Below are 72,089 nucleotides of genomic sequence, written 5' to 3'. Positions count from 1 at the left end.
AGTACTTTTAAATGAGCTACATTTTTACTCTTACTTGAGCAACTTTTAATCTACTGAGACTTTTTTGAGAAGTATCAGTACTTCTACTTGAGTATGATTTTTCAATAGCCTACCATTACATTACGCATGTTGTATTATGAGTGTTATGAGGTTGTCATTTTTCTGTGGCTTTAGACCACGGCTGCGCCTGGTCTTGTTGCTAGTAAGAAGCTAGTATTGCTGTGTTCGTGAGATGATGCAACCAATTTGAGTCACTCTCTAATGTAATCATTTAAATCAAAATATTTAACAATTATATTACATTTATATGTTTTTTTTTTTTTTTTTGGAGGAGGTTGTTTCTTGTGGTGGCTGCATAGAACACTGCAGCCATCTACTGGTTATTATTGTCACAACATTATCTTCAAGTCTTGCTGTTTATATTTTGTTAACCAGATGGCAGCAATCTGCCTCCAATATATGTCACATTCTCATATTGTCTACATGTTTCAACTTATAGAAGTATAGGTTTTTACTGTACTTTTCATAAATGTTAATATTTTCATATGCAAATGAATGGTAAAATTGAGAAATGTATGAGATTTAAAAAAAAGCAGGCAATCTCTAAAGAAGTGCCTAATTTTATTGTTTATTGAAATGGTATTATTGTCATCATCATCCCAAAAAAAAGTTACACCTTTTTACACCCCATTTTCTGGGCAAAAATGACCAGGAGTTCCAAAGGTAGGGCCCATTTTTGAAGACCATGGGAGGGTTAATTTTAAATCAGTCTCCTCTATCCTTGATAACAGAAAATGTAAATAAAAACTGACTATTTTTACCCCTTTTTCCCTTTTCAGGGATCACAGTGAAATGCAAAATACCTGAAAATGTCATAACGGATCAGCCCACACGACTGGCGTGTAAACATAATATACATGTTCCAATCAGAAATGACAGTACAGTTGATGTGCGCTCTGTGAGTTATAAAACCTTTAATGTGAGGGCGTATTGCTTCACCACAGAGATAACTGCTCACATTGACCTGTATTGCTTAAAGTAGGCTATCGGCACCGCTAGGGAACCTGGATAACGATCTCCAGACTGCGTCAGAGAGGCTTTCACTGCCACCCCATCCCATCATCTGCCATAAAGACAGGGCAGGGCTGAGGGAGAAAACCAGGAGAGCTCATGCTTCACATTGAGCTTCCGAGTTGTGTAAGATTTTTCCCCATCTCAGACAATTAATTGCAACCATGGAAACCACAATGAAGCAGAGGAAAAAAACTATTTTTTTTTAAGTTGCCATTTTTGGAGTGACTGGAGGTATCCAAATATCTTAAGAAATATGATGATTGAGAATATGGTATTGGGATGCAAGTTTGCCAGCTTAAACCAGCCTAAATTGTTAAACTGGATTTTCAGCCAGGCAAATGTGGTAAGACTGGTCTGGTTTGCTGGTTAAGGAGTATTTTTGGCAAGTTGCCAACTCACAGAGGTTATTTAATGGCCGATACGATATCTAGACAGAATTGTGGCTGATATAGTGTTTAAATGTAGATATAAAAATAATACATTTTAATGATAGACAATAACATGAGGGCTTACACAATACACACAAACGCATAATTCTCAGCCGATGCAATAATCTCTAAATGGCCAAATATAGACCTATATATATATATATATATCATTTTAATTGTTTGTTTGTTTGTTGTTTTTGCACTTATCAGCTGGTTAGGTACAAAAATGGCCAATTTCCTACTACATGGCAATATCTGAATAATTGCATCAATATATAAGAAGCAAGACACTGTATTGAAGTAAACATGACAATTAACTCCCACCATATACAAGCTGTTTTAAGAGTCATGTTAGGGGTTGAAGAGCACCTTGAAGGGATGGAGATTCCCCACAAATATTAGTTCCCATGATAAATGGCCTATATACTCCAGAAAATGGTGTCTATCTCAAATGTCTCTTAGTGGCTCAGCTTACGTGCAGAGCTAAAATTTAACTTCACTGCACCAGGGGGCCTTTCATATCTTTACATAGACGCAAGGCAGTAAAATTAAACTGAGCAATTTAGGTTGCCACCAGAAAATCCTCAAGCAGTGCAGGTCGAAATATTACACCACAGGAAAGCTCATTTCACTGTTATTGAACTATGATGGATGTGTGTCATTTTAACACAGATACAGATTCAGTTCACACTGATCAGAAGATGCTGTTAATGGAGTATGTTAAAAACGTTGTAAAAGTGTTGTTTATCACACTAGAATTGAAAGATAATTTGACATCAGAGTGAATCTCGGAAACATGCTCAGGTCAATGCAAAATCAAAATCTATTCTCAATGCTGTAGCCTGCTATATACAGATGTTTTACTTTGAGAATAATGTGAATTACAAAAAAACACTCAATGGTGAATTCTCATTCTAATCTCATTACTGTATCTAATACAGTATCCGAACTGTATAACTGTAAAAAATACTGTAATACAATGTTTTGTTGTTGTTGTTGTTTTTAAACTAAATCAATTGGGTTACCAGGATGGGTGGGCATTTTGTGGTTCAAAAATCACTTAACCAAATAATCTGCATCAAACAATACTTTTTAATTTCTTTTCAATGCTATAAACTTTAGAAGCTTTGACAAATCTAATTAAAAAGTGTTAGGCTAGTTCTTCCTTAGAGGTGCTCATTGAAGCAATTCGGTAACTTCTAAAACTTGAAGGGCACATACTTCTGGTTCATTGTCACAATCTGCACTTTTTATAAATAATACACAGACAATTTTTATTACACTAATATGTAGACAAGATTCAGCCATCCATTGTTAAACATGAGCCCTATCAGTCAATGTGTCAACAGACAGTGTTGCTGATGATAATTCCTGTTTAGCTTGTTGCTTATATATTTGTAATTTTGTTTGCATCATCTGCATACATTTGACAAATAACAAGGATTGAAATCTCATTATTACTATTATATTTATATGAAGATAAATTATAGCAATTTCTAAACCACAACACATAGCCTTAATTTCTTATTTTCTGCTTCGTAATTAAAAAACACCTATTCTTAAAGTTTTTATGAATGTTTTATTAACATATTAACTGTAATGGTTTAGACCAACAGAAATCAATTATATTTTGATCACTATTATTAATAGTCTATCGCGGGAACGTTGTAGAGTGGAGGAGGGCTGGGCCAGGCTGGAACAATGTACCCCCAGTCCCCAATCAGCGCGAGGGATAAAGGCAGCCGGCAACGACGGTTCGAGAGAGAGAGAGAAATACAGGCAGCTGCTCTGTGTGTTTATGCTTGTGTGTTTTCATTCAGTTTATTATTCAAACTATTTGTTAGTAAAATACGATTTGTTTCCTTTTTCTGCCTTCCTCGCAGTCACTCATCGGTCAGGAGATGAATTCACTGGTGGGAAGAAATACATGGACACAGAATGTCACAAGCAGTTCTTAAATATATTAAAAGCAAGCAAGGGGTTTATATGGTTCTTGTCACACAAGGCTGGTTACAACCCCCACCTCAAACTTTCTCAATCCTCCATATATGGGGTTGTTTCCTCTCGCTTACAGAAGTGCATTCTTATCAAGTGCATTTTTTGCTCAAGACAGTAAAAAGAAAACATAAAAAGCAGATAAGCAAGCATCAAGGTCACATTGTTCCATCTGAGGCCTATTTATCACACTATTATTTATATTGTCAAGCCGGTTCTTGCCTCTTCCTTTCCCTTAGCCCGCTTTACATTGTGCCGAAACCCAGGAAGGAGGAGGGATGCCCGTCACAGAGTCTTCAACACTGCTGTCCACACAGGGGAGCGCCTCTGCCATCCGCCGGGGGACGGAGTAGCCCGACTGCCAGGACATGGGGAACGGCCACCATCCACAAGGCGAGTGGGGGCTGGACTCTCCGACCGCCTGGAGTGGTGGAGCCGCTGCCAGGGGAGGAGGAGTGCTCTGCCGTCCCCCAGAAACGTGGAGGGGTCGCAAGAAGACCGCTGTCCACGAGGGGAGGAGGGAAGCAACTCCCTGACCGCTTGGAGCGGTAGGGCTGCTGCCAGGGGCGGAGGAGTGTCCCCACGAGTAACTGGGAAGACAGAGGGGCGTTCTGTCTGCTGGGGGTTGTAGGTCTGACTCCGGTCCGTATCAGTATCATGTCCGATACCACGTTCATGAACTGTTACTCGTAAAAATTCTCTGATACCAAAAATGCGAATGTCATTACGTAAACATTCAGCCCACAAATTAAAATCATGTTATGTCCTAATGAGATTATTTAACTGCAAAAGCTGTGATTTAATTAGATATTGTTTGCATGTAATTCAAATGTGAGCGCTTGTGAATGTGTGGAGACTGTGTTGTGCCAAAGCCGGTTCAAGGTTCCACATATCAAGCAGGTGCAAACCCTGGAGATTCATGTCCTCCTCTGAGAAGCTGGATTTGGACCAATACACTCTGATGGACCCCATAGTAGCTATGGTACTTCCAGATAAATAAATGATTGGAAAGGTCCCTTGTTGTCCCCCTGGCTCTCACTATGTGGAAGATGATCGACTGAAAGATACTTTTCTTACATTGGATATGTTGGCTCGATTGCTGAATGCAGCCACACTTCTTCAGTCATATCAGTTTGCTGTGATGGCCCATGCCATTGGCAGGGCCTTGGCCATGGTCATCTTTCCCAGTCAAAAGTGCCAGCTACCCTCCAGAAGCCTTTCATGGAGCTGCCTAGAACCGCTGGTCAGGCATTTGGCCTGACCAGGGGTTCTCTAAACTTTCTTTAAGACATCCCATCTTGGGGTGTTCTCTAAACTTTCTTAAGACATCTCATCTTGCATTATCAGAAAATACCTCAGACCTGCTAGAACATACTTTGGTCCATTGACTGAGTATACCTGGATAAATCCCATGGTAGGCACCATCAAATGCTTCTCCCACAAACAAAGATCAGAGTGGGAGTGGCTAGTGAAGTCTCCATGTGTTTTAAAAACAATACTGCAAGGATACAGACTCCACCTGTCTTCAGGGGCATCCTTATGATCACTGTGACCCACGCAGAAAAACATCAAGCCCTTCTTATGGGGACAATAATTAAATTTGACCACTCGGGTAAGAAGAACAAATGTGTGGATTTTATTTCATGTATTTTCTGATTCCCAAGAAGGACGACGGGTTCTGCCCCATTCTAGACATGAGCCCCCTAAATTGCAGCAGATGACACAATGGACAGGCAACAATGGACACAGCAGAGGTCATCCAGCACATATCATAACTAGGCCTGACTCATAATTGTCGCAAAAGCTGCCTTGTCCCAGCCCAGTCAATGAAGTTCCTGGTTAAGCAAATAGATAATACAGATGAAGGCATAACTTAGCCAGGAGCATGTTTCGAACATCATGACATACCTTCATCTTTTTTAGAAGGTCAGTAGGTAACTTTGCTACAGTGCCAGAGACTAATAGGGTAATTATTCCATCTATAACCACTAGGCCTATAAAATGTACGGCTACTGCAGTGATGGCTGAATGCTCAGTTGCGTCACCCTCTTCATCACAGATACTACCAACTGACAGTCACCAGAGAATGCATGCACGTTCTTGCAAAATTGCACTCTCCATGTTATCTGTTAGATGCCTCGCAGATAGGCTAGGGAGCCGTCTGGAGGGGAGAGCAGCAAGCAGATGCTGGAAAACCCATATGGACCAGACAACATATCAATGCATTGAAAGGGCAGTCCAGTTAGCCCTGTGCCACTTTCTTCCATGGTTGAAAGGTAAACATGTTCTAGTCTATTCAGACAACACAACAGTGGTAGCCTACAAAAACTATCAGGGATGTCTAGGTTCCCTTTGTCTCCACTCTATGACTCGGGCTCTGCTTCTGTAGGCACAGCAAAATATGGCCTCACTGTGAGAAGCACATATTCCAGGACCACAGTGGCCGATCTTCTGTCCAGTAGGTTGTCTCCCACAGGGAGAGTGGAGATTACATCCAAGTAATACAAGAGTGGTGAGTCTCCTGTGGGAGAAGTTCGGCCGAGCACAGGTAGACCTTTTTACCACCACAGAGAACACTCAGTGTCAGCTGTGTTTCTCAATGACCACTCCCCCTGGGCCACTTGGGCTGGACGCCTTCATCCACGAGTGGCCAAGGGTAAAACTTTATGTCTTCCCTCATATCCGAGACACAAGAGTTATTTTTGTCAAATAAAGTGCTGCATAACAGAGCATCACAGATATATATTGCTTATATAATACAATTATAACTGATTTATTATTATTATTATATTATTATTATTATCATAGTGAATAATACATAGCTATTCAGTAGTGATATATTTCTGCCATATTTTCCCTTTTTAAATTAAGCTTTTATTTTGGCCAAAAACCAAGTGAAGTCCTTTCAGTATGAATATTATTGACAATAGCTTCACACCTCCAGAAATGCAGGTCCCCACATGACCCAGTGTTTATATTAAACCTCAAAAGGCTGTGATTTAATCAAATAAATATTTAGTCTGTAGAGTGCTATAGAGTGAATGCTCTGTTATAATTCTCAGGATGATGGATTTTCAGTTTATGAGCATCCGGCTTCACACATTCACTGTGAAGCATGCTACACCACACTTTGTGGTTTAATACTAGGACATATACATTTTTTATTTGTGCACTGAATGTTTACGCAATGACATTCGTATGTCAGATGGCATCGGTTTTTGGTATTACAGCATTTTACAAGTATGCGTACGATTACTGTACTCATTAATACAAGTCTAAATGAGATCTAAAATGTTTTGTGATCGGATCACAAAAACCACATAAGAATGTGGTCAAAAACACATGTAAATGCATCACATTTGAGGGGTAAATGCTATTCCTTCCTGTATGCATACCGGCAGCAGTGAAGCGATAACCCTCGCCTCTCAATCAACCACTGCACTAAAACGAGAATTTAAACTTTGCCGGTTACGATCTGCTTTATAAGGAAATAACAGTCAATTCCAAAAAATTTTAAAAGCGTATATATATATACAAGCTTATTTATGAGAAGCACATTATGGACATCTGAAGCTCAGGTTAGTGCAGGTAATCGTAATCCACTAAAATAATGGACAATTCTGATCAAAATCTTGCGTTTGGGCTTAGATTACATTTCAAGGTGTATTTGGGAGAAATATCAAGCCGTTTTTGCGCACTTTCTTTGTATATGTATATGTAGGATATTAAAATGAATAAATGTATGTTTTTCCAGCCTGTTGTATTAGTATTTATTTATCACCCCTTAATTATTTTAGGTGCAGTTCCTATATATATTGTTATTTACATATGGCAAATATGCTAATTATCAAATCTTCTTTTATTATGTTTCATACTTTAATGCGGATATAATTTATTACAGCTGACAGTTACATGAACAAACAAGGTTTGAACTATAACAAGATCAAATTGAAATTCACAGCTTTTTAACACTTCTATGTATAAATATGAAGGCTGCTTCTTGGCTATTGGGTAAACGTCATAATATGCGACTACGCATCACATTATGGAGAGCTTACAACCTACAAGTTAAGTCTTGCCTTAAGAACAGATGGTGCAACCAAATTAAGCACTGACTTGGTTACAAACTAACTAGAAGTTACTAAGCCCTTTATGTGAACTTTACATCCTAACTTACGTGAGAAAAGCTGGTGCAACCCTACCCACCTGACCACATGTGATTGGATCGCCTAAATCACATTTTAATACCAGGAGTAAATGGGGCAGCTAGATGAATGATTTGGAGCATCTGAGGTCATTGAGAGCTCACTACTCTCAAGACTTGAAAGGTTCCCAAAGATTTCAAATAAATTGCAAAATTGAAAGGAGAGCTCTCAGGTATTGCTTGTTTGGACACTGCTTAGGGCATAGTCAGTTATGCTACATTGCCTTTCAATTTTCAAGAAAATGGATGACACTGGGTTATACATTCAAAAAACAGTATAGGGTTTCCTTTCCTCCATTTTTGGAATTTGTCACAGAATGGGAAAAATGTGCAATGACCCTAGTTTCCTTCTTTCTCTAGGAAGTCAGACATGAAAGGTCACTTCTTTGAGTACATTGAGAAAATAGAGGAAAAATCATGCAGAAGTAGCACCACCACTCAAAAGCCAAGAAGAATTCTGGTACCTGCCTGGTAACACTGGCAGCGTTGGCGAGACTCATCATGAGCTTCAACTCATCAGTATCTCCAGGCCCTCCACTAAATCTTCTCCATCAGAATCTTTAAGCAAAGAGCTCTGCATATTCTCAAATGCTTCTGTTTAGCCATAGCTGCAGTGGCTTATCTGAGGATTTTAAACACAGTCAAAAACTACAAGATAGGATTCATCTTTGGGAAAGCCAAACTTTTCCACATATTGAGCTCTGTGCAGTAGTGCTGGTTGTGGATATGTCTAACCTGATGATGTCAGAGTTGGACATTACATTCGATAAGACAGACAGCAAGGTAGTCCTCGGCTACATCCATAATGAGAGGCATAGATTCTATGTGTTCATGAATAATATAATTCAGCGAACAAGAAGTACTGACACTCATCAACGGTGTTATGTACCATGTGATCAGAATCCATCTGACTATGCAACAAGATCCGCTCCTGCAGCTCGTCATAGAGACATAATTTGGCTTATAGGTCCAGCATTCCTGTCTCAGCCTGACTCAACATGCCTTGGTGCAGACAAATATGACCTTGTCGATCCCACAGAAGATGTTAATGTCCGCACAGTGGTAATGACACTTGCCACCTCTACCTCTCCACCTTGGTTTAGCATGCTTTGAACTTTTTTCATGATTTCTCATAAACACACACATGACGGACATGTCCATAAACGATCTCTCTCTGCCGCACGATCCTCTGCAGTCGACCTTTATCCCTCACGGAGGCTTAATTAGCCTAATATGGGACTGGGTGTGTAGGATCACGACCCGGCCCCGCCCTCCGCCCTGCCACACTCGCACTTTTACAAAGGTTTGAAAAGGCTGGCATTGTTGTCAAGCATCATACAAAGTAGATGTCTTAACACAAGCCAAGAATGTCATAATTCGAGCCATGCAAGAAGATGCTTTCACCACTGAATTTCAGAGCATTGGAGGCAGTAAATGTCTCTCAAAAATAGTCTTCTATATACACTAAATCCCTTTATAGATGAGGATGGCCTCATGAGGATTGGAGGATGTATCTTTCAGGCAAACATTGGACAGGACGAAAATAATCCCATCGTCATCCTAAAACAACATCATGTTGCTGTTTTGATAGCAAGACACCATCATAAGCAATCACAGCATCAAGGAAGACACATTACCGAAGGCACCGTCCATATGGCTGGCTTTTGGATTGTGGGAGCCAAGAGATGCATATCTTCCCTTATCTTCAAATGTGTTTTGTCGCAGGATGGAATGTGTGAAGTTCAAAAGATGGCTAACTTGCCTGTGGACAAAGTCAGCTCTGAACCTCCATTTACTTATCTGGGGGTTGATGTATTTGGTCCCTGGAGCATCTCTACATGCCACATAAGAGGAGGTCATGTCAATGATAAGACATGGTCAGTGTTGTTCACCTGCTTAAGCATCAGGGCAGTCCATATTGAAGAGTCGGTCTATGGAAACATCTTGCTTCATTGCTATTTGTGGTCCAGTAAAGCAGATGTGCTTCAATCGATGAACACATTTTGTAGGAGCATGTCGGGAATTTAACATTCCTTCCAACTTGGATGAGAACAGAGTGACAAAGTTTCTTGCAGAGCAAGGGTGTTCTTGGATCTTTATCCCACCCCATGTTTCACACATAGGTGGTTCTTGGGAGTGGATGATCGGCTTGACTCGAAAGATTTTGGATACAATGTTGTTTGAACCTACCAGAATCACATGAGGTTCTCACAACATTTATGGCTGAAGCGACTGCAATAATAAATTCTAGACCAAATATCTTCTTCAGCGTGGTGATTTGTGGAGGAGTAATTTTTCTGTCAGCTTGTGCAGGGAGCATAGGGATGGCAGGACAGTTAGCATTACTGCTATGAATTAAAAATGCAAACATTGCAAATTACACATAATCTATTGCTTATATATATTAATTAAATCATCACTGAATGGTTAAAGCAGTTTCTTTTACAGATGTCATGTAGAGTCTTCTTACAGAATGAGGCATGTAGTAATTTGTTATACATTTTAATGTCATAACGGTTCATGTTTTACATATAGCCTGTTGACACGACAGCGTGCATCTCATATTGAAATACTCCTCTAAACACTGGCACCAGCTTCTTGAGCGGTGTATGAATGTTCGTAAACAGTATACCATTGCTGTCATCAAACTTCTTTCTATCTCTAATCAAAGAACGAAGAAGAACTTCACTGGGAGTGTATTGGAGCTTTAATAGATAGAGACAGTTCAACTTGCACAAATGGATTTTCACTAACGACCATATATAGCCTCACTTTTTCTCAACCTTGTTATTCAATGTGAGGTCAGTAACAGCACAGTATTTATCCTGCTTCATAAAGACCCAAACACTTTTATCCCACAGCTACCTTTGAACTGAGGGTTTTGTTGCCATGGAAATAGTGAAATGATCTTCTATTACATATATAAGTACTGTTCAGAAGCAGAGTTTTCCTCAGAGCATGGATAAAGACAAAAGAATGTGACAAAACAATGTTTTCAAAAAGATAATGAAACCATCATCAAATCATCAAATGTGAGGCAAAGCATGAGCCACTGCTAAAAGGGCTAACTAGCTGCAGGCACAGTGGACGCAATCATCCTCCAAATAATTGTCTAAAGTTTTTCTGTAATCATCAGCTATCTGCAGCAGCCTCCCTCTGACAGACTCGTCCACGGGTAAAGATTACAGCAAGTTCTCAGCGAGACGTTTTAAGGGTCACAAGATCTAACTTGCTTGTGTGGATATTTTTCCATGATGCAAGCTGGCACTGTGTGTTTTTGAGACCAGGGGAGGTGGATCAGTGCTCAAAGAAGCACAGGATGAGGAGATAAACCCAGATCTGGAGGACAGTAATGCTAAAAAGCTGTGATAAAAAATTATCATAGGAGGAATTTTGAAATATATCACATCTGCCCGTCGGTCCCTTTGGCATAAACTGAACCGTGATTGAGTGCAAGGACACTTTAAACATATGTGTGTCACAGAGTTTCTATTTACACATCCACATCATAGAATGTTACATCACCAGCATCCTGGGAATGACATCAAAAATGGATGTCAGTTGTGATTCTGTTTGATCTTATTTGCATGTCCAGAATGGACTGTTGAAAAGGTACATATTTAAGTTGTCTTCAGGCAGGACAATTCCTCTCTAATCATCTGTGCTCCAGTTGACTGTCATCCCCAGTAGACAATTATGATGCCAGCATTACTGATTACATCAAGATCTAGAGTGTTTGAGGAAAGATCTAAGTAACTATGGCAACAGATTACAGAGGTTTACAAGCTAACTTTAAATTCACATCCCTCTGTTCTCTAAGGGAGTTGATAGATTTGATATAATTGGCCAATGCTCACAAAATCGTGTTCAGGTCACTTTTCACCCCAAATTCAAAAGTATTAAATTAGAAATTATATAATTATATTTAAAGCGATAGTTCACCCAAAACTTAAATTCTCTTAATTTACTCACCCTCATGCCATCCCAGATGTGTATGACTTCCTTTCTTCTGCAGAACATAAATGAAGATTTTTAGAAGAATATTTCAGCTCTGTAGGTCCAAGTGAATGGTGAACAAACTTGAAGATTATGTACTTTGGAGCACATAAAGGGTGCATAAAAGTAGTCCATAAGACTACAGTGGTTAAATCTATGTCTTCAGAAGTGAGAAACAGATCCATATTGAAGTCAGTCTTTTACTATAAATCTCTTTAACTTTCACATTCTTCTTTTGTTTTTGATGCTTCACAATCTTTGTGCATATCACCACATACTGGGAATGATTATTTATATTAAAAAATGACTTGTTCTCTGTTGCAAAATGATATGCTTCTCACCCACACCTAACATAGCACTTCAGAAGACATGGATTTAACCACTAGAGTCTTATGGATTACTTTAAAGCTGCCTTTATGTCCTTTTTGGAGCTAAAGGTTCAGGCAATTATTCACTTGCATTGTATGGACCTAAAGAGCTGAAATATTCTTCCACAAATCTTTGTTATTGTTCTGCTGAAGAAAGAAAGACTGGTGCTGGCCAATCACCAGCAAGCCACTGCGTTCAGACCCTCTCTGTTAGACATCAGTTGGGCTGTAGATCTCAGCAGGGTAAACAAGATGTTCACATGACTGCATAGCCACTTCTGACTACATTCTCCATCTGTCATCTCTTTCAGAACACCAAAATCACCCTGCCCAGCACCCAGGGTTTTATTAATAACACTTTTATAAACATTGTTGTTTGCTAAGACAAGCATCACTATTACTACTGATCACGCTTCAGGTTAGTGATGAACAAACCCCTAACCACTAGGTACTGAATTTTGGTGAATAAAACATCACATTGTGTGGCTTGTTGAGGAGAGGAGTCCTATTGCTTTTCTAAGTGATCAGGCTTACAATTTCCATCTGGTAGTCAATAAAACATATTGATAAAACATAAACCATGGGCACATAAGAACCAGAATCTCTTTTCACAAGGGTTAGTAAGCAACCCCTTAGCAACTCCATTGCACTCTCCTACCATTATGGCAGATAGTTTTGCAAGGGTAAACACCAATAACATTTTCTTCAGTAAATGTAAAAATCTAGTTTAATGTTGAAGATTAAAATACATGGTTTAAAAAAAAAAATTGCCAATCAACTCACTGAAAAAAAAATACAAACTCCTTTTACCACTTAAGAATTTATTTTATCATGTCAAAATCAGGTCAGGTCATTCTGAAAGGGTTTAATTAGCGATAATTAAATGTGAGGGGAAAAAAGAGTCTCCAGAAACAGCTGAATTCCAGCTACAGTTTGGTCGGACTACTTACTGCTCATGTTTATATTGTGAAAATGACCATCTAACTGCTAATTATACCACTTATAACAAGACTTCTTGCTTAATAAATAAATAAATAGGCATGAAATATTGATGTTGAAATTTGTTATCCCCCTTAATGATCACACAATGATAGAAGTAGGATAGATGACTCGCAATACCTGGATAACCAGTGAAGTATCAATTTATGTAATTTCTTTATATGTTTAAATATATTTAAACATTTAAAGGAATATTCCAGATTCAATAAAAGTTAAGCTCAATCAACTGCATTTAATAATATTAATTAATATTGATTACCACCTTTGTAATGCGGTCCAAGTGAAGGAGTTCAAGTACCTCGGGGTCTTGTTCACGAGTGAGGGGACAATGGAGCGGGAGGTTAGCTGGAGAATCGGGGCAGCGGGGGCGGTATTGCACTCGCTCTATCGCACCGTTGTCACAAAAAGAGAGCTGAGCCGAAAGGCAAAGCTCTCGATCTACCGGTCAATTTTTGTTCCTACCCTCACCTATGGTCATGAAGGCTGGGTCATGACTGAAAGAACTAGGTCGCGAGTACAAGCGGCTGAAATGGGCTTCCTCAGAAGGGTGGCGGGCTTCTCCCTTAGAGATAGGGTGAGGAGCTCAGTCATCTGTGAGGAGCTCGGAGTAGAACCGCTGCTCCTTTGCGTTGAAAGGAGTCAGTTGAGGTGGTTTGGGCATCTGGTAAGGATGCCCCCTGGCCGCCTCCCTAGGGAGGTGTTTCAGGCACGTCCAGCTGGGAGGAGGCCTCGGGGAAGACCCAGGATTAGGTGGAGAGATTACATCTCCACACTGGCCTGGGAACGCCTCGGGGTCCCCCAGTCAGAGCTGGTTAATGTGGCTCGGGATAGGGAAGTTTGGGGCCCCCTGCTGGAGCAGCTGCCCCCGTGACCCGACTTCGGATAAGCGGTTGAAGATGGATGGATGGATGGATGGATGATTACCACAAACATTCATTTCGACTCGTTCTTTTCTCCTTTTCTTTAAAAAAAGCAAAAATCTGGGTTACAGTGAGACACTTACAATAGAAGTGAATGGGGGCCAATTTGTAAACATTAAAATACTACATTTTTAGACAAACAATGTGCATGTAAACATGATTTCAGAATGATAAAATCACTCACTAACCTTTTCTGTGTAAAGTTGTAGCCAATTATACAACTTCGTTGCCATGACGATGTAATGTCAACAAACCCTAAAACATCTGAATGATGATTTAAACAACTTTAAAGCTCAAATAATAACAAGAAGTTTTAACAGAAAAATTAAAGATTCTGATTCTGATAATCAAAATTATAAACTTCACATTTCTGCCTTTTAAACTCTCCAAATATTGGCCCCATTCACTTCCATTGTAAGTGCCTCACTGTAACCTCCATTCTTTGCTTTTTCTTTTGAAGAAAAGGAAGGATGAGTCAAAATGTATTTTTGTGGTAATCAACATAATGCCAGAAATGCTGTCAATTGAGCTTAACTTCCATTGAACCCGGAATATTCCTTTAAATATTCAAATTCAAGCTGGTTTGTGTGGTTTACTACTCTCAGTACAGAAGGCATCTGATGTATCTCATCCACTGGTGTAATTTGTGTGTCTTTTAAGTGGATCAGACCACAGCATCTATGTCTAAACCCAAGTGCAACCATCAGTGACACAAATGACTGCATGCTAACATTGGAAATAGTTTAACATTATCCAAATATGGAGCGACTTGTGCAGCGAATACCAAGAGAAGTGTGTGTGTGTGTGTGTGTGTGTGTGTGTGTGTGTGTGTGTGTGTGTGTGTGTATTTATCACTTTGTGGGGACCAAATGTCCCCATAAGGATAGTAAAACCCGAAATTTTTGACCTTGTGGGGACATTTTGTCGGTCCCCATGAGGAAAACAGCTTATAAATCATACTAAATTATGTTTTTGAAAATGTAAAAATGCAGAATGTTTTCTGTGAGGGTTAGGTTTAGGGGTAGGGTTAGGTTTAGGGGATAGAATATAAAGTTTGTACAGTATAAAAACCATTATGTCTATGGAAAGTCCCCATAAAACATGGAAACACAACATGTGTGTGTGTGTGTGTGTGTGTGTGTGTGTGTGTGTGTGTGTGTGTGTGTGTGTGTGTGTGTGTGTGTGTGTGATAAAATTTAGTGGTATAAAACATGATTCGATGTCAACATGGAATGACATTGAATGACATCTTGGTGGGCAACCATCACCAGGAATGCCAACTGTATGCCTACCAGTGACCAAACAGGACAGTGTCTGGCAGTGTGAATGGGCTTAAGACCAAACCACAGCAGGGGTCAGAGGGAATCAGAGGACACATGCCAGTTTGCCCTTCCACCCACAGTATGAAATACCTAATCTTACCTGATTCTCTCATCATTTACTCACTCTCATGCCATCTCAGATGTGTATGACTTTCTTTCTTCTGCAGAATGCAAATGAAGATTTTTAGAATAATATCTCAGCTCTGTTAGTCCTTACAATGCAAGTGAATGTTGACCAGAACTTTGAATGTCCAAATATCACATAAAGGCTGCATAAAGGTAATCCTTATGACTCCTGTGGTTAATCAATGTTCTGAAATGATCCAATCGCTTTGGTTGAGAACAGACCAAAATTGGCGATCAAGATTTCAAGCTTGATTACACTTCCTATAACACCATCTGGTCACTGTGCATGCATCAAGCACTAGGAAGTATAATAGCGCTTGAAATCATCATCAGACCTAGAGACTGCGATGGCAAGATGTTCAGTGAAAAAGCACTTTCATTTTGGTCTGTTCTCACCATTAAACCACTGGAGATTTAGGAGTTCTTTTTATGATGTTATGTGATATGTGGGCCTGTTGTGAGGTAAGTGAGGACCCAAAAGCGATATAGCAGAAAGCAGTCTTTAATGAAGTTCAAAATAGATCACTACAAAACACAAAGTCTTCTCCTTGAGAGGCGAAAAGGTTAACATAAACAATCCATAAACAATCCTGCTCAGGGAGTAGGTGGTGGGCTGGAGAGAGAAGACAACATCGCATTGGGTTAGAAAAGCGCGGCACTCCGTGGGCTCACCAGCGTAGCAGGGCGGGTTGTTGATCCTGGGCTCAGGGGGTCCGGAAGACTTGGAAGCGGCCGAAGAGTCGAGGCGAAGAGTCTGGAGTTGACCGGTGAGGTCAGCGACCTGAGCAGCCAGGGCCTCAATAGCATGTCGGGCAGCAGATAACTCCCCCTCGTGTCTGCCTAACATCGCCCCTTGGAGCTCGACAGCCGGCAGAAGAGGATTCGGGATCGCTGGGTCCATTTCTGGTCTGAGTCTTCTGTTGTGAGGTAAGTGAGGACCCAAAAGTGATATAGCAGAAAGCAGTCTTTAATGAAGTTCAAAATAGATCACTACAAAACACAAAGTCTTCTCCTTGAGAGGCGAAAAGGTTAACATAAACAATCCGCAGGCGGATCGAAGAATGAAGGGAGCAGTCCTCAGCGCTCCTTAGCGGGCTTCCCTAGGCGGCTGCCGGAGTTTGCAGTGTGACGCCGACAGGCTGTGGATTCCCCTGGGGTTGGCAGGGATAGAGGGAGAGCGTAGGCACCAGACCTCTAGCAGCGAGGGCGAACTGAATAGAACACAAATCCAGGTGGTTAACGGAGAGAGGGGTGCAGAGGAGCGGGAACAAATACAGGACAGGACTGGACAGCGACAATTCTGACGGTAGACAGAAACAGCGTGTAGCGTTCTCTAGTGAGACTCAGACAATGAAGGCAGAGAAATCAGGGAAAGAATTAGAGCGCTAATCAGCGGGGAAAACGGAATCAGGTGGGGAAGAATTAGACGAAGAATTAGGGGGAGACGAGAGACAGCTGGGGAGCGAGGGAAAAGGAGAGAAGTAACAAAAGAGGGCCAATAGATGGCATGAGAGTAGAAGGAAAGAACAAGAGAAAAACATACGATATGACAGGACAAGACATGACAGTACCCCCCCCTCAGCGAGCGTCTCCTGGCACTCTCGAGGAGGAAACCTGGCGGTTCTGGAGGAAATCATCAATCAGCGAATGGTCCAGAACGTCCCGAGAAGGAACCCAACTTCTCTCCTCGGGACCGTATCCCTCCCAATCGACCAGAAACTGATGACCACGGCCCCGGGGACGCATGTCTAGAATCTTGCGGACCCTGTAGATGGGAGCGCCCTCAACATGAACGAGTGGGAGCGCGGGCAGCGGGCTTGACACAGGAGACGTGGAAAACCGGGTGAACACGGCGAAGATAGCGGGGGAGAAGAAGTCGTACCGCAACGGGATTAATGACCTGAGAAATACGGAATGGACCGATGAAGCGTGGGGTCAGTTTACGAGGGGCGGACCTAAGGGGAAGGTTGAGGGTGGAGAGCCACACCCTTTGACCGCAGAAGTATCTGGGACTATTGGATCTACGCTTATTAGCAGCTTTAACTGTCTGGGTTCTAAAACGGCGCAGGGCCGAACTAACACTCCGCCAAGTGCGTTCGCAACGTTGTCTGAAAGCTTGAGCTTAGGGAACGCTGGAGTCGGCGAGTTGCGACATGAACAGCGGAGGTTGATAACCAAGGCAACACTGAAAGGGGGACAGACCGGTAGCGGACGACGGAAGGGAGTTATGGGCGTATTCGGCCCAGGGGAGGTGCTCAGCCCAGGACGCGGGGTTGCGGAAGGAGAGGCTGCGCAGAATGCGACCAACAGTCTGATTGGCCCGTTCGGCTTGACCGTTAGACTGAGGGTGGAAGCCAGACGAGAGACTGACGGACGCCCCAATCAAGCGACAAAACTCTCTCCAAAATAGAGACGTGAACTGCGGACCCCTGTCTGAGACGATGTCGGACGGGAGGCCGTGAATGCGAAAGACATTCTCGACAACAATTTGTGCCGTCTCCTTGGCGGAGGGGAGTTTAGCGAGGGGAATGAAATGGGCCGCCTTGGAGAAACAATCAATAACTGTGAGAATAACAGTCTTACCAGCCGACGAAGGAAGGCCAGTGATGAAGTCTAGGGCTGATATGGGACCATGGTCACGAGGGGATGGGAAGTGGTCTAAGGAGACCGCCGGGGGAGTTACCGGACTTAGTCTGAGCGCAGATGGGGCAAGCTGCTATGAAACGCCGCAGTATCACGTTCTCGAGTGGGCCACCAAAAGCACTGGCGAATGGACGCGAGCGTGCCCCGGACGCCGGGGTGGCCTGCCAACTTGGCCGAGTGGGCCCACTGAAGAACGGCTAGGCGAGTGGAGGTAGGAACAAAAAGGAGATGCTTAGGACAGTTACGCGGAGAAGATGTGTTACCAAGCGCCCGTTTAACCCGTCTTTCGATTCCCCATACCGCCGCCCCGATGACGCAACCCTTAGGGAGGATCTCCTTAGAGTCCGTAGGGACCGAGGAAGGAAAGAGGCGCGACAGGGCATCAGGCTTGATGATTTTAGAGCCCGGACGGTAGGAGATGACAAACTCGAATCGAGTGAAAAATAGAGCCCAGCGAGCCTGGCGCACGTTAAGACGTTTAGCGGAACGAATGTACTCTAAATTTCTATGGTCCGTCCAAACGATAAAAGGAACAGTCGCCCCCTCCAACCATTGTCGCCATTCGCCTAAAGCGAGGCGGATGGCGAGCAACTCACGGTTCCCCACATCGTAATTACGTTCGGACGGGGACAGGCGATGGGAAAAGAATGCGCAAGGGTGGACCTTGTTGTCAGCAGCGGAACGCTGGGAGAGAATGGCTCCCACGCCTACTCGGACGGCGTCTACCTCGACGATGAACTGTCTAGACAAATCCGGGGTAAGAAGGATGGGCGCGGACGTAAAACGGCTCTTAAGGAGGTCAAAAGCCCTCTGGGCCGAGACGGACCAATTAAAGCGCGTCTTGACGGACGTGAGGGCGGTCAGGGGGGAAGCCACCTGACTGAAATTACGGATAAAGCGTCGGTAAAAATTGGCAAAACAGAGAAAACGCTGCAGCTCGACGCGTGATTCAGGAGTGGGCCAGTCGAGCACGGCCTGGACCTTGGCGGAATCCATCTCAATACCCGCGGCGGAAATAACAGAGCCAAGAAAAACTACTGAAGGGGCATGGAAGGTGCACTTCTCAGCCTTAACGTAGAGGCGATTCTCCAATAAACGTTGAAGTACGCGGCGAACATGCAGGAAATGAATCTGGAGCGACGGTGAAAAAATCAAAATATCGTCGAGATAAACGAAAACAAAAATGTTCAGCATGTCTCTTAGGACGTCGTTGATGAGCGCCTGAAAGACAGCTGGGGCGTTGACAAGGCCGAACGGAAGGACCCGATATTCAAAATGCCCTAACGGGTGTTAAATGCGGTCTTCCACTCGTCCCCCTCCCTAATGCGCACGAGATGGTAAGCGTTACGCAGATCCAATTTAGTAAAATATCTGGCTCCCTGCAAGATCTTGAAGGCTGAAGACATCAGAGGGAGCGGGTAACGATTCTTAACAGTAATGTCATTCAGCCCTCAATAATCAATGCATCGCGAAGAGAGCCGTCCTTCTTCTTAACAAAAAACCCGCCCGGCGGAGACGAGGAGGGAACTATGGTACCGGCGTCGAGCGAGGCGGATAAATAATCCTCAAGGGCTTGGCGCTCGGGAACCGATAGAGAGTAAAGTCTACCGCGGGGGAGTGGCTCCTGGGAGGAGCTCGATCTTACAATCATATGCGCGGTGCGGAGGGAGGGAAGTGGCTCGGGAACGACAGAACACCGCTCGCAAATCGTGATAGTCCTCCGGCACACCAGTCAGATCACCAGGCTCCTCCTGAGAGGGAGAGACAGAGGAGATGGGGGGAATAGCAGACGTTAAACACTTCACATAACACGAGACATTCCAAGAGAGGATGGTGTTCTTAGACCAATTAATGGAGGGGTTATGTTGAACTAGCCAAGGGTGGCCTAAGACAATAGGAGCAAATGTGACTGAAAAATAAAAAAGGAAATGGTCTCGCTGTGATTACCAGAGACAGTGAGGGTTAAGGGTTGCGTCTCACGCTGAATCCCGGGGAGGGGACTACCGTCCAGAGCGAACAGGGCCGAGGGCTCCCTTAAATCAGAAAGGGGAATGCTGTGCTCTCGAGCCCAAGTCTCGTCCATAAAACAGCCCTCTGCCCCAGAGTCAATCAGAGCCTTGCAGGAAGCGGAAGAGCCGGTCCAACGGAGATGGACAGGGAATGTGGAACAGGACCTTGAAGGAGAGGCCAGGGTAGTTGCGCTCACCAGTCGCTCTCCGATCACTGGTGAACTCTGGCTTTTACCGGACAGGAAGTGACGAGGTGCGTAGCAGCGCCGCAGTAAAGACAGAGGCGATGGTTAATTCTTCGCTCCTTCTCTGTAGCCGAGATGCGGATACCCCCTAACTGCATGGGCTCAGACGGCGCGGCCAAGGAGGAGGATGGTAGAGCAGTGAAGAAAGGGGCTGAGAGAGAAGCAGCATCTGCCTTACGGGTCCGGCGGTGAAGGTCGATTCTCTTCTCGATGCGGATGGCGAGTTCAATCGCGGAATCCACTCGTGTGGGAACCTCACGGGAGAGGATCTCGTCCTTGACCTCCGCGCAGAGACCCTCCAGAAAGCGGGCGAGCAAGGCAGGCTCGTTCCAGTCGCAAGAGGCGGCGAGAGTCCGGAACTCGATGGAATAATCCGTGATGGACCGCTTACCCTGACGTAGTGACGACAGGACTCGGGAGGCCTCCTCGCTGAACACGGAACGATCAAAAACCCGGATCATCTCCCTCCTGAAGTCCTGATAGTGGTTAATGCAGTCAGCCTCCGCCTCCCAGATGGTCGTGCCCCACTCACGAGCCCATCCGGAGAGGAGAGAAAGCACATATGCGATGCGGGCCCTGCTCAGGGAGTAGGTGGTGGGCTGGAGAGAGAAGACAACATCGCATTGGGTTAGAAAAGCGCGGCACACCGTGGGCTCACCAGCGTAGCAGGGCGGGTTGTTGATCCTGGGCTCAGGGGGTCCGGAAGACTTGGAAGCGGCCGAAGAGTCGAGGCGAAGAGTCTGGAGTTGACCGGTGAGGTCAGCGACCTGAGCAGCCAGGGCCTCAATAGCATGTCGGGCAGCAGATAACTCCCCCTCGTGTCTGCCTAACATCGCCCCTTGGAGCTCGACAGCCGGCAGAAGAGGATTCGGGATCGCTGGGTCCATTTCTGGTCTGAGTCTTCTGTTGTGAGGTAAGTGAGGACCCAAAAGCGATATAGCAGAAAGCAGTCTTTAATGAAGTTCAAAATAGATCACTACAAAACACAAAGTCTTCTCCTTGAGAGGCGAAAAGGTTAACATAAACAATCCGCAGCGCGGACGAAGAATGAAGGGAGCAGTCCTCAGCGCTCCTTAGCGGGCTTCCCTTAGGCGGCTGCCGGAGTTTGCAGTGTGACGCCGACAGGCTGTGGATTCCCCTGGGGTTGGCAGGGATAGAGGGGAGAGCGTAGGCACCAGACCTCTAGCAGCGAGGGGCGAACTGAATAGAACACAAATCCAGGTGGTTAACGGAGAGAGGGGTGCAGAGGAGCGGGAACAAATACAGGACAGGACTGGACAGCGACAATTCTGACGGTAGACAGAAACAGCGTGTAGCGTTCTCTAGTGAGACTCAGACAATGAAGGCAGAGAAAGCAGGGAAAGAAGTAGAGCGCTAATCAGCAGGGAAACGGAATCAGGTGGGGAAGAATTAGACGAAGAATTAGGGGGAGACGAGAGACAGCTGGGGAGCGAGGGAAAAGGAGAGAAGTAACAAAAGAGGGCCAATAGATGGCATGAGAGTAGAAGGAAAGAACGAGCAAAACATACGATATGACAGGACAAGACATGACAGGGCCATTGTGAGGACCAACAGAGCTGAGATATTGTTCTAAAAATTTTTGTTTGTGCTCTGCAGAAAGAAAGAAAAAAGTCATACACATCTGGGATAGAATTAGGGTGTTAATGATGAGAGAATTTACATTTTTGGTTGAATTATCTCTTTAATTAAGTTGATGCCTAATTATTGCCTTAAAATCTTGAGCGATGTTACGAACTTAACTACATTTTTCAGCAGCGTAACAGAAGTTCAGCCATTTTCACAAGTGTTGATTTCCAGTAGTGAGCTCAATTTTCCATGCAATGAGTCGCACTGTAGCATCACAAAATGCTACATTTGCAGAGGGAGTAATCAAACACACTTGCATAAACCATCCTTTCTCTCTCATGTAGCGCTGGGAAAACCAATAATTTGAGTTAATCGGTTCTTTCGGACAGTTCACATAAACGATTCACTGATTCACTTGAGCTCAGCATAGGGACATCACTTTTCTTTTTGAAGCTAAATATTTTGTATATTGCTGCTGTTTATCACTATATTTCAGTTCAGTTCTATAAAATATGTTTTTTTTTTCTAGTTTCATTAGACTTTTTTACGTATAAATATATCTTCAATTTAACCCTATTTGTATAAACCTTACAAAAATGAACCATGAAAGCAGTAACGCCAGCAACTGTAGTTTTGCCACAGCCCTTAAATAAATTGAGAGTTCACTGCAAATTTGCCACAAACTTGCCACAAATTCAAATGAGCAAATTGTCCATTGTTGCCAAAGGTTTGCTGTAGGTTCACCAGTACCGGCAAGTTTGTGGATAGTTTCGATTTTGTAAGGGTGGTGTTGTTACAGATATGGTTACTGTAGTAAAACCATGGTTAACTTTCCTAAGGGAACATCAATTTGATTAAATATATAACTGTCTGATCTTGTTGAATTCTGCAATAGTGGTGGTGATTTTGATTCATCTCAGTGACTGGAGTCTTCAGAATCCATTCACCAAAAAGATCCGTTCACATTCGTTCACATTCGTTCATTGGTTCGTTCATTGACCATTTATTCAAATTACGTCTTTATGTCTAAAATGACCATCTTTTACATTTTGAGTTAATTGCATGGAATCAAAAGCACCAATCCATTCACAACTAAAACTGAAGTCTAATTATAATTTATTACAATTCTACTAAGAGACTTCAAGCATCATAAGCATTTCCCCACAAATGACAACAAAGAATATCTATCATATGGTGAATTGTTGAGCATGACTTTTTTTTATCAAGCTATATAAAAAAATATATATATCTATGAGTTTCAATAATGTCCATATGTCATTGTGCTTATCACTCACTTTTATTCATAACTCATCCGGCAGTCAGTCAACAGATTTTAGCTGTTGAACGATATGACCGAGTCGTTCATTTCGTTCGCAAACAAGTTTACCTCAAGTTTATCTCATCTCGTACAGACTTATTGACCAGTTCAGTGAAAGGGCGTATTTGTCATATTCATAGCCCAAAAAAGCCACCACAGCAGTCCAGTGCTTCAAACTACTGTAGATCTCATTGGCTTCTATAGGGAGAGACCTCAGTGAACAAAAAATATGAGTCAGTGTATGGAGGTGAATGGGCGATATAGAAAGATAGATTTGTTCACAAACAAAATATCACTATTCTACAATCAGAACCGCAAACAACTTCAATGTAGTTAGCTACTTTTAGTTAGTAGTTTGTAGTGTAGCTACAAAGAATAGATTGACTGACTGAAGTTTAATTACTTTAAACTCAAAGTCATTTTTTTAAGTATGTTAAAGTGGCTTACATTGGTTTACACTGACATAGGTATGAGTAGCTTGTAGCTTGGGAAGCTACAGTCTTCAACTAGCATAGTTTCTTCTTCCCTAAAAATAGTTTTGGCACCCTAAAATACATCTTAATTTGTAGCAAGTTATTTTTTGCATGTTTTTATTTTTTGTATTTTTTTTTTAAAGTTATCTTAAAGGAATAGTTCAGCCGGAAATGACAATTCTGTCATCTGTCATCATGATTGCAGCTGCAGGCTTGAATACTGAGGAAGGTCTCATTAGCTTTTTGCAGGTTAAATGACACGGGACAGTTTAGGAGGCGCCAATTGCAGAACGTATCAATCACACTCTAATTCCTACAGACACATTAGTTTGTGTCTGTGAAGAATTAGAGACATTTGGCAAATCCAGTTGAACACAGAGCTTCATTACACTTCCATATTCAGCCATATGGGGTGGATTATCTCCATACAGGAGAAAGCAATGAGTCATTTTATGTGTTTGGAGGTTAACCTTCATGGTATATGATCATGGGTAATGACAGGCACCTTCACAAACTGACACTGTATTTCCAGCACCTTTACCAAGCTGTTGGAACACAACAGTCGTCCCACCTGTGTTTTTGAGGGGTGTCACGAGTACAGTGGTCTGCTGTCTGCAGGTATAATCTACTTTTCATTAAGAACCCTAGTGGCCTGCTGATAGGACCAGGTGTGTGTGTGTGTGTGTGTGTGTGTGTGGTTATCTGTATGTGCGTGTAAATGCAATCATATGGGAAGGTTTCAGACTGACGGCCCGTAAAGGTGGGGTTGCTGTACCCGGCAAGCAATTTGGGCGCATGGCTTTACCTGCTGTTATGAGCAATTTGTGCTCCCTGAAATCTAACGTTGAAGTACATTGGCTAATATGATTTTAATCCTCTTTGACCTTAAAAACTCAGCAGGATTTCTGTTTTGATGAAGTAATACGTAAGATCCCATTGTTTCTGAGACAGAGTCCATAAGTAAGTATACTATGTCCAAAGGACTCTTAGATGTAGAACGCCTACATATGTGCACCCATACTTTTTAAATGCACTCCACTGCCCTTTCAGAAATGTACAATGGTATAAATTGTAGGGTTATTCCTATTTGCAGTACCTTTTTTTTGGTATCCACCTTTGTCTAGAACGTGGATGTGAGCCACGATTCATAACGGATGCCTGTTTTCCATTTCCATTCTCCAGTGGTTTCAAAACCAGTGTGAGGTTTTGAGTATTACATTTGTAAAAATTGTCAAAAAAGCAAGTGACACCATAGTGCTGATACTATAGAGTTGCCATGACCACAAGGACAGTGCCTTACCTGAGTGGTTACATAACATAGTCCGAGATTAGTTATGATGATATCAATGACTATTTTTAGTTGTTATGATAGCTAACATCTGCCCAAGTTGAGCCTGAAATTCATTTTAAAGGCCTGTTCACACTAATAACGATAAGTTAATTATAATACCGTAATGTTTTAAAAATCATTCTAACTATAAGAGAATAGTCCACATTAAAACTATAACAATAACCACACAGAGGAACAATATTGTTGCATTTTAAGAGAAGTTTATTTTTTTCCTGCTGATGAACGATAAAAACATTGACAACCAATCAAAATCCATCCAAGTTAAAGGGCTCGAGCTGCAACGTGCACTCATCTTCAAATTAACACATTCCAGAACCGGATCGCCACTTATTATTACACACAAACAAAATGAAAACTCCTGCTTAAAGGGTAACTAAACACCTGCTCAGAGTCTGACTCCACCCACTAGAAATATTTGAAAATGCAGGAAAAGTGGGCAGACTCCGGCGGGAATAGAGGGAACGAACCGAGTGCGGGGCTGAGCGGGGGGGGGTGGCACCTGAGACTCGTAGTGACCGATTAATTGACAGCTGCTGTCAGACTCTATGTTATTATTATTCCTCACACGGTCACAAGACGACATGTACATGAATCTGGCGTGGTGAGCTGGAACCTGCTTACGTCAGCTGTCACCGCTTACGTCACAAAGTACCGCAACAGCCAATAAGAAAATTCAACTGCAGTAGCCACCGTTCAACCTGAAGAGGGCAGCACTCAGACGTTTTTACACCATATATTGTAGAATTAAAACACTTTATACACAAATGTCAAAACAATTACTTGAATCAATGACCAGTACTAATAAAGCCCCATGCTTACAGATCATTAACTACAAAAAGTTGGTTTAGGGTTTAGTTACCCTTTAAGGACCGGCCATTTTTTTCTGCATTTCTCTTCAGTATTGATGGTGATGAATAAAAGGCATTAAGGCATAAAATTACATCAGGTAACTATGTTGAATATATTGTTTGAAGTTGTATGCGTCTGTTTTTCTTTTGGCTTCTTTGCAAAATGTAGAACAGAAGCAGAGTGTGAACATAACTGTAGACACAGGAAGTTATCGTCTGTTGGTGTGGACACCAATATAGTTATCTTTATAGTTATCATTCTTGGCGTGAGCAGGCCTTAACTCCAAACAACACTTAAATGCTTGCTGTTCTCCCTCTGGATCGCTTCTTATTGAGACCAGAAACAGAAATCTGGCAGTCAGAATCATCATGGCACCACCCAGTGATTGTTCAGGAAAACTTATGTGAAGATGCTTGTGTGGTCAACATGATCACACAGGAAGTCTGCATGCTGTTTCCGAAAGTTCTGATTCCCTAGAATCGGCAGCATTATGCCGACTCACTGACATGCCCTATCTCCCATTGGACATATTTGGAACGGATCAACAACTATTAGGCCTACTTATCCTTGTGGCATGACAGCATGTTGTTTCAGTTGGATGGGAGACCACAGTTCAATCCTAACTCAAGTAATCAGGTTTGCATAAACAATTACGAGCGTGATATGGAGTTTGCATTTTTATCCCTAACATTGCATTTTGTCTCTACTAATGGTTAGCTTTAGATTTGGGTTTTGTTTGGGGGTAGATTAAATAAAACTAGATAGGTACATTTCCTGAAGAAAATGTGAGTGGTGCTTGCCGTGGCAAAACTCGTCAAATAGCATGCTTGAAAAGAACAAAAATTATGGTCATAAATAAATCAACCCAGAAGTCTGTACGTTTTTCTGATGCAGAGATATGTGATTTGTTACTCGGTTGCTAGGGTAAACCCATCTGGTTGCTAGGCAGTTACCATAGTGATAGTAATGAAGTCTCCTTGCCATCCTTATTGAAATAAGTCAACCCGGAAGTCTCTACTATTTTCTGGTGCAGAGATATGTGATTTGTTACTCGGTTGCTAGGGTAACCCCATCTGGTTGCTAGGCAGTTTCCATAGTGATAGTAATCAAGTTTCCTTGCCATCCTGAGTGAAATAAATCAACCCAGAAGTCTGTACTATTTTCTGGTGTAGAGATATGTGATTTGTTACTCGGTTGCTAGGGTACTATGTGTAGTTGGTAGGGAGTGGCTTGGCAGCTGCCAATCATGAAATTCCAAAGGCTGCTTGTCAGTATGAATGACATAAATCAACTCCCATGCCTCTGTGACATTCAGAATGGAAGATATCCCTCTATGGATTTTGGTTGCTAAGGTGCTCGACAATAGTTGCTAGGGAGGGGCTAGGAAGTGTTGAGGTGATTCATGATTGGCTGTTTGCTGCCCCGAGTCAAACGAGACCACCCTTGTGTTGGTATGACACTTCTAGCCGGAGATATCCCTTTGATCTCTTTCATTAGAAGTCTATGGGACTTGTTGCTAAGGTCCTCTAAATGGTTGCTAGGGCGTGGCTTGATAGCTTTGCAATGATCCTGAGAGACTGATTGGTCGTCTTAGTAAAATGAGGCAGGCCCCTTGTCTCTATGACACTGTGATCCAGAGCTATGTATAATAAAAAATCCTATTTCATGGGCCGTCCTACACCATTGTAAGTCAATGGGGGCAACTTTGGGCAGCTCCTGCCCCCAGGGGTGCAACTTTTACCCCATATTGAGGTATGCTCTTACAGAGCCTGCCAGCCTCTTCAAATGTGGCAAATCACACGTTTCTGCGAAATCCTCGCTCGGAGCTGTGACGCGTCAAAGTTTGTCTCAATGTTAAGTCAATGGGATTTTTCGGCCGCTTTTTTGCCCCTGGGGCAAATACCGTACCCCGATCAGCTTATAAAAGTCATAGCACACGTGTCCTCAATAGGCCGTTCGATTTGACACCTCATTCGTGGGTCTACGCCAAACGGTGCGGGACGAGTTAGGTGCCGAAGTTTTGTTAAGAGATATAAAAATAAAAATAAAAATAAAAACTAGATAGGTACATTTCCTGAAGAAAATGTGAGTGGTGCTTGCCGTGGCAAAACTCGTCAAATAGCATGCTTGAAAAGAACAAAAATTATGGTCATAAATAAATCAACCCAGAAGTCTCTACGTTTTTCTGATGCAGAGATATGTGATTTGTTACTCGGTTGCTAGGGTAAACCCATCTGGTTGCTAGGCAGTTACCATAGTGATAGTAATGAAGTCTCCTTGCCATCCTTATTGAAATAAGTCAACCCGGAAGTCTCTACTATTTTCTGGTGCAGAGATATGTGATTTGTTACTCGGTTGCTAGGGTAACCCCATCTGGTTGCTAGGCAGTTTCCATAGTGATAGTAATCAAGTTTCCTTGCCATCCTGAGTGAAATAAATCAACCCAGAAGTCTGTACTATTTTCTGGTGTAGAGATATGTGATTTGTTACTCGGTTGCTAGGGTACTATGTGTAGTTGGTAGGGAGTGGCTTGGCAGCTGCCAATCATGAAATTCCAAAGGCTGCTTGTCAGTATGAATGACATAAATCAACTCCCATGCCTCTGTGACATTCAGAATGGAAGATATCCCTCTATGGATTTTGGTTGCTAAGGTGCTCGACAATAGTTGCTAGGGAGGGGCTAGGAAGTGTTGAGGTGATTCATGATTGGCTGTTTGCTGCCCCGAGTCAAACGAGACCACCCTTGTGTTGGTATGACACTTCTAGCCGGAGATATCCCTTTGATCTCTTTCATTAGAAGTCTATGGGACTTGTTGCTAAGGTCCTCTAAATGGTTGCTAGGGCGTGGCTTGATAGCTTTGCAATGATCCTGAGAGACTGATTGGTCGTCTTAGTAAAATGAGGCAGGCCCCTTGTCTCTATGACACTGTGATCCAGAGCTATGTATAATAAAAAATCCCTATTTCATGGGCCGTCCTACACCATTGTAAGTCAATGGGGGCAACTTTGGGCAGCTCCTGCCCCCAGGGGTGCAACTTTTACCCCATATTGAGGTATGCTCTTACAGAGCCTGCCAGCCTCTTCAAATGTGGCAAATCACACGTTTCTGCGAAATCCTCGCTCGGAGCTGTGACGCGTCAAAGTTTGTCTCAATGTTAAGTCAATGGGATTTTTCGGCCGCTTTTTTGCCCCTGGGGCAAATACCGTACCCCCGATCGCTTATAAAAGTCATAGCACACGTGTCCTCAATAGGCCGTTCGATTTGACACCTCATTCGTGGGTCTACGCCAAACGGTGCGGGACGAGTTAGGTGCCGAAGTTTTGTTAAGAGATATAAAAATAAAAATAAAAATAAAAAGTATAATAATAAGTATGTGAGATTACAATAGTGATGCTTTGCAAGCACCACTAATAAAAAGTATAATAATAAGTATGTGAGATTACAATAGTGATGCTTTGCAAGCACCACTAATAAGCATTTCTCTTCACCATTTTACAGCATGTTCAGCTGAAAACAATTATTTTTACAAATGGCTTCTGGTGACCTCTCCTGGATATAAATGGATGTCACACTTGTTTATATGCTCTGAAACACTTCATGAGTGTTTTCATATTTGGTCAATGTATTTGGCTAAAGAAAAATCGGCACACACTTGATGAATTTGATGTGAGATCCGGCTGATGTTGTAGTATTTATTAAAAGGTATACCAGACATTTTGTAATATGCTCTGGTCAAGCAAAGGCGCTAAACCTAATACATTTTAACCTGATTGTACAATGGCAAGAAAAAAAATTCAATTATGCTAATAGTTATTGTACTAAAACAATGGTAAATGTTGTGGTTAGCCTACTATGGTTTTACTACAAATACCATAGTTCACTATGGTTACTGCAGTAAAGCCAAGGTTAATTTTCATTAGGGATGGAAAAAGGTATTGTGAGGGAACACAAGTCTAGTCATTTTTATTAGCGCTTTTCACAACAAATGTCATTTCAAAGCAGGTGTACAGGATATTATGTTATAACATAAAGTAAAGCTGTAATGTCTTTCATCTTTGTGTCCTATGATAAAAATGTGATTGTAGATTGTGCTTTAATAAGTACATCATATTTGTTTTCAGAACCCCAAGTGAGTGCCAGAGGCTACGGCAGTAATATTATTTTGATTTGGATTATCTCTTGCGCCCCCTGCTGTCTAGGAGACATAATTACATAATATGAGCCTCGCGGCATGCCGTAGTTTAAACATGAATCACATGGATGAGTTGTCAGGAAGAAGAAACAATAAAGATTTTAGGCCGGACGTGAGAATACGACCCACGGGCGACGAATGATGCAGCCGAGCGAGCGAAGCGTCCGCAGGTGACTCACCTGCGCGAACCGGTCGCATGCACGCGCTTACACGAGTCATGCAGAATAAAGTGCCCGCGTCCAAGAAGTGTGTAAAGAAGCAGCATCTGGATCAGCTATGGAAAAGTAGTTGAAATAAATAAACCTGATCCGTGCATGTCATGGGGAACTGCTGGGCGCAATGTTTGGGACTCTTCAGAAGGGAAGCAAACAGAATCCAAAGAGGTGGAGGGTGAGTCATTCATGGGACTGTTACATTATTTAATACGCATTATATAAAGTGGTATTTTGATCTTTGGCAGCGTACCGCATGATTTGCCGGTTGTGGTATCAGGTGCATTGCACTGGAAACACCCATACAGTCGGTTAACAGCTGAAAATCTCTGGATATTTGTCTTGGAAGTGAATGAATACTAGTTATTAAACTATTGGTATGGTAAATGTGACTAGTCTTGTGATATTAGTCCTGTCAGGGATAGCCGATTCGCCAACGAATCGTTTTGAAACATTTAATGATTCGACAGAAACGGTTCTCAAGGCGATTGCAAATCAATCTACAGTTTGGGAGAATATTTGTTATAATCTCTGTGCTAGTTACGTCAATATGGTTACAAATAGCTTTGTTTCAATAAAAAGTTATTTAATTGTATGTAAGTAGACGTGAAATTCCACGCCGGCACTTCTGAGAACACCTTTGACATAGAATTGAGCTACTTCATTGAAACGGACTTTTCGAACAAACCGACTCGTTCAAATGAACCGGACTTCTGAACGCGCGTCTGGTTTCCGCATAAGTAGACTTAAAGCTCAAAGGGCTCCGCCCAGAGTCCTGTTGTGAATGCTCCCAGGGCCATTCTGGGGACTTTAGTGTTTAATTTATTTCTATTAATGTTTAAATCCAACTAGTAAAGTGCAAGTGTGTGTGTTTGTAAGAACTTATAATAATATTGAACTTCATTCTGACAAGCATTGTCCTCCTCTGTGTCTCAGATTTGGGTTGAGTATGTGTCTAACAACACAAAGACTTTACAGACAATAAAGATTCAAGAAACATTAGTGGGCTTAATCAGTCAAGTAACCTTCTGTACTAGTGAATACTAAAAACTTCTATGGTATTACTATTACCATGTGTTTATTTTTTCTTCTTTGTGGCGTAGATATGGAAGTACCGTGGTATTACAAACATACTTTTTAAAGAACACCATGTAAATACCATGTTATGCAAATATGGTAATCATCCAGAACCATGGTATAATGTTGTAACAATCCAATATTTATCATGGTACCGCCACAGTACTTTTTTGTATGGATAGGGTGTAATCTTTTAGGTCCCTTTTTTTTAACAACTTATGCTGTTATGGTTATATTGGATACTACTATTTTGTTTTAAAATATTGTAATACATTTTGTCAAGGGATGTATCCTCCCATACAACCAGCCCTGTCTGATTATTCTTTGTATGCCACTAGGTCAAAGTACTTCAGAAGTAGCACAGCTGGGGAACACTATACCATAGAGGTACAGCCTTTGTAATATAAAACTTCTTTAAACTGAGTATTCTATATAAATATATAGAGCTGTTCAAGTTGTAGTCCAAAATCCTGGAAGACATTTAGCAATTTGGAACCATAGGTTACCTAAGGAATTTTCTATGGGTTTTTTGAATAGGGATATGTGAATTACGAGTGACATAAGATCTGTGGTGAAAATTGATTTAAAGAAACTTTCACATTTTGTTCTAGAACATAAATTACACATAGTCATACCTTAAGCGTTAATTTTGACATTACTGTGAAAAAAGATAATTAAAAAAATCAAAAAAAATTCACATGTAATCACAATGCTAATTAAGGACTACAACTACCATGAGCGTGTGAGCTACATGTTTTATGAAATGGATGACTGTTGTAGTCCTTAACCAAATGGATTAGCAACATGCATTTTTAAAAGACAACACAGCATTCAAATCCACAATTGAGCTATGATCGTGTGTAATTTATGTTCTAAAGCAAAACGCAAAAGTGTCTTCAAGGAATTTTCACCTCTGATCTTATTTAACTTATAACTCGAAAATCCCTATTGTAAAAACCCATAGGAAATTCACAAGGGAACCCATGGCGAATTAGCCTTCTGAGTTTGCTAACAAATTGACATCACGGCTGAACAGCTCTATTGTCTTTGTCAAGAGTCTCTGCAGTTTTAGTGACTTTGCTCTTCTCTACTTCCATTGCAGTTTGAGAACCTCGTGGAGAGTGATGAGGTGAGAACACACTTACAGAACAGCACTCAAGTTTTTACACAATTCCTCCTTTATCAAACATCAGCACTGTCATCTTCTTTTCCAGGGTGAGAGCTCACAAAGCTGCCCCAGGTATGTTATACTTAATCCTCACTTTTCTACTGGTATTTTAGAATTGGGTCACTTATTGCCTGAATGATCTTGAAGTGTTATTTAGACTGACTTTCACATACTTTGGCTCCTATTTGGTTCATGGCATGGCAGGTGTGAACTACATTTTTTGGCACTTACTGAAAGATTTTCTGCTCATAATTAGAGTTTTGGAGGACAGTTACAATTCCAGCAGTGACATTATTTCTCAGCTGCCATTTTCTGTAGATTAGTGCTCTCTTATAGCCTTAAATTATAAACCTACAAGCTGTTCATGAACCGTCCAATGTGCATTGTTTAGAAAACTTCCAATGTGATTGGCTCACAGACATTTACACAGTGAGGGTGCAAGGGTTTATTATCAGTCTGCCGGTTAACAAATTTGTGTTTACAAGCTACCAGATTGCTACAAAGAGAAAAAAAGTGGTGTTGAATCCTTGAACAATACTCAATAATTTTATTTGAAGTATTTGTAGTAATAAAATGAGATATCTTTATGTAACTGTATATTCTGTTAAATCTCAGGGGGACCCTTAATCAGTCTCTTCCTGTCTAATTTAGTTGCTTCTAATGAGATTTCTAATATTGTTGCTTTGCTGTATTTCTGTGTACAATTTATTCAAAAATGTATTGTTTAGTTTTGTCATGCTACGAAGTATTCCATTGTGGACTTGATTTTAGGGATGCACCAAAATGGAATTCCTGGGCCAATACCGATAATTTAATGCAAATTTTGTGTGATATATATATATATATATATATATTAGGGCTGTCGATTTAACGTGTTAATTCAGTGCGATTGATTTGACAAAGAATAATGCGATAAAAAAATAACGCAATTAATCGCACCATAATAAGGAAGATTCCTGAGAAATGCAAGCTTGTAATACCACCTGTTTACTCCAGAGGTCAGTAAGTGAAATTGCAGGTATATGAGCAACGCACAGTGAAGAAAACAACCCACAGCACAGACATGCGTTACGTTCTTGCGTTCAAAACACTTGAAGGAGCACAAATGTGAACTAAGGGATCTCAAGATGCATTTAAAGATTGAGTATTAAACTTGAAACGGTGAAATAAAAATATTATGTTTATGACGCAACGCACCCGAGATGCTACACAAGCATGTCTGACGCTTGTTGAAATTGACGGGCTCTTAAACAAGCCCTCATAATAAATCTCCAACTGATTGACAAATTCACTTGTGTAATGGATTGCTGTGAACTGTGTGCCAATGATTGACTTATGATCAATAATATGGTAGTAAACAATACATTGTATTCTAAAACCACTTTTTGAATTGTCTTATCAATGATTAACTCTTCTGCCACAAGAATGTAATGCATTTTAATTATCTGAATATTTTTATTATATATATATATATATATATATATATATATATATATATATATATACATACATATATTATAAATACACTGGCAGCCAAAAGTTTGGAATAATGTACAGATGTTGCTGTTTCAGAAGGAAATTGGTACTTCAATTCAACTGATCACAAAGTATAGTCAGGACATTACTGATGTAAAACAGCACCATCACTATTTGAAAAAAGTCATTTTTGATCAAATCTAGACAGGCCCCATTTCCAGCAGCCATCACTCCAACACCTTATACATGAGTAATAATGCTAAATTAATCATTTAGAACTAGAAATGCCAGATTCATAGAAACTTGCCATTATATCAAACACGGCTGAAAGCAATTTGTTTAATTAAATGAAGCTTAACATTTAATTTGTTTGTTTTTGAGTTGCCACAGTATTCAATAGACTGGCATGTCTCAAGGTCAGTATTAGGTAAAAAATGGCAAAAAAGAAACCGCCTTCTCTAGAAACTCGTCAGTCAATCATTGTTTTGAGGAATGAAGGCTATACAATGCTTGAAACTGCCTTAAAACTGAAGATTTCATACAAAGGTGTAACTACAGTCTTCAAAGACAAAGGACCACTGCCAGGACAGGACAGAAAGAGATGTGGAAGGTCAGATGTACAACTAAACAAGAGGATAAGAACATCAGAGTCTCTAGTTTGAGAAATAGACGCCTCACATGTCCTCAGCTGACAGCTTCATTGAATTCTACCCGCTCAACACCAGTTTCATGTACAACAGTAAAGAGGAGACTCAGGGCTGCAGGCATTATGGGAAGAATTACAAAGAAAATACACTTTTGAAAGAAAAGGTTAGAGTGGGCAAGAAACACAGACATTGGACAACAGATAATTGGAAAAGAGTGTTATGGATCTTTTGTGGGATCAGCTAGACTGTAAGGTGCGTGAGAAGTGCCCGACAAGACAGTCACATCTATGTCAAGTGCTACAGGAAGTGTGTGGTGAAATGTCACCTGAGTATCTGGACAAACTGACAGCTGGAATGCCAAGAATCTGCAAAGCTGTCATTGCTGCTCATGGAGGATTTTTTGATGAGAAATCTTTTAAGTAGTTTAAGAAGTTCTGAACCTTATTTTCAAATTATAATAGTAATTTTTCACGTTATTAATGTCCTGACTATACATTGTGATCAGTTGAATGCCACTTTGGTGAATAAAAGTATCAATTTCTTTCCATAAGCGCAAAATCTGGACATTATTCCAAAGTTTTGGCCACCTGTTTGTGTGTGTATTAGCGCTGTCAATCTATTAACATTTTTAATCTAATTAATTACATGGTGTCCCGATTCATTAATCGCATATACAAATATGTGCTGAGAGAGCCCATCATATAACAATAATTAAATATATAAAGATTATACATATTTATATCAATATATTATAGTTATCTTTAAATATTTAAAGATTATACATATATATAATAAAAAATATTCAGATAATTAAAATGCATTACATTCTTGTGGCAGAAGTGTTAATCATTGATAAGACAATACAAAAAGCTGCTTTAGAATACAATGTATTGTTTACTGCCATAGTAGCTGCTCGTTTAAAAATGTGTTGTTTAGAAGCTTGAAGTGATGCCATATAAAAGTTAGCCAGATGCAACATGATCCAGAAATTAAAGATGTATGCTGATTTGAATAAGAAATACATGATAATACACTTGCATAAACTGTATGGTGCCCATTTAAATGAGTATTCACTGTAATCCTGACGAATCGGTCACTGAGAGAGAATAATGAACATCTAACTGCTGTAATAATGCTTTAAACCAAAATGAGGTGATAAATTAACAGCATATGACCTACATTAAATAACAAAATACTCAATACAATCCCTAATCTCCCTATATGTGCTGTAATATTAATGCTAGTGGCCAGACTTTGAGTGCAGCGGTGGTTTATGCGTAGTGTGTGCGCATTGTGGACATGCATATCTGATTCACAGACTCTTATTGCAGCGCTCCTCAATGACAGTTTCATTGTATAACTTATGAAATGTAAATGCAATAATCATAATGGGAACAGGAAAAACATCTGCAGATCGAATAGTCAAAACTCGTAAAATACAAGCACATTCGTTTCACTCATGCCATCTCTTGTCGCTCCGTGAGGATTATTTTAAGATCTATGCATCTTATGTTGTGTTTGGGCTTGTTTTATTCATAATCCTTTGCTATTAGTAACAATGTGGTATTTTCCATATTCGGTTTATGTTTCATGAAGTAATAAGCTAACATTATTGCCCCAAGTAACGTACCTGGGATGGGCTTGAGTACACTGATGTGACAGCAATGTTTGGTCCTGTAAACAATGATGATATTGAAATGCTTGATTAGACTTTTCACTCAATTCAAAATTCAGTGACAAACATGTCAAAGAGCAGCCTTAGTTTTTTAATTTTGAGATTAAGTTGTGATATTCAGCACTACATTTTTTGTCAACAAAGACGTCCGCAACCAAACCAATAAACGATGCTGCAATGCTAGCATTTCTTCGACAGGTTTACTATAATCAAAAGAGAGTGCAATTAACCATGTTTTGAACACCTGTCATTGCAAATGTTTGCTAAACAAGGTTTGTAATCATGTAATATAGAAACTTTGACTCAATGTTTATCATTGACTCTAAATCGCCCTGGGTTCTGACTTCTCTACGAAATCAAAGCTGAAGATTTCCACATGAGTTTCCAAAATGGAAGTCATTCACAGTAGGAATTTGGAAATTCCATTTGAATACATTCTGACGTAGGCATCCATTGACCAATGATAATTTCTTTCCACACCCTCAAAATGCATCTTATGCATTCTTATGCATCAAAAACCCTTCAGAGTTTTCTCGAGTCTGTCGCTTCAACCGAATCACTGATGTTTGTCTCAGAGCTGTGCACCACATGACTTGAGCTCACAGAGTTGGTGATAGGCTGTTGAAGGCTTTGACCTTTACTCTCTTTCCTGTCATTGGCCCAGACCTATCAGCGAGGAGGAGATTGGCCAATTGAAGGAGCATTGCTACGGTGCTATCTCAGACAAACAGGTGCTGATCGACGAAAAGCTGAATGCCGAGGTACTACAGGTCACATCTGTGTCTCCATCAGCACTGTCAACATCATTGCTTTAGTTTATGCTAGATTCTTACTGTAGAGCTTCAGTTACAGACTTTACAGAATGTATAATTGAAATACATAATTTGTGGTGGTTCAACATTACCTAATATTTAGTTAGACTTTCAATGGAGCACAACAGTGCCCACCCACTTGAGCAGCCATCTTGGTTCCGGATGTATTTTTCTTATTCTTTTCCGTAGGGATTTCATAAAATCCTTCATAAAAGAGTTCTGAACCATTAACCAAACCAACCAGCTCTGAGGTGAATTACAACATTACAAATTTTGAATTAAAGTAACAAATATTTGAAAAACAGACAAAAAGACCAAGATACAACACTGTATTTAGAATAAATTATTTTAGCAAATTATTCAGATACAAACAAATATAAAAGTAGTTTGTAGTGTAGGGAGGCCAACTCCGTTGCATCATGCACAGTGTGTCATGGAAGAGGGCGGACACTGCAGAGCTTGGTGGGCTTTATATGCCAAGATTCTGTGATTGGTGGAGTATGAGTAGTGTAGTTCTTCAGCAGAATTTCTGGAATTGGACTGATGGCTTCAGAAGCATATACCTTTGATTTACAACCTTGGAGCTCATGTTAGGCTGGCTACAAATATTTTTTAATTCTCATTAAAAATCAATTTGTCTACGGAGAAAGTGAATGTGATTTTTACTTCCGGAACCCGACTGTTGCTCTCGGTCTTATTTAGTCAACATGAAATTCCATTAGCAACCCATTTATCGTCTTTAATTGAACATATTTCTGAGCAAATAGGATGTTCGAGGAAAAAATAGAATAGAAAACTATGGCTGAACTTGATTTTATCCATCGTTAAGATAATGAAATGTGGGCGTTACCCAAATGGAACCAGGTGGTTTGATGAGAGACGAGAATAAGAGGTCTTGGTGATGTCATCCAAAAAGGAAAAGCATTTCAGAGGCCAGGCAAATTTGTACATTTTGATGAAAGGCAAACTTTTTCTTTAGAAGAATGTGCACTCATAAATCGTGCACAATAAGCGCTTCCATTATGATTTCATGTTGACTGAATTTCAAACAATGTTTCAAACTAAATCAGCAGTATTTTAAAGTTACTGTTTATCGTGAGTTTTTATGGTTTCCTTTGATGTTTTCCATTGTTTTTCACCCTTTTATTTCTGTGTTTAGTTAACCCTCCCTTTCTTTTGTGATTTATGCCCAGTTAGTGGCAGAAGAGGAGAAGTTAAGGCTAGAAGAGGAGGCAATATTTGCAGCCCAGCGTGAGGCAGCGCGGCTCATTAAGGAGCGAAAGCTAAAGGAGGTGAGGCGTTTGCCCTGAGCACGCCCAGCCCTTCTCTTAACCCCACCCATTGTGGCTTCTGCCACACCTTTCATCTATGACATGCCTTCAACTCTGTCACAATCTAGTCAAATCTGATTTTAACACTAACAGTTACAGTTAATAAAGTCAAACACTATATAACATTTGCTTGCTATTTTTATTCAAACTAAATTAGATTAGTCTTTTATAGGTTGTAATTTAACAAGTTAGAAAGGAATTGAAGGCTCTTGACATTTTTCCAACTGTTTATGTAAGTCTGTTGAATGCTAATGCTATACTAGTAAAAGTCAAAGCAATTGTTTTTTATAGGGATGTCCCGATACGATACTGGTGTCTGAATCTGGTACGATACCATGCTAATACACTTGTACTCGTAAAAATGCTCTGATACCATCTGACGATATGTTCTTGTGTGATTATTAAACGGCAAAGGCTGCGATTTATTAAGACAAAGATATGGTTTGCATGTGCTGCGTGCTTCAAATGTGAGAGCTTGTAAATGTGTGAAGCCGGTGTTGTGGGGTGGGGGGGCGAGCACTAATACACTTTGTAGCACTAGCCACATACAGAATACATATTTATTCAATTAAATGGCAGTAACAACCTGCTTTAACAGAGGTGGGAACCTAATGTCAAGAACACGAACCAGAAATGAAAAAACCCAAAATAAAAGTTCCATTTAAATGCAGGAAGGTATGACATAAATATATCACTAATGAATAGTTATATAATATTCACTGTAATACTATTATAATTAATAATGATAATGCATCTATTGTAATTGTATTGTATTTAATATCTCACATCTGTGAGGCTCTGTTGTGCAGCACTTTATTTAACAAAATATAGCTCCAATGTTGCATTTTGGATTGTGTTGTGAGGTTCTGTATAAAGCACATTATTTCATAAAAATAATACAATATTATGTTTAAAACTAAAGTGATCCTATATTTATTTTATTAAAGTTCTAATTAATTCATTTATTTAGACACTGTTTGTTGATTAAATTGAAATAAACGGTTGAATATCGAATTCAGAAAAAGAAAAAAAAAACATGTATCGTAATGGCAAGGACCGGATCTCGTACTCATTCTCAATAAAATAATGGTATCGGGATATCCCTACATTTTTTTTCAAATGTTCATAACTGCAAACAATGCAGTTAAAAGTCTTCTCCCCTTAAATCTATCAGACCAGATGAAACCAAGTTTCTCTTATCTCCTAACATCTATTGTCATATTTTCTCTTAATTTGTTTGTTTATTGTTTTCTCCTTTATTTGCCCTCATGTCTCTGTTCAGTTTTAATGTGTTTTATTTTGCTTTGTATCATATGTGTGTTACCATCTGCCGGTATTACATTGGTGTGTGGCACACAGAGTTAGAAATCATTTTTGCCATGTTATTTTTTGGAAATACTAAGAGATGCAAGGTATTGTAGAGCTTGTTGGGATATTAGTGGAAGGGAGCTTTTATTGTTAATTTGGTCTGTTTTCAGAGGAAGCCAAAGAGGACCAAACCCAGAGCAGAACCAGAGAGCAATGACCTTCGTCACAAACCGTAAGTCTGATTATCTAAATGTACAAGGTGACATTTAAGAAATGACATGGTAATAAGTGCTGCACATAACAAATGTTTCAATCATTGAATAATCTGTCGGTAATATCTTCATTCATTTTACTTTTATTCATTAATAAGATTAATCACATTTATTCAATGAGCAATAACTTCTACATTTATACTGTGGTACGAGTAAAAAGTGCTGATTTAAATTCAAACTCTTAATACTGCAGTCTCTCTACATTGCAGATGGTTTTATAACTGTGTGTTTTTCTCCAGTAAACCTCCGGATGGAGAGTTCGAGGTGTACCTGCAGACTGTGAAAGCTCAGTCTGAAGCGTTTCGCAGTAACAGTGAGTTCTCAAGCACTGCTGGTTCTCGTAAATCACCCAGAGGCCACATTTCACTTGTACAGATGTACACTGAAAATGCTGTAGATTACAATTTGAGATGTACGGATGTATCGGCCAAATATCAGTTTTCAGCTGATAAAAGCAGCCGAAGGTCAGGGGCGTATATATCCTGTCAATCAAAATGGGGGCGAAAAATACATCGGACAATTGGCCTGGAACCATCGTGCTGGAATTACCATTTAACACAACTAATTTGATTACTCGCTGTAAAGCTCGACACTGAAAGGGATGTGACGAGTTTGTGAAAGCGGAAGCTGCTTCAGCTAAAAATTGACAAGCTTCATCTTTCACAATTCAGTAAATGTGAGTTAAAGGGATAAAAAATGGAACGTCTTTACTCACCCTCATGCCATTCCAGATGTGTTTGACTGTCTTCTTCTGGTGAACACAAATTAAGATTTTCAGAAGAATATTTCAGCCCTGTTGGTCCATACAATGCAAGTGAATGGTGATCAGAACTCAGAAGGTCCAAAAAGCACATAAAGGCAGCATAAACAATCCATACAACTCCAGTGGTTTAATCCATGTCTTCAGAAGTGATATAATAGGTTAGGGTGAGAACCAGATCAATATTTAAGTCCTTTTTTCTATAAATCTCCACTTTCACTGCACATTCTTCTTGTGTTTTTTGCAGATTCACATTCTTCTTGCATGTTGCCACCTACTGGTCGTCGCCGGTCAAAGGTCGAGATTTAGTAAACTTATCAATAATTAAGTCCTTTTTTTTTTCTCATCCATACCTAACATATTGTTTCTGAAGGCATGGATGTAACCACTGGAGTCGTAGGGATTACTTTTATGCTGCCTTTTATGTGCACTTTGGAGCTTCAAAGTTCATGCCACCATTCACTTGCATTGTATGGACCTACACAGCAGAAATATTCTGCTAAAAATCTTCGTTTGTGTTCTGCTGAACAAAGAAAGTCATACACACTTGACTCTTTTGAACCTTTTTAATGAATTAACCAAAAATAACTCGAATAACTTGAAATCAGGAGATCTGGTTAGCAGTTTGAATCAGTCACTTTCCCAACTGGAAGCACAGACATTTCAAAATAAGAGTCCCAGATGCATTTTGGGCATCTCTATAATTAAAAGTCCTGCATTTTGTACCATATCTTGTTTTATTATTATTATTTTATGTATTTCATTCTGGTAATTATTGATTAGGATTGGAAAAGCACAATAAACTGCATCTGGGATTTCATTCAATTTGCGCAGCGCGCGTGCGCATGCGTGTGTGTGTGTGTGTGTGTGTGTGTGTAAAATGTCAAAAGTAAAAAAAGGCCTTTCACATTTGGGACGGCATAAGGCCGAGTAAATGATGGGAGAACTAAGATAAGAAGATTCCGAAAGATTAAAAAAAACAGGCCAATTTAATGTGAGCCTGACAAGATGATATTTTCTGTGGCACTTTCAACATTTGATGTTTGTATTGAGTGGCCATTCCAGCCTGACACCGCAACATTGTCTCAACCAATGGCGTAAGTTTTGGGGCGGGACTATCTGTTAGTTCTGAGCGTTTGTGTCTCTTGTGTGTTAAGGACTGAGCTCTGAGGCGAACGTTGTCACCCCAAACACGGAGGGCAGCTGGGACTTAACCAGTAAAACTGATGCCACCTCACTGGACCTAGAGTGGGAGGATGAGGAGGGTGAGTGACATCACACATCTACTTCCTGCATTCAGAAAATAATTTGAGTAATGATATATTTCATCCATTGCATCTAAGTTTGAATTGTCCTTTTGCTGTTTAATCCTTTTAAATGCCTCATCCAAGGGCTGCAGTCTGAGATTGACATTTAAAATGTGCTGACACATCTAAATCAATATCATTAAGCGATTAACAATATTTTGTAAAGTAACTAAACTTGAATAGCGTGAACTGAAGTATCAAGCACAATAAGTTGCTTCCAAGTAAATGGTTTCAATTCCTTTTGTCCTCTTCAATGTAATTAGTTAAGATATGAAATTCAACAGGAATGAATCAGATGGGTCCAGCATGGGAGCGTTCCAAAACAGAAGAGGACATTTTATGGGCGGCGCTTCGTCCCGGGGGGAATCAGTTGGGCAGCGGCCCCACCTCCACCTCTGAGGACTCCAACGCGCTGGAGTGGGAGAACGACTTCATCAGTGCACATCCCGAGGACAGTGGAGACCACTGCGATGAGGACTTTGAGGGATTTGTTAATCCAGTACTGGACACGCCCACCGAGGAGGCGGAGATTAAGCCTACCTCTGACCAACAAGAAAGATAGTCCTCATGAGACCACAGCGATGCATTACATAAATTCAGTGTAATATGACTGCTGAGCGGACCGGCCAAAATGACAATACGGATGTCTACAATTGAACTCATAATTATCAAAACACGAACATGATGATTGTCTCCTAAGAAACTACCCACAGTTTGATATGATTTGTATTTGTTCTTTGGGTGAATCTCTCGAAAACATGTCCAGGTCACATTCCATCTAAATATATATGTGTGTATACAGTACAGATCATCTTTTACATTGTGAATGTAAAAATGCACATTATTGTAATGCGTTGGAATGTTAGGTTTTATTTGAGTAATATCCCATTATTATCAAGGGTGATTCGCATTAGATTCTTATGACCATTTTTTCATACAGTACAATACAGTATTTTAAAGCTACACTATGTAACGTTTTGCCCTCTTGCGGTTGAAGCATAAAACTGCAAGTTTCTTGCGGAGGAACACTTTACGTCAGTTGTGATTCGGCATTGCTCTTATGCGGATGGCTCTTATGGATGAATCTCATGGTTTGAGGACTATTTTTATGTTGATATTATGATATTCGCTTAAACATTGGAAGTAAAGTTACTACAGAGTATCAAGTTCATTACTTGTGCTATGAAATCGCTACATTATAAACGATTTGAGATGAGCGTACATTCATGGGGATCTGTTTAAAGGAACAAAAAAATAGCTCCAAAAATACTTTATTGGCTTACTCTTGCTTGCAACGTTTAGACCATTAGGTCTCCGTCTGGCAAAAAATAAATAACAAAAATGTCTGTGATTGAGGGGATAAAAGAAACCGCGGCGCAAACATAGTTGGAAACACACTTTGGGAATCTCGAAACTGCAGCAATGATATAAAATACTCAAAAGTTATGAAAATTTGTAAACGTGTAACAAAAACTTCACTTATACTTATAAACTCATCGCGATTAGAACACAATCGGTTCATTAAAGCATAACAGCAGAAAACATTCTCATGCATTACAGCAGGTAAACAACTTCACCAAACCGTTACAAATCCATGAGGAGAGTGATTTCACAGTGCTGCTGCACAGCTGTTGCGATCGCTTTTCTGACATTCCAGCGAGTTGCGCCACAGCCGATTTCTTTCTGAGCTCACGGACATGATGTAAACACTCAAGGACGAATGACATATGCCTGCGATTTCATGCCAAATCTGTCCCGACAGCTCTAAATAAAAAATCTCAATTGCAGACTTACCGTAGTGAATCAGGGTAAGACAAAAAACATGTTTTGGAAGATGGGATGTTGGTGTACTCGATTATTAAAAAAATTAAATAAGTTCTAACAAAATAATCTTACATAGTACTGAAATGAAACTGACTTTATTTAAATCAGGATACATTACAGGCAGTGAAACAAAAACTATAATTTTGTACTGCAATTTTATTTATTTTTATTTATTTATTCTTTGCATTATGATTGAGAATGGCAGGGTGGTTAAATTGCATCATGCAAGTTTTAATTTGACAATAAAGCACAATTATTTGATAATGTTTTTATTTTTTTTTTGTCCTAAGGTGAAATACAGAGCCCCCTAGAGGGCAGGAAGGGAATTAATTTTCTGAAATAGTCATATGTTCCCTTGTTATATACTATATACACTGTATATACAGTATAAAATTACTTTTATGGTGGAAACTATTGTACAAATTAACCATGTTACTATATTAAATTATATTGATTAATACCATATTTTTTATTTTCCTGTTTTACTATGGTTTTAACATGAGTAGCATGGTTAAAATATGGTTAAAGTTGTAAAATATGTTTATTTTGGTTAGAGATGGATAAAGCTATTGCAAGGGAACGCAACACTTTAATAAAAAAAATAATCCCTCCCTGTCTTGTCAAGGTGCTCTGTAGAAATATGTTCTTGACGGGTTTCGTGAGATTCACCCCATTAGAATTTTGCTGTCACAAATGTATTTAAATTCCTATTTATTTGAACTGATTTAATTGTATGTGTTTGCCTTGGATTCTGGGTTCTTAGTTTTAAAATTGTCTAAAAATTAGACACTTAAGTCTTGTATTAATATTTCAACCGTATTTCAGAATCTGAATCAAGTGCAATTTTAGAAGAGTTTCCTAAAAGCATCTTAAGATCACTCATATGAGCTCATATAACCATTGGAGCCTTTCATTCAGCCTAATCATATAACGTTTGAAACCGTCATGGAGTCTGGCCCTGGTCTGATGCGTAAGAGACATTGCTCTAGTTGTTTTAAGGGAAAGACTTGTTGCCTGAAGGGAAAAGCTAAACTTGAGAAGTTCCAACTAGTGCTGTTAATATTTAAAATGATCAGCGTTTATCTGCCTGCTAAATGTCTGCGGGTCAAAGGGGTTCGGTATAGTTCTTGAAAACAGCCAGTGAGTGTTCTCTACACTTATTTGAAAATACATTCTTTGGACAAAATGGGCTGGAAAGAGTGAAAATACTTTAATGGAACACAAATCTCGATCTGCTACCTCTGGTTTGAATAATCCTGACGCTACTGAATTAATCCATTAACTGCTGTTTTACTGTCTATGAAGTTATCAGTGAATCGATGGAGACTGGAGATCCTCTTAATAATGAATGTTAACACTGATCATTTTTCAACTGCAGTACAAACAGTTCTACAGGAAATCTGGATGATCGTAAAATTGACATCTACAGAACAATATTTTTATCCAAATGTTTCACTGGTGGTCTGGTATTTTCTCTAAAGGAATGTTCCTGGTTTTATTGCAAGTTAAGCTCTATCGTCAGCATTTGTGACATAATGTTGAATACCAAGTGTTTGTAAAAACAACACAAAAATTGTGGTTACCGTAACGCACTTACAATATTGGTGAATGGGACCACTCCATGATGGCTAAAATACGAATGTTACGTCATCATGAAAGCAAAGTTGTAATATTTGATATAGCTGTTAACCAAATAAAGTTAGTAAGTGATTTTTTTCATATCTTGTGGCTATATTTTTGAATCCATGTATTTATTGACTGGGCTCATTATAAGTGCTTCTCCATTACTGAGATTCTTGTTAAAAAAACAAACAAAAAATACGAGGGGTACGTCTACATTTTGTTGTGCAAATCAACATTTATCCACAATAAGCTGTCAATTGTGCTTAACTTTTATTGAACCTGGAATATTCCTTTAATATTTGACTCTAGCTAAATATATACAACCGCTTAAAGGAATAGTTCACCTAAATATGTCAATTATGCCATTATTTACTCACCCTCATGTGTAAATGACGTTTAAAGAATGAGAAATGTATTAAAATGTTCGCAGTTATTTTACTTACAATGAAAGTGAATAGGGACAGATGCATCCGAACACTAAAAATGACTCTGTGAAAGTATCAAAAAGGTAGTCCACAAGACTTACCCACAAAATCTTCTTTCAGTCGTTCAGTTAAAATCTTCTCTTCTGCTGCAGCTCTCAAATCTCATTTGCATTTCTGAATATTGCAATATGGCGCTGTTTTATGGAGCTTTACATTGTCTGGCCCCATTCACATTAATTGTATGGAAAAGAGTAGTATGAATATTTTAACATATTTTGTGTTCCATGGGAGGAGAAAATAATAATGATATTGAACATGAGGGTGTGAAAATAATGGAATTTTTTTCTCCATTAATGGCTATACTACTGCTTGAAGTTGACCCCTATACTCTGTTTGTTTTAATGAATGCTGATCTGTATATGATGGATTTTGAAGCGGACACTAAAGGCCTTTAGGATTAGTTAGGACATTATGATCTCTTGTTGAGTCCGACGTGACTGGGGTCTGAAATCTAGTTGTGAAAGGGCCTTCTGTTGAATATCATCGCACCCAAGAGACTTCTGTACAGCACAATCATGTTATTGTCTTATTTTACCAGCACACCTCAAAAGAGCATCTTGACAGACGTGTTCATGTCATCTGAATGTAAAGGATGTGTGATCAATGAAGAGTTTTTTCTCAAGTGAACATGTATTATGTCACGTATGAAGAGTTTGGGAGAAATATATGTGTTTGCAAAGATAGATGAATATATGGCGGTCTCCACCATTGGAGTAAAACTACCATCTCTGTGTCTTATCTTCACACTAGAAATCTGAAATGACCACATATCCAAATTTCTGCATGGATTCCATCTTATCGACTAATCCCAGTGGAAATCTACATGGTGCCAGACCTTATTTTGTGTTATGGCAAGTGTGTATTTTCTGCTAATCAAATGACAGCTGTTCACATTTTTAAAAATGCTGCATATTCCAAGAAAGGGCTTGGCAGATCACCTCCCAACTCTTCAACAGAACTGAAATGCTGTTTGCACAGTTTCTTGAACATTTCCCTTGTGTTGGAAGAACATGTCAAGCTTTTATGTTTTTTCGGTTGTGAGTGCTTCTGAAGAACCCATCAAATTTCAGATAAACTGAATGTAACTACTGTTTTCATAATTCCAATATCTTGTGTTAAATCTGCATAATAAATAAATAAATATTAAAAACTCCCTTGCAAGCTGACAGAGCTGTTTAAATTTCATACACTGCCATCTCAGTGTGATACTATGTATGCATGACCAGCCAAAAGTTTGGACACATTTGACTAAATGTATAAGAGATTTTCCACTATCGGTCCAAATGGTTCTTGTTGCAGAACTGGGCCATTTTGTAATGCATTTTAGGGCTTGTTGTTGACACGGTCTTCTCTTTCCACCATGGTACTGTGAAACCAGGATAAGCATAAACAGACTGGACAAGTGACCAATCGTGAGTCGCCACATCACTAAAGGTGTTCCACCAGGACGTTTGAATATGGTTAACTGACCATGATGAATCTGTGATAGGTATTGTTTGTAATCAAACCTACTGGAACCGATACTCCCCGTGCTCAGAAACGGCCGGCCCGATGGTGGAAAAATACTTTATGTTTCTCATGAGCTTAAAGCCCTGTTCTTCTAAAGATTTGTAATTCTTGAAATTAGTTTTCTAGACAAATAGCCTATATGCTGAGTATATGTATGAATTGGATGAGTTGGATTTGATAGTGAAGGAAAAACAGCCATTAAGTATCCGTCACACATGGGTAATGGTCTGCACTTATATAGCGCCTTTTTAACCTTAACGGTATTCAAAGTGCTTTACACTGTGACTCATTCACCCATTCACACGCACATTTATACACCATGCAAGGTGCTAGCCTGCCATTGGGAGCAACTTGGGGTTCAGTGTCTTGCCCAAGGACATGTGGAGTCATGTGGGCCAGGATCTGAACCACTAACCCTGTGATTAGTGGCTGACCCACTCTACCAACTGAGCCGTGAAATCCAGGTGTATTCAAACCTTTGTTCTTACAGATGCATGTCCACAATATATCCTGTGTGCTAACTGTAACGGCACACATTAAACTGCAGGTGGCAGTGAGATTTTACAAATGAATCCATCTCACTGGTGCCAAAAACCCAGGAAATTCTCCAATGTTTAGTAGGCCAATATGGTATACATGGCTAATGAATAACATTAAATACATTGAATTTCATTGTCAAAGCAGATTTCCTTAAAAACAAATGTGTAAAATAAAATGGAGTTTTGTGTAAATGAATTAAAGGCAGTGTATTCTGCAAGGGTCAGTTGGGGACAGAGTGTTCAATGTGTTCTTACAAGCACAATGATTTACAGATATCTTCTTTTTCTTTCTATAATAAGACAGAGAGATTTTATCAGCAGCCCAGGAGAAAGAGCCTTGAGGTAAAATTAATTGCTCTTTTCTATCTGCCACTGCAGCAACAGACACTCAAGAGGGAAACCAAAATGAAGATATACAACAGTGAGAGAGAGAGAGAGTGAACTGCCATTAATGCTTTCATTTGAACAGTAGCTTCGTGGTCTAATATTTTGTAATGAAATTAAACCGTTGCAACACACATTTTATGATCCATTATTTCCTCCGTTGTAAACATACCACACTCTGATAAGTGCTTGAGAAAAGGAAATGTTCTGGTAGAGATAAAAATGTGTTACCCTTTCTAATTTCCTGCTGTTGAAAACATAATTAATGATTGAAGAGTGGTGCAAAGAAACTAAGGAACTGGGCACCATATTCAAGAATTTAAGGCCTTTTAGTTTACTTGGGGGGGCGCTGTTGAAGACCACAAACTGTATACATGCAGTGTCCATTCTTCTTAACTACTCCACAAGCAGAACTCGGATTGAGCATGTTTACCTCATCCTGTGTCTTAACTTGCAACTCAAAAACCTAACAATAAGAATGTATGGTGTCTTTCCCTCACAGAGTTAAAAGATTGCTCTCTCTCTCTCTCTCTCTCTCTCTCTCTCTCTCTCTCTCTCTCTCTCTCTCTCTCTCTCTCTCTCTCTCTCTGCCATGGTTAGTTGATTATGTGATGGAAACATAACATGATCTGACTGACCTCTTGCTAAAGAAGAGCTGAAATAACCTTTGGAAAACTTTGGAAAAAGAACAAAAAATCAATAAACATTTTTGATGGGAATATCTTCATCTCTCAGAATGTTGGAAAGCCAGTCCCTCTGTATCGACCTAGAGTTCTAGTGTAATACTGTATGTCTTGCACCCTCCGAAACCTCATTTACAACCTATCGCCTCGTTTCACTTCGCTGTGAGCAGGACAAGGGGACTTGGGACTGTTTTCTGCCGTAACCGAGATTATGCCACAAATGATGTCTAGGAAGGAACGGTTCCCCCCAAAATGAAAATTCCATCATCATTTACTCACGCTCAAGTTGTAACCTTGCAGGGGTTCATTAAACCACTGGACCCAATAGGCTTCATCAGAATCATTGAGGATTTAGGTTAAAGGATCTCTATATCATTTTCCATTAATCAAGAACTAACAGAACTGCTGGAACAACACCTTCAGAGCTAACTGAAGATGGCGTATTTCCTATTTTTAATGATTTGCCAACTACATCGAAAAGACCATGATTTTAACCACCATTGTGATAGCTTTAGCCAAACATCAATTGTTCACCTTGTACTATTAAGTAACCAGTGGCTGATATTTTGCCGTGAGCTGGACTCAAACCTGTGTGGGGAAACTCCATTGGATTTCGAATCCAATTTAGGAAGTTTTCTGAAATGAAAGTGAATTATTTTTGCAATTCTGAAATTATACACTTCTGATTTAATTGAATTAAGTGCAGTCATGGGCCTAATATGGGACTGAACATCTGAGATTACGTTGCTTTTAAGTTTAGGTTGAGTTTAGATCTCAATGTTCATTTGCAGCAGTTGGGAGCACTCAAGAAAATGAACTTTCTCTGTTGTCAGTTTTACTAAATCCTCCCTTGTTTATTTAACTCAAAAAATGTAACTTAAATTAACTGAGTTGTTTCAGTGATTTCAAGCTTTAATTAATCTATTTGTGCTGGGAAAACATGAATATTTTTTGTTTGGTTAACTGAAAATGGGCAGGGGATTTCTAATTCCAGTGCATTGCACTGGATAGGAGAGTAAATGTTTAAATGTAATATTATATAATGTCTCAGTGCAAGATGAATGTAAAGTGTTTAATGTTTTGTTATGCTGAGATTTAGTCTTGAGATTTAGGTTGAGGAAAGGTACAATTTAACAATGATCTATATTGTTTATTGAGGAATTGCTATGCTAATCAAAGTATAGTGTTTCCCTTTAGCATTAGTGGTGGTGATTTTAATTCATTTCAGTGACTCGATTCTTCTGATTCCTTTCAGCAAAAAGATTTGTTTATTTTTTTGTTCATTGATCATTTATTCAAGTTACGCCACCTGTAGATGGCACCAAATGACTCTTAAGTAAGTGCACTGAACCAAAATCACAAGAGTCATTCACAACCAGAACAAGTCTAATTATCCTTTATTAAAATTTGCATCGACAAATCTACTTGGAGAATTCAGCACTACAGAGAGTTTAAGCATCATAACCCTTTCCTGACAAATGACAACAAAGCATCTCTATTATATTGTGAACTACTGAGTTTCAATATAGTTCATAATTCATCCGGCCTCTTTCCTTTTTGAACGAGGCTGATGAAATGATCAAATGACTTGCCTCCTCCTCTCGTTCAGCAGGTCAGCAGATCCTCGTTCATGATGACCAGGGGCGCTGTAAGGATTTTTGGGCCCCCAGACAACTTTACACTCTGGGAACCCTATATTTTCGCAACCCGTACAACATGTTTTTTGTAATTTCTTTAAAAGTTATCATTAATAATAAAGGTGAACATATTCATGATTGCACATTCAATTAGAGACACTAAAAAACTAATTTGAGTTTGAAAAGATTATTAAAAGAACAGTGCATTAAATAACAATAACTATACAATGAATGAATGTAATTTTAGTGAGATGGGACTGTGTTTCTCATTCAAATATTGGATTTTTTTTCTTCTTTTAAAAGTTGATTCAACCATTGAATGAAAATGTGGGTCAAAATGACTCGGCATCTAGCTTTTAGGACCTAATTTTTACATGAAGTGATTTTTCATTTGCCACTCCATATATTCCTCATCTATCTTGTGAACTTCCTTTTGTAAAATTTTAATGAAAATTTCCATGATAACCACTAGAATGCATACAGTATATAACCCATGTATTCATTCAATGCATTTAACATTGGTATTATTTTTTGTAATACATTAATTGATTGTAGAGTAATATAGAATACACTCACCTAAAGGATTATTAGGAACACCATACTAATACTGTGTTTGACCCCCTTTCACCTTCAGAACTGCCTTAATTCTACATGGCATTGATTCAACAAGGTGCTGAAAGCATTCTTTAGAAATGTTGGCCCATATTGATAGGATAGCATCTTGCAGTTGATGGAGATTTGTGGAATGCACATCCAGGGCACGAAGCTCCTGTTCCACCACATCCCAAAGATGCTCTATTGGGTTGAGATCTGGTGACTGTGGGGGCCATTTTAGTACAGTGAACTCATTGTCGTGTTCAAGAAACCAATTTGAAATGATTCGAGCTTTGTGACATGGTGCATTATCCTGCTGGAAGTAGCCATCAGAGGATGGGTACATGGTGGCCATAAAGGGATGGACATGGTCAGAAACAATGCTCAGGTAGGCCGTGGCATTTAAATGATGCCCAATTGGCACTAAGGGTCCTAAAGTGTGCCAAGAAAACATCCCCCACACCATTACACCACCACCAGCAGCCTGCACAGTGGTAACAAGGCATGATGGATCCATGTTCTCATTCTGTTTACGCCAAATTCTGACTCTACCATCTGAATGTCTCAACAGAAATCGAGACTCATCAGACCAGGCAACATTTTTCCAGTCTTCAACTGTCCAATTTTGGTGAGCTCTTGCAAATTGTAGCCTCTTTTTCCTATTTGTAGTGGAGATGAGTGGTACCCGGTGGGGTCTTCTGCTGTTGTAGCCCATCCGCCTCAAGGTTGTGCGTGTTGTGGCTTCACAAATGCTTTGCTGCATACCTCGGTTGTAACGAGTGGTTATTTCAGGCAAAGTTGCTCTTCTATCAGCTTGAATCAGTCGGCCCATTCTCCTCTGACCTCTAGCATCAACAAGGCATTTTTGCCCACAGGACTGCCACATACTGGATGTTTTTCCCTTTTCACACCATTCTTTGTAAACCCTAGAAATGGTTGTGTGTGAAAATCCCAGTAACTGAGCAGATTGTGAAATACTCAGACCGGCCCGTCTGGCACCAACAACCATGCCACGCTCAAAATTGCTTAAATCACCTTTCTTTCCCATTCTGACATTCAGTTTGGAGTTCAGGAGATTGTCTTGACCAGGACCACACCCCTAAATGCATTGAAGCAACTGCCATGTGATTGGTTGATTAGATAATTGCATTAATGAGAAATTGAACAGGTGTTCCTAATAATCCTTTAGGTGAGTGTATATGTCACATGGCAATATAGAATACATAAGGTTGTCGTTTTAAAAGTTCGTTCATAAACAAAATGACGAATCATTGAGTAAAGTTGTGTATTCGTTCAGTGGGCCAAACCAATAAAATTCACCTTCACAGCAAGCACTCGAATGCTATTGGCTTACACACGCTATTGGCTCATATAAAGGGATCTGTAAAGGGAACAAGGGCAAGGAGGCGGCGAGAACCGTCTTGACAATTTAAACAACATTTAATTAAATAAAAAGACACATACACACACACACACAAACAAACACACACAGGGCAGCTATCCGTAAACGCTCTCTCTCTCTCTTGCACCACCGTCCGCAGTTGGCCTTTATCCCTCTCGGAGGCTTGATTAGCCTGATAAGGGACCGGGTGTGTAGAATCACGATCTGGCCCCGCCCTCCGCCCTGTCACATTCCTCCCTTGTTCTCTAAGGCCGTGGAGCTAGTACGAGCTAGTAGGAGTAGTACAACCCCCCCCCCCAAAAAAAACCCCACAATAAAAACAAAAAAAAGGGGAAAGGCCAATGCAGAGTAACAGTGGGAGAGAGAGAGAGAGAAAGAAAAAAAACACTTACTCGCCGGTTCTCCAATATGCCGTAGTCTGGTCCTCGGCCACCGCTCCATCCTCTAGTGGACGACAGCCGCACCTCCCCGGGTGGATAGGAGGCTGTCCTCCAGCACCTGGCGGATGGAACGCCCCGCCGCAGTTTTGGTGGACGGTAGAGTTCTCCCCCGCCCCTGGCAGCGGTAACCGCTCCAGGTGGTTGGTTGGGAACCCCTCCTCCCCTCGTGGTCGGTGGCCGTTCCTCCGCTTCCAGGGGAACGGGCTTCTCCGTCCTCCGGCGGATGGCCACGGCTGCTCCTTTGGGGTCGATGGTAGCGGCGAGAACTCCACTACGGTGCATCCCTCCTCCTTCCCGGGTTTTGGCACCAGTGTAAAGGGAACAAGGGCAAGGAGGAGGCATGAACCGGCTTGACAATATAAACAACATTTAATTAAATAAAGACACACACGAACACACACGGGAAGCTGCACATAAATGCTCTCTCTCTCTTGCACCACCATACACAGTCAGCCTTTATCCCTCTCGGAGGCTTGATTAGCCTGATAAGGGACCGGGAGTGTAGAATCACGACCTGGCCCCGCCCTCCGCCCTGTCACACAGTCTATAAAAGCAACACAAATGGAATTTGCATGTCTACAAATGTATGAATACACTTTAAAATTTGAGTTTAAACACAATAACCATTTTCACCATAAATAGCAGGACTTATTTTGCTACATTTTGTCAAATGCTGTGCTTAACTTTCACCAAGACATAGAAAAAGTTTAAGAAAAAACAAAATATCTAACACTGTGCACCACAGCACAACATTTCCACCTGTAATTCATGTCATTTTGACTGTATAGTCTTCAGTCATTTTTACACATTCTTAAACTGGGGATCATGTTTTGTGCATACCTATAAACTTGTTTTATTGCATTTCACCTCTTTCTATCCTTGTGGAATGTGACTGACTCACATGCCGAATTAAATAAACGACATGCCTCCTCTTGTTCAGTCGGTCAGCAGATCCACATTTACAAACGAGATGACTGATTCATGACTGATGACTGATGAGTGATTCATCATTCATTTCATTTGCGAAAGAATTAGTACATTCAGTTCATTCATGAACAAGAAGTCTCATCTCGTTCATACTTAAACGACCGACTTGACTGGAATGCTATTGGCTCATGCTATGGTCAGTCTTTACAGGCATGAAAAGCCACCACAGGAGTCCCACGATTCAAACTAGAGCTTGCTGGCTTCAAGAGGGAGACGTCATGAACGAAATATACGAATCAGCGTAGAAAATGATTCATTCACTTCAAAGATTAATTTAAAAAGATGTATTCATTCACGAACAAAACATCACTCTTTAGCATGCATTTAGCATGCTAGCAATCACTGTGAAAGCCTACATATTATAGAAAGAGATTAATAAAATGTCTCATTTAGTTGGGTTTACTCAGTTCAATTAGGTTCCCGCTACTTGAAGTATTTAAGTTGAGATAACAAGGTAGTATTAAAAAAAAAACGAAATAAATAAACTTGTTTCAAACATGTGGAACCACTGGCCATGATTGAATCAAGTTCAGCCAAATAGTTTTTTATTTTATTTTTTAGGGTTAGATTATCATTGTATAACAGCTTACATTTCAGTCTGTTATCTATCCTATGACAACAGAAGACTTGAAATAAAGTGCATGAGTCATACAGGCTACTTTTATGACACTTTTATGGTCCTTGTGCACCCTTTATTGAAGCTTAAAAGCCCCAGTCCCTATTTGTTTGTAGTGCCTTAAAAAAAAAAAAGAAAATTGGAGATTTATACATTTTGCTATCTTCTGATTGAGAGCGAGATCTATAAAATAGACAAATCTAACAACTACAACTCTTTAAAATTTCGAATTTTTGTGTTCCGCGGACGAAAGAAAGTCATGTAGGCTTGGAACAACATGAGGGTGAGTAAATGATGACATAATCTTCATTTTTGGACTAATGCTTTAAAAGAAAGAGAACAGGCAGTACAATGATGCAACAAGAACAGATGGAGTTAGCTTAATTACTGTACATAGAAACACATTGGACCAGGTGCTTATAAATATCCTTATATTAATAAAACATGACAGATGTACTTGTATGCACTACATACATTGCATCACGCTTCTAATCCCCAATATGGATAAACTACTAATTGAGCTAAAGACATGCAGACCAGCTGCCCTTGTTAAAGAGGTCAGATGCAAAGGGGAGCGTGTTGTGTCCATGTCTGAGCGCACAGGATTATTGAAGAGCGAAGAGAGTTCAAAGATAAGGGCCATGACATGGAAGCTAAATATAGCACTAGACTGTTGAGTCAAGAGCCCAATTTTATTTTCCCACTGAGACACATATGAATAAAAGAAAGGGGATATAGGTAAGGGAAGAAGAGGAACATTCAGGGCCCATGCAGCAGAACCACAATGAGCATCAACAAGTAAAAAAAAAAAGATGTATTATTTATTATACAGCGCTCTGGAATACTCAATTCTGATTGGCCAATCGTACCATAGTGGTCTGATATTTTGGAATAATGACTGCACATCCAGGGATATCAACTCCAATCATTATTTCACTTCCTTTTAAGTAGCCATGCAATAAGTGGCCACGCTAGAGTCAGGAGCTTATTTTCACAAAATAAACCCTTAAGGGTGAAATAAGAACGCTCTGTCACGGTTTATGAATTGTAAGTGACTTACAGTTCAAATGAAGAAAAACACAAGCAATGTATAGTACAGGAGGCAACAATATTAGTTATTATTATTACTCATCTATAGTTATCAGAACAGCCAATCAAAACAGGTGCCTCCCAACTCATGTAGGATAAGAGGTTTTCCACTCGGGGTGAAGGGGGCCTCCAACATGTTCCCAGGTGACCCATTATTAAGTCTGGCTTAGAAAAGTTACATTTTACATACTCTGTTCATCCATGAAGAACTGCACCATCATACTGTAGTCTTATACAATATATAGTACCAACCCTCAACACCTGGGGGCACTGCAGTGTAAGTTTTAAAAGCATTTTCCTTTTTATTACAATCTCATTTAGCAGCTGGCCTGTGCGAGCACTTTTTCAGTTCAGCCTTGTTTGGGAGCTAAAACAGTCGAGACATTTCCATCAGGATTCATTTAGGCCTGATGTGTATTGTGGGTTTGCCCATGAAACACATCCCCTCGAAACCACAGCACTCTTGAAATGATCAAAACACTGTGTGATTCATTTGGTGTTCATACAGTAGAATAACAATGCTCAAACACACAAGTGCTTCAGTGAACACAGTGCTAAGAATAGACTCCTCAACAAAGCAATGGGCATTCCATAATAAAAGGATGAGTGAATGAGTTCTGGGCCGTTTCTCTGGGAACTGTATGGGTGGTCAGAGCCGAACAGACCCAGACAGTGCACGGAGGGAGGATCTTCTTACGCCATATCTCTGGAGGGTATCCTGCACCATTCTACTCCTTATCAGAGCATCAGATGTTTACAGTCTTATGTTTCATGCAGCCATTTGGCTTGCCTTTCATTTCATTTCACTGCAAAAAGATAAAGATTATGAACAGAGGGATAGGGAAAAACAGCAAGAGACAGTCTCAAACAATGAAACACAGGATATAAGCAAAACAATAATGAAGATAAAAGATTGTATACAGGCAAAAAATAGGCTAATTCAGTATTCAGTTGAATGCAATCAGTGCTATCAGTAAAACGAGCAGTATACTGCACTCCATTCAACATGAACAGTTGGAATTTCGAATTGTCCTACTTGTAAAAGTGCATTACAATGAAATTTGGTGTTCGGATTTCAGTTTGGAAACTTTCTAGAAATTTGCAGAAATCCAGAACACTGGCACTGGCTGTACTAGCAGTGGTTTAGCCAAGGTTGGGCCAGAGTGGGCTTGGGCTCACCCAAAATAGTCCCAGGCCCATCCAGAATATTTAGAACCCAAGCACTGAAAGCACATATCACATTGATATGGCTATTATAGGTCACGGTCATAGTGCCACCAACTGTCAGCAGGAAGTATGGCACTTTTACAGACTTTGAAATAGCCGTCTTGTGTTTACAAGAATTGCTTCAAAATTCTTTAGAATAATGTCAAGTCACTGCTGATGTAAAATTGTAAAGGAATATTTGAAATCTTAAATACAGTTGCCATGGAAACACATTCATTGTTTTGAATCCTTTCTTCCTATATTTGGGTGTTTTTGTGGCACTTGGCATGCTTAAAATGTTGTGAAATTTTGCACACACATCAGAGTTGTTTGCCATTAGTTCAAGCATGAGTATGTAGGATGGGCTCTGTATTGCCCCCTTTATAATGAGAGTATAAATTGGCCTCTAAAGCACCCCCATTTTCACCTACAGTAATCAAATCTGGTATATTTATATATATATATATAGTTCTCATAAAGCTGGATGACTTTCATAATTATATTTATTAGCTCCGCCCAACAGGATGTCGGCCATTTTGGATAGTTTGAAAATTGCAGTCTCTGAACTTTTAAATACTCCTCCTAGGGGATTCATGAGACTGTCACCACATTTAAACAACAATATGTCAAGACATTGAAGATGCTTAATTGTGAACATATTTTTGATAAATTGAACGGTGTTGCCATGGCGAGGCATTAAATTAATGGTGAAAAATGGGAAACAGGAAGAGTCTCATATCTTCTGTGTGCAATGTGTGATTTAGATTAAAATTGAGTTTTATGTTTAGTCATGAGGGCTAATCACATGGATGTGACTATTTTGGGTCATGGTCATACCGCCACCACCTGGCAGCAGGAAGTGTGGCGCTTAGAACAGACTTTAAAATAGTCCTCTTCTATTTACCCAAATTGCTTCAAAATTATAATGTCAGATGCCAAATGCATGTGTCCACCTTGTTTTTTGAAAAACACCAGGTGGAAAGGGACCCAAGGTGCTTGGGCCCATCATCGCTGCTTGCAGCTATATTAGAGATTATTCTTTGGCTTCAAATATATATTTATAAAACAGTTTAAAAAAATTCTTAAATTCTCATTTCTGAAAATGTGAAAGAACTGTTTGAATGTGCAGCTTCTCTGTTGTTAAAGAAAATTTGTTAAAATATTTTTTTTATTGAGGCCCACCCAAAAATGTCCTGGCTATGCACTTGTTTCATAGTATGTACTGAATTTGATGAGGAACTTTCTTCTCAACTGTTGATGAAGTACATTCTGTAGGTATACATGTGTGCAGTATTAACACTTTCCTGAATATACTTCATTTGCTTGCTTCTATGCCATTTTGTTTGTCAGCTTTTCAAATATGATGGCTGGGAAGTATGCAGCGGACTGATGACAGTGCACAGGGGGATGTAGTAATGGGAGAAACAAAGCTTTCCGAAACTACAAATTAATTGCACCAATTCCTTCTTAAAATGATTAACTTTTTCAAAATGCTCAAAACACTGCACACCGAAGACATCTGCTGGTCACATTTGTGCAAATGCACAGATACAATGACACAAGGACAGCTACAATGACACAATGCTTTTACAATTATTTACTGCCATGTATTTGCCAAAATTGTTTCAAGGCAATCTACAATATCATGGAATAAACAGGATATCTGAATATTTACATAATATTCATATTCTGTATATGTCAAATATACTTTTTTTTTCATGATTTTATTTTTTTAATTGATTTTAAATAAAGTTTGTTTTCATACTAAAACAATACTTAGGCTTTTTTTTAGGTTGTGCTCTGAAGCACTGGTTCAAAACAAAATATTTGTAAAGGTATCAAAGCTTTGTGAAGCTATGTTTCAAACACACCCGTCACAGTAGATACTGTTAAAGATAATTCAAATGTAAGCAAATAATATGCAGAGATATCAGAGATATAAAGTTAAAAAAAGTTATTCGTATTGCATCACTGCTACACTGAATGACGGATATTGTTATGTGCATAGGCGACACTAACAACTAGGTTTTACAGTCTAAATTCTTTGTGAACACCCAATAATATCTGTTCACTATCAGGGTTCAGGCTTTATCCTGGGCTGATTTTTAGTTCCCACTTAACAATTAAGTCACATACACACGTCAGTCATGAAGTGTGTGATTAAAACCCATCTTTATCTCTAAAATCAGCTTGAGATAAGGACTGAGACACAAATATTATTAAAGAGTGGATTGCCATTTGACGTGACAACCCAATGGACCTGTAAATGTATGGGTAAAATTTGAGTGACAAAAAATAAGGAACAAAAGTATATTCATCCAACCTAAGCCTGACAAAGACCTAATGGTCGAAATGTTGCAAGTGTAAGTCAATAGTCTTTTTGTTATAATAAAAAAGTGTGCGGACACTTACCGTTTTTCCTCAAATTTAAGCGATCTCTAGTCCTTCTGCACTTTGACTCTGAGGCAAAAACAAACAATAATTCTGAACAGCGAGTAGCCTATAATGTTTAGTTATGTATAAATTCATCAGCTTTCAGAAAAATATCTGTAGCTCAACTAGTAGAAAACAGCGCTAACAATGTCAAAACAATGTGTTTGATTCCCACAAAGCACACTTATTAATAAAATATATAGCTTCTCTGCACTGTCAGTAGCTTTGTATAAAAGAGTTTGCCAAATGCATTAATATAAATCTGGCATCCCCCAAGGTTGGGTATTAGGCCCATTTTGTTTTTAAAATACAATGACAAAAATGTGCAAAAAGAATGCATTCTTTATTTAATTTGCAGATGAAACTGATATGTATTTCGATAAAAATAAAAAAAAATGGGATTACGTTAATCTCACCCATAAAATCTGAACTCTTCAATATTGATCATTGGTTTAATTCTTAATAACACTTTACAACCTTTGTCGTCTTCTAGGGCAAAAAAAAAAAAATCTCTTTTCCTCCTCTTTCGCTCCACTCTTTTAATCACACACACACACACACACACAATCCTGATAGCTATCTCTGCCCTCACTAATGCCACTTTATCCTTTAAAAGCAACAGGTGAAGGGCAGAGGCACAAACATCCTCTCCAGAGTGATGAATTAATAACAGGGGTTAACCTCTCACCCAGAGACAAAGAGAAATACAGCACCAGGGTTTAGACGTCTTCTGATAACACACAGACCTGATTGCAGCTGCCGGTAACAGACAGATGAGCTCTATCTCTGGACAATCTCATGTAGGTGTCAAGCAGAGCTTTGCTTAACTACATAAAAGGTTTGTGAATGCAGGTCAAATACACAAGAACATGTTTTTGTTCTCTCAAAGAATAATAATTCCACCTGAAATGTTTGTTTTTCCAGGTCACCTAAGTGAAGGCCAGTTTAAACAAAAATAAATATATTTGATATTAATGCATCTAAAACGGTTCAATAGTGTGAATCGTAATTCTTCTTAAACACAATAGCTGTTCTAAAGCCTAGTGAGCTACCTTTTTGTCCACTTCCTACACAGGAAGCCTAATGGAATTGGAACCTCATAAGCAACTGATTTGGAATGCTCTATGTCGCAGCACACAAATAGTGGTACTGTAGTGAAGCACACAAAAAGCATTGATTCCATTTGATTTCAAAAGATTTTGAAATGTTGTTAAGCTAACAATGTGCTACACTAATAAACATAAAAACAAATACATTTCACACACCAAGAAACTCATTCAGTTGTTATTAAATTGAAATTTTTTTGTTTGAACTTATCAGTCTTGAATTAAATACACCCTTACACAAATACAAAATTTGACGCAAATTTTTGATATTTGATCATTTTAAAATATCAAATGATAATTTTCACATGCAAATGAGCTTTGTGGCAAACTTGCGGCAAATTGTCCGTTGTTGCCAAAAGTTTACCGGAAGGTAACCACTACCGGTGAAGAGCTGCAAACATCTGGCAAACAGTTGCAGAGAACCAAAATGTAATTTGCATGTGAAAATGAGTGCAAAATTTGTGGCAAGTTTAAATTTTTTGTACAAATAATTATATTGTTAATCAGAAATACATCCAATGCTTTCTTAAGGCCTATTCGCACCAAGCCCGTTTTGTGGTGCAAATGTTTGTTGCGAATTAGCTTTTGTATACAGTAGGTATAGTGCATGACAATGCGTTATTCACAATGGGCTCGACAAATCTTCTCAAATCAAATCAAATCAAATCAAATCAAATCACTTTATTGTCACACTACCATGTACACAAGTGCAACAGTAGGTGAAATTCTTGTGTGCAGTTCCGAGCAACATAGCAGTCATGACAGTGACGAGACATATACCAATTACAATAAACAACATACTTACACAAAACAATTTACATATCAAATGTACACATACTTACACAAAACAATTTACAAATCAGATGTACACATACTTACACAACACAATAATTATATACAATGCAGAATATAGAACAGAATATACAATACAATACAATAAGTGGGAGTATATGAAATATATATGTGTATATATATATATATAGCAGTTGTATTGAGGAGAATATGTTGACAGTCCAGTGTGAGATTATAGATTAATAAAGTGCAGTGCTAATTATTGATCCTGATAGATCAAGAGTTCAACAGTCTGATTGCTTGGGGAAAAAGCTATCATGTAGTCGGCTGGTGCGGGTCCTGATGCTGCGATACCGCCTGCCTGATGGTAGCAGTGAGAACAGCCCATGACTTGGGTGACTGGAGTCTCTGATGATCCTCCGAGCTTTTTCACACACCGCCTGGTGTATATGTCCTGGAGGGAGGGAAGCTCACCTCCGATGATGTTCCTGGCAGTTCGCGACCACCCTTTGCAGGGCTTTTGCAGTTGTACGCTGTGCTATTGCCGCACTCAGGCGGTGATGCAGCCAGTCAGGATGCTCTCTACAGTGCTGGTGTAGAACCGCAGTGAGGATGTGGTGGTTCATTCCAAACTTCCTCAGCCGCCTCAGGAAGAAGAGGCGCTGGTGAGCCTTCTTCACAACGGCCTCAGTGTGGACGGATCATGTGAGTTCCTCAGTAATGTGGACACCGAGGAACTTGAAGCTGCTGACTCTCTCCACCGGTGCTCCATTGATGGTGATGGGGCTGTGTTCTCCGCCTTTCTTCCTGAAGTCCACAACAAGCTCCTTGGTTTTACTGACGCTGAGGGAGAGGTTGTGCTCCTGACACCAGCGTGTCAGAGTGTGCACCTCCTCTCTGTAGGCTCTTTCATCATTGTCAGTGATCAGACCTACCACCGCCGTGATCGCCAGCAAACTTAATGATGGCATTGGAGCTATGTGTTGCCACACAGTCATGTGTGTACAGGGAATACAGGAGTGGGCTGAGAACACAGCTCTGCGGGGCTCCAGTGTTGAGGGTCAGTGATGAGGAGGTGTTGCTGCCCATTCTAACCACCTGACGTCTGCCTGACAGGAAATCCAGGATCCAGCTGCACAGCGAGCTGTTTAAGCCCAGAGCCCGGAGTTTCTCATCAAGCTTGGAGGGCACTATGGTGTTGAATGCTGAGCTGTAGTCTACAAACAGCATTCTCACATATGTGTTCCTTTTTCCAGGTGGGAGAGAGCAGTGTGTATTGTAGATGCAATGGCATCATCAGTGGAGCGGTTGTTGCGGTAGGCAAACTGCAATGGGTCCAAAGAGGGGGCAGAACAGAGCAGATGTGATCTCTGATTAACCTCTCGAAGCATTTGCTGATGATGGGGGTCAGAGCAACAGGACGCCAGTCATTTAAGCATGTGATTATAGCTTGCTTCGGTACAGGCACAATGGTTGATGTTTTGAAGCATGTGGGGACTACAGACAGGGAGAGGGACAGATTGAAAATGTCCGTAAAAACACCAGCCAGTTGATTCGCGCGACGCTCTGATGACGCTGCCCGAATGCCGCTCTGGACTCAGCGGCTTTACGGATGTTCACCCGCCGGAATGATCGGGTTACATCCACAACAGAGACGGAGAGTGAATCAACCTCTGTAGCGCCAGCAGCGAAGTGCTTCTCCGCGAGGGCGGTGTTACTGTCCTCAAAACGAGCATAAAATGTATTAAGTTCGTCCGGAGAGATGCAGCGGTGTTCATGGCGGAGACTTTATTCCGCTTGTAGTCCGTGATTGTGTTAATTCCCTGCCACATACTTCTAGAGTCAGTGGTGTTGAACTGGCCTTCAAGCTTGTGCCTGTACTGGCGCTTAGCTGCACTGATAGTGTTACGGAGGGCATAACTGGCTTGTTTACGCCCTCCGCGTTAGGAGAATTAAAGCGGAGGTCCGCGCAGTGAGTGCCGCGCTAACATCGCCAGTAACCCATGGTTTCTGGTTGGGGTATATCCAGATAGTTTTGGTCGGAACAACGCCCTCTACGCACTTCCTGATGAAACACGCTACGCTGTCAGCGTAAACCTCGATGTCGTCATCAGAGGCGGACCGAACATCTCCCAGTCCGCGCGGATCAAAACAGTCTTGTAGCGCAGAGTCTGATTGGTCCGACCAGCACTGGATCGCTCTGAGGGTGGGTGCTTCCTGTTTCAGTTTCTGCCTGTAAGCGGGCAGAAGCAGAACGGAAGAATGGTCCGATTTGCCAAATGGGGGCGGGGAGGGATTTGTAGCCTTCCCGAAGGGAGAGTAACAATGATCCAAAACCCGTCCCCTCGTGTGTTGAACTTTATGTGTTGGTGGTATTTTGGGGCGTATTGCTTTGAAGTTGGCTTTGTTAAAGTCCCCGGCAACAATGAACGCAGCCTCAGGGTGCGCTGCTTCCTGCTCACTTATACACCCATACAGTTCCCTGAGTGCCCGGTCTGTGTCGGCTTATGGGGGATGTACACAGCTGTGATGATAACCGCTGTGAATTCCCTCGGCAGCCAGAATGGTCGACACAGAAGCATGAGATATTCCAGATCAGGAGAGCAAAAGACTTGATGAAATGTACGTTCCTCTGATCACACCATGATTTGTTGATCATAAAACATACACCACCACCTCTGCTTTTACCAGAGAGGTCTTTCGCTCTGTCCGCCGGGTGCACGGAAAAGCCCGTGGATTTCGATGGCCGAAGTCTGGAATCTCCGTAGACAGCCAGGTTTCTGTAAGGCACATAACGCAGCAGTCCCTCGCCTCTCGTTGGAAAGAGATCCGCGCCTCAGCTCGCAGAGTTTGTTGTCCAGAGACTGAACATTTGCCAGTAGTATACTGGGTAGCGGGGTCGATTTGCACGACGCCTTACTCTGATGAGAACGCCGCTCGCTTTTCCTCTTTTCCTTCTGGCGCTTCCGCGCCGAAAGCAGCACAGACAGTGGCTCACCGGCGTGTTTGTAAACAGCTGGTCGGCATTAAGGAATTTGAAGTCCGGTTTTCGATGTGTGATTGTAGAACTAATGTCCAAAAGCGCTTGTCTGTCGTGAAACAATAAGGCAGACAACATCCAAGACAAAAAAACAAAGAACTGTAAACAAAACAAACAATAAACCGCAGTGTTGTAACGGAGCTCGCAACGCAGCAGCCATACTCGGCGCCATCTTGAGTCCCAGTCAATCTGAAGTTTTTTTATGAAGAGCAGACCGATTTAGTTATTTATTAATTTAATTATTGGACAGCGATGAAAACTGGCTGAACAACAAGAAACTAAAAGAGCTTTTTGTTATTTCTTTCAGAGTCCCTGCTGCTGCACAATCTGGCGCTTTAGTGCTGCTAATCAACTGGCAAACACAGGTGCTGTGCTTTTACTTGTCTCATGCACAAAACAGTACAGAAGATGTAAAAACATTCTTTTCTTAGAAAATGTTTGTAATGTGGTGATACCTGATGATATTATATACTGTACAGTAATATACCTAGTGTTTTGTCTTAATGTACATAATTTAATTTGAAGATCATTGTGGCTGTTTAATGCCATAATCCTGGCAATAAATATAGCAAGCAAGGTTTGGCAATTTGTTTGGCCAAGCTTGTAGTAAAATATTGCATAAAAATACTCATTACTTTACTATGAGTGTAGACAAACAAATTGCTGAACCATAATGGTATTTTTTTTGCAAGGAAAAAATAACACAAAGTATTCCTGTAACAGTGCTCTTTTTCTCACCACGCACAAGAAACCCTGAATTCAACACGTATCTGCAATAATTAAATAAAGAAAATTCCATGCATGAGCCTTTCTTTCATATAACTTTAATTAATAATGTCATGCATCATATTTTCTATACCTGTTTTTCCTTAAAGCGGTCATGACATGAGGAATAACATTTTCCTTGATCTTTTGATATATAAGAGGCCATTGCAACATCAAAACATACTGTAAGTTTAAGATCTGAAAACTTCCTTCTTAATAGAAAAAGAGCATTTAGTATTTAACCCAGGCTGTTGAAACATCTCGTTTGGAATTTGTGGAACTTGTGACGTCACAAGGACCAAAAACACCTACATATGCCTCCAGCAAGACATCAACACCTATTTTTCATCATTGCACCCTTGGCCCCTCCCACTGGTACTCAGTTGCACTCACTCAGGTGAAGAGGAGATAGGGTCTGTCATGGAAGGCCATTGTCCGAAAACACAGTGTATGCCTGTGTTAAATAATTACCTTGCCCAAAAATCTTTCTACTCTCTTCCTGTCAGTTGGTCTTGGCATCTCTTTTATGGCCCATACTTTCTCTAGGTCTACTTTTAGTCCCTGTCACGAACACCGGTGAAGGCGCCTCCTCAACCGGCCACCGGAGATCTAATTCACCCGAGTTCTAACCTCTAACCACACTTCCCATAACCCCACATACCTGGCTCGATTGCACGCAGCTGTTCCCCATCATCGCCTATTCCCCATCCATGCTATTTAAATCACGCGTGTCTGTGCCTTCACTGCGTGTTGTTTGTGTTGTTTGTTACGGCTGCATTATCAACCTGCTATTTGATCTCCTGTGTTCTTACCCTGCCTGTCTATGACCATGATTGCCTGCCGCCAGCCCTTGTCACCCACACCTGTCTACCTATCTTCGATATCAGCTGCCTGCCTCGATCCACTGCCTGCCTGACCACGAACTCGATCACCTATAACACTCCAGTCTGCCACATATCTGAAACTTGCCTGTTTTGTTGACCTTAACCCTGTCTCTAAATAAAAGACTGCTCATGGATCCCAATCAACCTGAGTCTGTATTACAGTCCCTCCGATGTGAGTAAATGACCAATGTATGGCACTTCACTTTGTTTGAATCTGAATATTGCTGCGTTCAACTTGATATTTCTCCCTCTGCATCTGTTAAAAAAACAATCAACATTTTTGATCATGGTCTTTGCTCACCATATCCAACGTTTCTCCCTCCCCTGTTATCAGCATATCCTCTGTGATTACATATATGATTTGGATTCCAACCAAAGCCTGGTTCAGCATTCTCTGGAAACCCTCAGATGCTGGGCTAATACCCATGGGCATTCTTACCCACCTGTATCTTCCATATGGTGTTGCAAAGGTAGTCAGGTAGCTTGATGCCTCATCTAATTGTACATACCAGAAACCATTCTTTACATCGCAGACAGTGAATACTCTTGCTTTTGACTGCTCAGTTAAGATGTCTTCAATTGTGGAGAGAGGGAAATGGCTCCTTTTTAAGGATCTGTTCAATGTTCTGGGGTCTTTGCAAATTCCAATTTGCCACTAGGCTTCTTTACTATCACTAGACTGCTTATCCAGTCGGTGCTTTGCTCTACGGGTGTTATTATACCTCGTTCTTGGAGGTTGTTCAGCTCCTCTGTCAGTGGTCCCATCATCGCAACTGGTACTCTTCGTTTGGGCAGTTTCACTGGCTCCACCCGATGGTCAATCTCAAACTTGTAGTGTCCTGTAAAGACATCTATAAATTAATTTGTTATTTGTTCCATTGTCCACTGACTGTCTGCTTTTTCTCTGTCTGTCTAAGTTATGACATTTTCCACCATCAGAATGTTCTTAGACTGCACCCTGATCAGTTTCATGGCCTGGACTCACTTTGCTCCCTAGTAGCAGTACAGCGGAATGTGCATCCACAACATACAAACAACTCCCATCTGTACAGTTTTTTTTGTTACATGGATTTTTTTGTTTTATCCTGTATTTGCCTATTGGTTTCAGTGTACTTTTGTTGTACATGACAAGAACTTGATCAGTTTTTTCCATTGTAACATCTGGGTTCACTAGATTTATTGGGATACTGTTACATGTTGCACAACAATCTAGCTGAAATTTGACCAGGTTGTTCCCAATCAGCATAACAGCAAACAATTGACTTGGCTGCCCATCTAGGCTCTTTGTGACTTTGTTTACAGTCTCTGTTGTGATGCTTAAAATGTCCTCTTACTGTTCACTTTATGTCTCTGATACACGATTCACAACTTTTACATTTCCTCGTTCAGAGTTACACAGTGCAGCAAAATGATTGACTTTCCCACATTTCCTACACGTTTTCCCATAGGCTGGACATCTCAGTTTGTCTCTCTCGAGTGTCTTTCTACAGAATATGCAAGTGGTTTCAGGTTTCATTTCATCATACTTTGTTTTTTTATTTGTTAGTTCGGGCTTCACAGCATGCACTTCTACTACTGATCTTCCCTCGATTGTTTTGCTGTTTTTTCTTGACAGCTCAGTAGCTATACACATCTAAACACATTTCTATTGAATCAAAATGTTCACTCTTGGTAATCTTTCTCTTAAATTTGGGTTAGTTGTGCCGAACACTATACTGTCACATATTAAGGAGTCTTTTATGTCACCAAAATTACACGTGCTAGCAAGCACTTTCAGTTCAGTAATATACTTGTCAATTCCTTCGTCTGTCCCCTGGTTTCTCACAAAGAAGCGATATCTCTTAACAGTTTATTTCAATTTAGGGTTGCAGTGCTGATCAAAAGCTCCAATTACTAGCTTTACTGTCCTGTCCTCTGTTGATGATCCTAGTAAGGTTTCACATAACTCTACCACTTTCTCCTAGCAGGTAGTAAAAAAGTTTCAACTTTGTGTTTTCAGATGCCTCTGTCAATGTCTGATCTAGGTATAGTTGCAACTCCTCTTTCCACGCTTTCTATGTCTTTGATAAGATGCCCGAATCCAGCATCAATGTTGGTGGAGGTTTTAATCCGAGTGTGCCGTCCATCCTGTCCGATGATGTGCGCACTAACAAGCGCGTTATCTTCAAAACTCTTCTGTCGGCAAAAAACTATTTTTGCGTTAATCTCACCGCTGCTACAATGTTGCACTTTTCTGGAGTGAATGAATAAAAGACTCAGCATGTGTCCGTGTCGCTACTTTTCTTGCACTGCCTCACACACACACACACACAGTGTTAATCTCAAATCTGTCCGTGCTTCAACATGAGTAAGATAACAATCACATTGTTACAGACTCAATATTCCTTATAATGCATTAAAAACGTGGAAATAACATAATGAAACAGTTATGCCAAATTAGTTAAATACAGTAAATGCCTAAATAGCCTTTAAAAGATGAATATTATGCATAAAGATAAAGATTTTTTTCACAATTTGTATGATTTTGTTTTTAAATGTGTTTGTGTGTATATATATATATATATATATATATATATATATATATACATACACTCACCTAAAGGATTATTAGGAACACCATACTAATACTGTGTTTGACCCCTTTCGCCTTCAGAACTGCCTTAATTCTACGTGGCATTGATTCAACAAGGTGCTGAAAGCATTCATTAGAAATGTTGGCCCATATTGATAGGATAGCATCTTGCAGATGATGGAGATTTGTGGGATGCACATCCAGGGCACGAAGCTCCCGTTCCACCACATCCCAAAGATGCTCTATTGGGTTGAGATCTGGTGACTGTGGGGGCCATTTTAGTACAATAACTCATTGTCATGTTCAAGAAACCAATTTGAAATGATTCGAGCTTTGTGACATGGTGCATTATCCTGCTGGAAGTAGCCATCAGAGGATGGGTACATGGTGGCCATAAAGGGATGGACATGGTCAGAAACAATGCTCAGGTAGGCCGTGGCATTTAAACGATGCCCAATTGGCACTAAGGGGCCTAAAGTGTGCCAAGAAAACATCCCCCACACCATTACACCACCACCAGCAGCCTGCACAGTGGTAACAAGGCATGATGGATCCATGTTCTCATTCTGTTTATGCCAAATTCTGACTCTACCATCTGAATGTCTCAACAGAAATCGAGACTCATCAGACCAGGCAACATTTTTCCAGTCTTCAACTGTCCAATTTTGGTGAGCTCTTGCAAATTGTAGCCTCTTTTTCCTATTTGTAGTGGAGATGAGTGGTACCCGATGGGGTCTTCTGCTGTTGTAGCCCATCCGCCTCAAGGTTGTGCCTGTTGTGGCTTCACAAATGCTTTGCTGCATACCTCGGTTGTAACGAGTGGTTATTTCAGGCAAAGTTGCTCTTCTATCAGCTTGAATCAGTCGGCCCATTCTCCTCTGACCTCTAGCATCAACAAGGCATTTTCGCCCACAGGACTGCCGCATACTGGATGTTTTTCCCTTTTCACACCATTCTTTGTAAACCCTAGAAATGGTTGTGCGTGAAAATCCCAGTAACTGAGCAGATTGTGAAATACTCAGACCGGCCCGTCTGGCACCAACAACCATGCCACGCTCAAAATTGCTTAAATCACCTTTCTTTCCCATTCTGACATTCAGTTTGGAGTTCAGGAGATTGTCTTGACCAGGACCACACCCCTAAATGCATTGAAGCAACTGCCATGTGATTGGTTGATTAGATAATTGCATTAATGAGAAATTGAACAGGTGTTCCTAATAATCCTTTAGGTGAGTGTATATCTTCACAAGGACATCCATGCTTTCCCTCTCTCTATTATCTAGAGTATATAATACATTTTACATTAACTACATTGCTAAATTACATTCCCTCACTCTCCCCTAAGAAGCTTTGTTCTTTTGTTCTGCAAATATATGGCTTGTTGGGAGGACGTGTTTTATGTTACTGCTCTAAAAGTCTTCAGAATGCCTTAGCAACCAACCACAACCACCCCAGCTCGAGTTTTGCACAGGAATGCACCAGTCAGATTTTCTTGAAAAATATCATAATTTAGTTCACTTCTCTTATTTTTCTCTTCTCTTTCTTCTTCTCTCCTCCTCTTCTCTCCTCTCCTCAAGCCTCACAAAAGCACATTTCCTTCTCATGGAATAACGTGTTTTGACAGGCAGGATTCTCTTCTCACTTCTAAAGCAGAGAACTCTCGTACTCACTGTTCTTTAGTCGTCACAGAAGAGGCTGTTTTTTGAGAGCGTCTGGCAGAATGCAGCTGAAAGGAAAATGCCTGCAGGGGAGAGAAGAGAGGTGTGCAGAAGACAGGCAAAGACAGTGAGTTTAGACAAAGAGTGGACAAACTCAAGATGTCGCTGGATGTCATATTCATGCACTGTGTGCTCAAAGTGCCACAGAACTCTTCAAAGCTATTTAAAAATACATATACTTAAATTTTTTATGTCAGGTTAGGTGTACATTAATCCGGGATATATTTGAAAACAGCATTTTTGTTTTTGAAATGATCTCAATCACATTGCCGTTTTCAAGTGTTTTCCAAAAGTTGCTTGTCCACACTGAAACATATAAAAGTGCTTAAGTGCCATTACTGCGCATGAGAAATCGCCATTGCATGTACGGTCTGAAACGCAATTGTCCTCGAGTTCCGTCGCAGGACACCAATTCAGTAAACTTCCAATTCATTGCATTCCTTTGAAGGAATGCAATGTGAATGTTGTACAAAGTATCATTTATCTTTAACAATGCTTTCAAAGGGAATATCAGCCAAAACAGCACCACTACAACACAGGCCACCATCTTGATTGTTTTGATTAAATGGGTCATATGACGGTGTCACATGACTATACATACGTCATCATTTTCTGATATATCCATTCCGGATATATCCAGCCCACACAAAAACGTGAAGTTGCCATTTTCAAATTTATCCACTTGGGAGAGCGCTTTCTAAAAGCTAAATTTTTGCTGACAAAAACGCAGTCTCAGTGTGGACAGAAGGCCAAAATATAGAGAAAAAGATACGTTTTCAAATGAAAACGTATTAGTGTGGATGTGTTCTCAGAATGTAATTTTGAGTAACATTATCAGTTTACCTCATGCATTTATTGAAAACAATTCTACTTAAATGGAAACTGATCGACCTGCAAATTGTTTTGATTTAATAATTTTGTGATTCTGAACTACAGCACCATTTCTGTCTATTCCAATTTTGTAAGTTTTTATGTTTTATTTTTTTTATTTTACTCCATTGTTTAAATTTGTATCCTACTTGTTTACTCCATTATTCAATAAATGGTTCTTGTAACTCAACTGGTAGAGCATGGCTACCTTATATATATATATATATATATATATATATATATATATATATATATATATATATATATATATATATAGTGCTGTGAATCGATCATTTTTTTAAACTAATTAATCATACAGTTTTCTGTGATTTATCATGAGTAATCATAGTACATGCTACGATAACAAAACTTGTTTATTCTGCCTGGTACATGGGGCGAGTGTAATGAATAAACGTTATATGTAGTGTTTATGTAATAAATGTAGAGAGTTTTGTCAGCATTTGTGGACTTGCATTAGCATGGTTTAGGCCCTATTTAGCAGGCCGCTACCACTTTGTCTGTGTAAACAAGGAACTGTCAAATCAAACATAAGTTAAGTATGGAGTGCTACAGAGATCAGTTTTAGGGCATCTGCTGTTCTCCTTATATATGCTTCCCCTGGGAGATATCATCAGGAATCATGAAATAAGTTTCCACTGTAATGCTGACAATATCCAACTTTATATTTCTTTGAAACCTGATGAAATTTCACAATTCTCCAAATTAGCAGAGTTTATTAATGAAAT

The 72,089-nt window shown here is 40.2% G+C and overlaps 1 protein-coding gene across 3 annotated transcripts; it reads left to right on the top strand.

The window, feature by feature from the left end:
- Positions 1-30,205: 30,205 nt before the first annotated feature.
- ap1ar (adaptor related protein complex 1 associated regulatory protein) lies at positions 30,206-47,233 on the top strand. 3 transcript variants are annotated; one of them, XM_052089337.1, is made up of 10 exons: positions 30,206-30,490; positions 31,728-31,776; positions 32,492-32,518; positions 32,604-32,629; positions 37,020-37,116; positions 38,361-38,459; positions 39,977-40,038; positions 40,318-40,391; positions 41,996-42,103; positions 42,430-47,233. In XM_052089337.1, exons 1-10 carry the CDS (start codon positions 30,420-30,422, stop codon positions 42,705-42,707), a joined length of 891 nt encoding a protein of 296 aa, XP_051945297.1. In that variant the 5' UTR covers positions 30,206-30,419; the 3' UTR covers positions 42,708-47,233. The 3 variants fall into 3 exon arrangements, with proteins under 3 accessions (XP_051945297.1, XP_051945299.1, XP_051945298.1); XM_052089339.1 differs by lacking the exon at positions 38,361-38,459 and having other exon boundaries at positions 37,020-37,086; XM_052089338.1 differs by lacking the exon at positions 38,361-38,459.
- The last annotated feature ends 24,856 nt before the right edge of the window (positions 47,234-72,089 follow it).

The sequence above is a fragment of the Xyrauchen texanus genome, chromosome 23 (assembly GCF_025860055.1).
Source record: "Xyrauchen texanus isolate HMW12.3.18 chromosome 23, RBS_HiC_50CHRs, whole genome shotgun sequence".
In the NCBI taxonomy this organism is placed as follows: Eukaryota; Metazoa; Chordata; class Actinopteri; order Cypriniformes; family Catostomidae; genus Xyrauchen; species Xyrauchen texanus.
Note: the sequence above shows the minus strand (reverse complement) of the source record. Positions and strands in the feature narration are given on the sequence as shown.

Coding starts and splice junctions, on each gene's coding strand:
- ap1ar (XM_052089337.1), top strand. CDS start 30,420: ATGGGGAACTGCTGGGCGCAATGTTTGGGACTCTTCAGAAGGGAAGCA. Junction 30,491..31,727: donor AGAATCCAAAGAGGTGGAGG/GTGAGTCATTCA, acceptor GTATGCCACTAG/GTCAAAGTACTTCAGAAGTA. Junction 40,392..41,995: donor TGAAGCGTTTCGCAGTAACA/GTGAGTTCTCAA, acceptor TTGTGTGTTAAG/GACTGAGCTCTGAGGCGAAC.